The sequence below is a fragment of the Chiloscyllium punctatum genome, chromosome 51 (assembly GCF_047496795.1).
Source record: "Chiloscyllium punctatum isolate Juve2018m chromosome 51, sChiPun1.3, whole genome shotgun sequence".
Lineage (NCBI taxonomy): Eukaryota > Metazoa > Chordata > Chondrichthyes > Orectolobiformes > Hemiscylliidae > Chiloscyllium > Chiloscyllium punctatum.
The window spans coordinates 41858443-41930531 of NC_092789.1; positions in this window are offsets into that span (position 1 = coordinate 41858443).

Sequence of the window (72089 nt, forward strand, 5' to 3'; positions counted from 1 at the left end):
AGTCAAATCTGCAGCATCGCTTTGTTGAATGTGCTGTTTTGTTATTTGAAGGACGTCAATTGCACTTCACTCGATGAGTTCACATATTCACGAGCTGATGTTGCTTTAACTAACGAAGGGGCAGCCCTCAGAATGCTTGTGATTTCAAATAAACCTGTTGCACTAACACCTTTTTCTGACTTGTCCAACCCACTCAAACAACAGCATCTAGCCGCTTTCCTAAAAGACCTCTCTTTATGGGGCAGTGGGGTTTGTTGATGTGAGTTTCCTGGAAATGTTCTCTGAAACAATCCATGAGAAAGCGCCCTGCCTCCCCAATGTAGAGGAGACTGCATCGGGAGCAATGGATTCATAATTGACGTGCAGGTGAAATTTTGATTGATGCCAAAGGCTTCTTTGGGCCCTTGGACGAGGTGAGGGGGAGGTGTGGGTGCAAGGTTTGCATTTCCTAACGGTAGCTGGGGAAGGTGGCAGGAGGGGTCGGTGGGTTGGCGCTTAAACTGGCAAGGGAATCGCGCAGGGCACAGACTTTATGGAAAGTGGCTGTGGGTGGGACGGGAAATGTATCTCTGGAGTTGGGGTCCGTTTGAATGTGGCAGAAATGGTGGGTGATGATGCGATGAATACAGAGGTTGGTGGGTAGGAAGGGGAGGACAAGGGGTTGTTTCCATGGTGCACTTGGATTGTTGGTGTTTGAGAGCAGAGCTGCAGGAAGTGGGTGAGATGCGCTGGAGAGTGTCATCAATCACGTCGGAGGGAAATTGCGATCTTTAAAGAGGGAGTGATACAGCGGGTCAAACGACACATTTTTAAACAAAACAGATTTTTCTGACAAAGTACTGAATGAAGCACGAAAGTGAAAAGAACAGAATATAGGAAATTTTAACCTATCGGAAAACACAAGCTAATCTATCACAGTTAATGATAAAGTTCCAAATTCCAGCAACATTCCCATAACATACCCAATTGGCAAGAAGTTAAATTCAAACACAAGCCCTTACAGCAGAGCTGTCAGAGAGAGAATCAGCATTGAAATTATTTTCACAGCAGCTAAAGCCTAAGCTAAAGCAGAAGCAGCCATGAACTTGAAGAACTTGCCACTCACCTTTCATTGGACAAGTGTTTGAAAACACCTAAAAACATCCTCCATGACGGTTGCTTCGGGAAGTAACTGAGAGCCATTAGCAAAGACCATCAAACAGGCGAATTGGACCCTCTTCCTTTTACAAACCTCTTGAAAAAAACGAGAAAAATGTAAGCTTGCTCAAAGAGCAGTATCAGCAGATAGTCGACAGCCGCATAAAACTCCTGGATGGATCTGAAGTGCGGCTGGATGATGAAACAAACACTTTGGAAATTTTTACAATGGAATTGGTAATATGCATGAGGCTTGTGTTTAAGAGTTTCTGAACAAAGATTGTTTGTCAAGATGAGACACACATTTAACCTCAATTTACCTGAATGTCACCACAGGATATGGGGGTGTTGTATGTTCTCCACTTCTTTATCGCTGTAAGTCCCGTTAAATATAGAGATATGCTCAGATTCAGTATCGTTTCTTGCACTCATTCCTCCACCAGCAGTAATGAGTTTCATGGACAACAGGGTTCAAAGTAGTAAAAACAGGGCTTTTGTCACTCCCTGTTGAGCTCTTCAGTAAAACTTGTGTTCACTGGTCGACAGAAGCTTTTCATATTCTGTCATTCATAATGTTTCTCTCTCTAACACATGCACATGCACACACAGACAAACACACATACACACACACATACACACTCACACACGCAGAGAAACACACATATGCGCGCACACACAGACACGTGCATGCATATACGCACACGCAGAGACACACAGACACGTGCACGTGCACACAGCCAAACGGACACACACACGCAGATGGCTGGCGACATCTCTGACCTCGTAAAGGGACAGTGCAGTCAGTGAGTCCTGCAATCAGTAGACTGAAAGGAAATGTAGATCTTCCTTAGTTGAATGTGTGACGAAGATGTTATTCAGTGGGAAGTTTACACTATAAAAGAACATCTCCAGGGATGGTGATGGTCGAGGCCAATGCATTGGGTATAAAGTATGATCCTGAAATGAGGATTATTGGACCTACCACATTTCAAAGGGACCCTTAGAATTTTGGTCTTGCCCCTCTCCTATTCATGCAGAAAGACCTCGATCTGATTTAGAAAGTAGGGACTGTCGAGAGGCACTATTTAACACAGTAAGCTTTATTCACCTTATCCTGAAAGCAATGGGTCCATCCGGTCTATAAGTGTCTGAGTGACAAACATCAAAATCAGCAAACACAGAGTGTTAGAAGGACCACGTCATTTGAGGGTTGGGTGATGTTTGGCACGTCCTGTGCTATGGCACTCCTTACTTGGTGCAGCAATGGTCATAAAACCAACATTGCAAATTATTTGGTTTCACATCCGCCGTTGGAGAGCATCTTCTTGAGGGATACAACTACTCAATAGATTGGACGAGATGAGGAGTGCATAGTCATCCCAGTTTGGTCTGGACGATGTTGATTATGGCCTGAGGCATCGCCAGTGCTCCCGGTGTGGCCAGTCCAATGTAGAGCAGGACTTCAGGATTATAAACTGCTCCCAGTGTGACCTGTTCAAAGTAGTTTGGGACCTCAGAATCACACAATGCTCCAAATGTGGTTTTCTCAATATAGATTTGTAACTACTGATTACCCAGTGCTCCCAGTGTACTCGGTCCAATGTAGATTTGTACCTGAGCATTACCTAGCGCTCCCACTTTATTCGGTCCAATGTATATTGGGAACTGAGGATTACACAATTCTCCCAGTGTGGTCTGCTCAATATAAATCGGCATGTGCGTATTGCACAGTGCTCCCAGTGGTTTGCTCAGTGCACATTGGGACTTCAGTATTATACAGTTGCCTCAGTGTGGTCTGTCCAAGATAGATTGGGAGCTGAGGAGTGCACACTGCTCCCAGTGTCGTCTGTCCAATGTTGACTGGGACCTGCAGAGTGCACACTGCTCCCAGTGTAGTCTTTCCAAGGTAGACTGGGAACTGTAGAGTGCACACTACTCCGAGTGTAGTCTGCCCAAGGTAGACTGGGACCTCACGAATGCACACTGCGCCCAGTATAGTCTGCCCAAAGTAGACTGGAACATGAGAAGTGCACCTTGGTCCCAGTGTGGTCTGCCCAAGGTAGACTGGTACCGAAGGATTCCACCCGTGCTCCCAGTGTGGTCTGTCCAATGTAGGTTGTGACCTGTGGATTACCCAGTGCTCCTAGTGTGGACTGTCCAAAGTTGATTAGGACCTGTCGATTACCCAGTGCGACCAGTGCGGTCTGTCCAATGTAGTTTGGGACCTATGGATTACCCAGTGCTCCCAGTGTGGTCTGTCCAATTTTAAATTGGGGTCTGTGAAGTCCATACTGCTCCCAGTGTGGTCTGCCCAAGGTAGAATGGGACCACAGAAGCAGAAAGTGCTTCCTACGGGGCCGATCAAAGGTAGAGAAAGCTCAGAAGGGCGGACAGTGCTCCCAGTGTGCTCCACCCAAGTCACATGAGACATGTGTATATAAAGGGATAAACAAAAATCGAATAATTGTTGATTAAATTATAATGTGCTAAAAAATTGTTGTGGGAATGTATGAACGATTTTTATTATCATGAAGCATTGGAATAGATATTAGAAGCAATAGACCAAATGGTCTCCTGAAGTGGCAAGAGTTGGGCAGATTTCAAAGACGATAGGTCGGTGGATAGCGTGATGATGAGATATTTACCCATGACGTCCCTGGATACTGAATGCATGCCATAAATCGTGAACTGGCTCAAATCTGGGAATGGGCAGGAGTCGAAAATGCTGAAGCATGGGATATCTGGGAGGACGTTTGAGCTGAAGGAAACGGAGATAAGGAGAAACTTCTTCAGCCAGACAGTACTGAGTCAATGGAATTCCTTGCCACAAAAGGCTGTGGAGGCCATGTCACTGAGTATTGATATGAAGTTGAAGGCTGTACCATCCCTGTAAAAGAGGGAAAGGCGTTTTGCACTGAGAGCTTGCAAGCAGATGTCTTACGGTTAACTAGCAGTTCCAGTGTGTACCGAAAAATTGAAAATGTGTAACATTTGATTGTAAAATAAACACCTGAGTCTGTTGCTGTTTTGACATTAATACGGATTTAACCAATCAGGTTAAAATTTCCCGAGGATGCTAAGACCCAAATGAGCTTGCATTTATTGTTTTGCCAACATCGAACCAATGAGACGATCCAGTGTGGGCTAATAAAAAAGGCAGGCAGTTTGAAAGTCAGACAGAGCAACTGCCATTTGAAACATTCACTATCAAAGGTACCTTTCCATGTGAAACATATTCACAGTAAAAGACAGGAGACGACCTCGGGAGACCATTTTTGCCAAAGGAAGAAAGACAGGAAAGACCACAGTCTCTGTATGGTTTTGTCATTGAGTTGCTGTAATATTAATCAATGTTTTATTGGAACACTATATTGTTATCGAGATGGAAGCAAATAATAACCAGTTCGAGGGAATGATTAGTGTTGTGCGTAGTTCTTGTTTTCCTGTTCACTTTTAGAGTTAAAAAATAAATTGATAACATTTTTCTTTAAATGGCGGAATTTGGAATTTCTGTGTCACTCAAACTTTACCAGATTACGAGGTGAGGTTGGCATTTCTGGGTGTTTCGTTTAATTAACAGAAGGTTTCATCACCATGTTGCAATAGTTTGGGAACTTGGGTCCGTGGCTAGGCCAGTTGTTGATAAATCCAACCTGAGATTTGAACAGATTTGGGAAAGAAAAAATCCCAGCAGATTTCAACACCTCACGATTAGTGTCCTAGAATTTTTTTTAAAAAGGAGGTAAAATGTTTGTTTAATTTCGGTTACTTGCAGTTGGTTAAATTAAAAGTTAGTGAAATGTATCCTAATATTGCTAAAGGGATTCTGAGGTTTGAAGATGGTTTCTAAATTTTATAAAGCAACGTTTAGAAAGAATAATGAAGGCCATACTTTAAGAATTAGAAAACAGGTTAGAATTGAGGCTAACCAGGGACAAAAGGAAAACAGAATACGCAATGAAGTTAGTCAAGCACATAGATGTATCAGAGAAACAGGCAAGTGCATTAGCGTTAGAAAAGTTTAAGTTGCAAATGAGTCAAATGGATTTCATAGATAAAGGAAGAGAGAGAAGAAAGAGGGAGAGAGAAAGGGAGAGGGAGAGATAGAAAGTTCCTAGCTGAGCAAAGAGAGAGAAGAATGAGAGAGAGAAGAATGAGAGAGAAAAAATAGGAGAGAGAATTAGAACTTCAGAAGTTGACAATTAGCCAGAAAAGACAAGTTAAAGGGAGAGAGATGATCAGAGAATGGAGGGATGAATACGAATATGCAAAAATATTGTCACAGTTTGATGAGAAATATGTCAAAGCCTTCTTTATTTCATTTGAAAAAGTGACTAGGCAAATGAAGTTGTCAGAGTGAGGACCTAAAATTTGAATTTACTTTATTATTTGAAGCAAAAGGTATATGTAGATGTTTTACTAACCACAAACTGTTTTTTCAGTTTAAAAGAATACTACAAAATGGCTGAGAATAGTGACTGATTCTTGTAATCCTGTACAGCTGATTCGTGGAATTAAACATAAATTCAAAGATAAGAGGACAACAGAGTTTTCATAAAATGTTGACAAACACATTAATTGACTCTTCGAACTAAACTTCAACTGATACATGGAATGACAATATAAGTTAATAAGATTTATTTTGCAAGGAATACCATTGGATTAGCATGCTGTCAATCATGTTACAATCTTATAGTTAATTGGACATTTCTTGTAATTAAGATCCCCTCCCAGGAAATATCATTGGATTAACCTGCTTTAAATCATGCCACCTTATTATATGTGATTCTTTTTTCTTGTAATTAAGGCGGTACTATCTCTTTAAAAGGAACATATAAATAATGTGGACTTTTCACATGTAAATGCACAACTCCACCACGAAACACAGAAGCTTTAACCTCTTTGTTGCTGGATAGAATACCGTCAAGGCACCTGTATTCAATAAAGTAATGACTCTTGCTTTTTGAACAGACCGTATTCGTTGATTCTTTTGACTGACATCGAACCCAGAGGCCCCACTTCAGGGGACATAGATCTTCAAGAGGACATGTGGATAACGTTGGTTCAGATTATGCTGAGTGGCAGAGCGAGTGAGTTATTTGCTGCGCTGTCAGACGAGTGGTCAAGAGATTACACAGACGTCAAATAGGCTCGTTTCAGTGATTATGAATTGGTTCCAGAAGCGATAACACAGTCGTTCAGAAACATTAAAATGGAACCAGGTCAGACTTGCATTGAATTCGGAAGAAATAAACTTAGTAATTTTCAGAGATGGGTGTAGACCTGAAAAATACATCGTCCTGATGAGGATCTAAGAGAGATTATTCTGCAGGAAATATTTAAATGCTCACTTCGACAGGTGATAAGAATTCACGTAGAAGGACAGAAAGTTGAAGAAGTGAGCAGCGCAGTAGAAATGACATGTGAATACGCATTGGCACGTGAGGCAAAATTGAGATTCCAGCGTGAATCACATTCTGTAAGGGATAGAAATTGGGAGAAGTGGAGCTCCTCCACTACAAAACGAAGATTATAACACACTGCTAAGAGTTTACCAGGGGGAAAAGGATGCCCAAAAGAGTGAAAAGGAGGTGGAAGTCCTCAGGTATTTCAACTTTACTGAAATGGGACACGAAAAGTCACAGTGCTGGTCATTAAAGAAATGCACTGTAAGAGAAGATGCGGTAAAACAGGCTTCGTCAGTGGCAGTCGTGGAACTAGCAAAGGAAACGCCAAGAAAAGTCGATGAGCTGCAGGAGAGTTTACAGCAAAGGCAGGGGCAGTATTTGAGTCAATGCCTGATCTCCATAAATACATGACGATCTGGATAATGCTCACTCAGAAAGAGCAGACGGGCGGTAGGAAATAAGTTATGATTTTGAGCGTTACAGGATCTAATCAGTCCCTAATAGAAAGAGACGAGCACATTTGCACACTTTCTGACCTGTTACCTGAGGGAGTGGTAGTTTGCGGGATCGATGGACAGTAATGCACCGTTTTCTATGCAAGATCAGGTTGGAGTGCCAACTAAACACTGGCGAATTAACAGTGGGAATATATGACAGAGTGTCAATTCCAGGAATTCAACCTGTTCTTGTGACCAATGTGCTAAGATAAATGGTGGGAGTGGCAGCCCTTGTTGCGAAGAAGCTAAACGAGGATCAGATAACTGAGGAGTTAAAAGAGAAATGTCCTGGAAATTTCCCAGACAGTGTGGTAACAAGATCCCACTATCTTTCATCACAGCAAAAAGCAAATCTAAAGAGAAAGAAAAAGGAGTTGAGATTCAGTCAGTGAACACACTGTTTGATGCAATGGTGTAGGAACAAAACTGAATAGGCAGTGGGTCAGGCGGTGGTGGTCAGGCCTGACAGGTTAATGGACTTACATCAGAAATACCTGACAACGAAAGGTAAGGGTCTTGCCTGTGTGTGTCTTTGCATGTGTGTGTGTATGAGTGTATGTGAGAGAATGTTTGTGCATGTGTGTGGGTGAATGAGTGTGCGTGTATGACCGTATGTGTGTGAGAATGTGTGTGTCCATGTGTGTGTGAGTTAGTGCGTGTGAGTGCGCATATAAGAGTGTGTGTACATGTGTGTGTGTGAGCATATGTGTAAATGTTTGTGAGTGCTGTGTATGTGTGAGTAAGTGTCTGTGAGTGTGTGTCTGTGTGCGTGAGTATGTGTGTCTGTGAGTCTGTGAGTGAGAGTGTGTGTCTATGTGTGTGAGATGTGTGTGCGTGGAGTGAGTGTATGTGAGTGTGTGTATGTGAATATGTATGTGTGTGAGTGTGTGTGAGTGTGAGAGTGTGTCTATGAGTGTGGGTGTGTGCGTGGAGTGAGTGTGAGTGTGTGTATGTGAGTGTGTGTGAGTGTATGTGTGTAAATGGGTGTCTGTGTGTGTTTGAGTGTGTGTCTGTGTGTGTGAGTGTTTGGGTGTGTGAGTGTGTGCGTGTGATATATAGATAGATAGATGGATACATGCACGCATTCATACATACATGGACAGAAAGGTAGATAAATTGATCAATAGATTGATCGATCAGTAGATAGGTTGATCGATAGATGATAGATAGATGGATAGATAGATAGATAGATAGATAGATAGATAGATAGATAGATAGATAGATAGATAGATAGATAGATAGATAGATAGATAGATAGATAGATAGATAGATAGATAGATAGATAGATAGATAGATGGATGGATAGATAGATAGATAGACAGACAAATAGATAGATAGATAGACAGACAGACATATTGACGATTGCATACACAGAAAAAGGATCAAAATGCATTCCTTAGGGTTATCATCTACAAGATGGAATCAAAAGTGGAGGTGGAGACACACCTAATTGTGTTGCTGGCTGCATACAGACAGGAAGTGCTTCTGGAGCACTTGAAGTTTGAGAAGCAAGTAGTCAAGGTGTGAGGAAGTCTAAGGTCAAGGAACAAAAGCAATATTTTTGTCGTGGAATGCACAAGGATGTGGTGAAACGTTGCCATGCATGTCAAACGTGCCAAAGACTGTTTTGACAACAATTCGAAATTAACCAACCAGTTCAGGTTATGCTGAAATTGTGTTGCTGGAAAAGTGCAGCAGGTCAGGCAGCATCCAAGGAGCAGGAGAATCGACGTTTCGGGCGTGAGCCCTTCTTCAGGAATTAGGAAAGTGTGTCCAGCAGGCAAAGATAAAAGGAAGGGAGGAGGGACTTGGGGGATGGTCGTTGGAAATGTGATAGGTGGAAGGAGGTCAAGGTGAGGGTGATAGGCCAGAGTGGGGGATGGGGCCGGAGAGGTCTGGAAGAAGATTGCACGTTAAGAAGGCGGTGCGGAGTTCGAGGGATTTGACTGAGACAAGGTGGGTGAGGTGAAATGACGAAACTGGAGAAATCTGAGGTCAGCCCTTGTGGTTGGAGGCTTCCCAGGCGGAAAATGAGGCGTTCTTCCTCCAACCGTCGTGTTGCTATGGTCTGGCGATGGAAGAGTCCAAAACCTGCATGTCCTTGGTGGAGTGGGAGGGGGAATTGAAGTGTTGAGCCACGGGGTGTTTGGGTTGGGTGGTCCGGGTGTCCCAGAGGTGTTCTCTGAAACCTTTGTAGAGGGAGGAAGAGAGCTTCTTCAAGGAAGGCATCCTTGCAATAGGATTCGCAGTAAGTTAAAACTTTCTCTTCCAGTTTAAGTTATGCCCCAGGATACTAAAATCCAATCAAGATTGAACTGATTGTTTGCCACATTGAGGCAATGTGATGTTGAGCATATTAAAAAGCAGGTTGTTTGAAAGTCAGGCAGAGCAACTGCCTTTTGAAACACACCCTATCAAAGTTAGCTTTTCGTGTAAAACATATTCACAGTAAAAGGAGGAATACAAACAAGGGAGTTGGCAGCCGAAAGTAGGAAGACACCAAAGATTTCAGCAGCTGCATGGTTTTCCAATTAATTTGGCGTAACTTTAATCAGTATTTTATTGGAACATATATTGTTACAGATTTAGTGGCAGATAAGAAGCAGTTAAGGGAGGTGTGGGGTGGTTAGATTTGTGAATAGATGTTGTTTAATACTCACTTTCAGAGTTAAATATAAATTGATATTATTTGTTTTAAATGGTGGAATTTGGAAATTCCCTGTCACTCATATTTTAAAAGATTATGAGCCGAGGTCAATATTTCTGGGTGTTTGGTTTAAATAACACAAGGGTTCAAAGTGATGTTGCAATACAGTATTTAAGACTGAGATGCATAGTTACGTGAGTATTAAGGGGATCAAAGAGAGCGGGCATATGGATCTGTAAACCTATCAGCCATGATTGAATGGAGAGCAGACTCGATGGGCTGAATGGCCTAAATTCTGCTCTTACTTCTTCTGATCTTATGGACTGGATGGGTGAGAGAACATCGGGGATATGAAGGTATATCAACCACGATGATGATGCATTTGCACAGGTGTAAGGACCTGAATGGAGTCTTCTCTTTCCCAGGAAGTTCCTCCCAGTAGTGCACGGTGGGATACACACATGTCCCGCAAGATCAAGAAATGGCACAACTCCAGCAGCAATGAAAGATTGTACCAACACCAGGGCGGATACCCAAAGAGAAAAGACAGCACCTTACTCATTTTTTCCTCTTCCCCTTACAAACACAGTGACTTCCTCGAGAACAGAAATTCACTATTAGCGAGCATAACATACTTTGGTTTATACTTAACCCAGGCTCGTTTAGTTTGGCCCCACCTTGGAACGTTAAAGATGCAGTTCACGAACTAAGAGCAGCAGAAACTGGGAGCGGGGACGAAATGTGAATTCCCACTCTGTTCTTTAATAATATCATGGTCATAGCTAATGTTTGAACAGAGAGGAGTCAGATCTCAGACAGAAATGTGGCTTGATCCATTTCATTTTGTTTGTGTTCAATATAACATACATTTTTCACTAATGCATCAGTGCGCAGTGCGCTAGATTGGATTTAGTAATAATGTTCAATGGTATGAAGCGATTAATGCATATAAATGCAGAAGTAGTTCAGCAATTCAGCACAAAATGTCACTGTTAGATATTTGTGGGAGCACTGAAAGAGCCAGCATAGGAATGATCGGCCAAATATTTCCCTTAACTAATAAAACAATACTTACATCTCCAGTGTGAAAGTTTGCTGTGAACCTTCACCGCGTCACTTAGCAACCAGTTAGGTTTCTCTGTTCACTGAGAAATAACTGATTGACAAAAACGCTTCACGGTTGATTTCAGCGACATTTGGTCTAAGTTAGTGCAATGTCTTTATAATGAGCACAATGTGGATCCAATCCTCAACCCTGATCGGTGATCATTAACTACAGAATAGTCTCTCATTTGCTATAAAGAAACTCTTGTTCCAGACACCTCACCGTGACTTGGAAAGACGGCAGAGAGAAAGATGAAATCACTGGTGTTGCTGTTAATCGTCCCGGTGCTTTTCGAGACCATCACTGCGGATGGAGAATCCAGACCAAGGCTCTTCTTTCCCGGTTAGTACATCCCTGTAATAACTAACTGTAACACCATCAGCACCTCACGCGTGTGCTGTGTTGTAACTGAACTTCGACTGTATTTTTGCCGACTTTCAAACAACCCAGATTCCCATTTCTGCCTGTTCTGAATGAAATGTTAGCATCGCATTTCAGATAATTTTTGAACACCTGTTCGATTTTACTAACTAATCATCTACCCTCACAAACTGTCCAACGAGGAGCCGTCCTTAGCTGTCTCATTTACGCTTTGAACAGGGGTATGTTTTTATAACTCTCTTTGACCCATTCCTCCCGATCTCTGAAACATCCTCCAGTCCCAACGACACGTCCCGATGTCCATACTGATGAATTCCAAGAGATCAGACCGTGCGTCGTTTTGGGAGGGGGAGGGGTGGGATTTTATTCAGTTGTCTAATCCCAGAGCTGTGGAATTTCCTTCATTCAAATGCAAACAATTATCTCAACCAGTCCTTAAAATGAAACAACTTACATTTTATGGTAAAATTTCGGGCAGCTCCTGTTTAATGTCTTTCCTTCGGAAAGAAAAGAGTGTGCACAGAACTGATCGACATATCCATTGGTAAAGTTATATATAGAACATAGAACATAGAACAATACAGCACAGAACAGGACCTTCGTCCCACGATGTTGTGCCGAACTTCTAACCTAGATTAAGCACCCATCCATGTACCTATCCAAATGCCGCTTAAAGGTCGCCAATGATTCTGACTCTACCACTACCACGGGCAGCGCATTCCATGCCCCCACCACTCTCTGGGTAAAGAACCCATCCCTGACATCTCCCCTATACCTTCCACCCTTCACCTTAAATTTATGTCCCCTTGTAACACTCTGTTGTACCCGGGGAAAAAGTTTCTGACTGTCTACTCTATCTATTCCTCTGATCATCTTATAAACCTCTATCAAGTCACCCCTCATCCTTCGCCGTTCCAACGAGAAAAGGCCGAGAACTCTCAACCTATCCTCGTACGACCTATTCTCCATTCCAGGCAACATCCTGGTAAATCTTCTCTGCACCCTCTCCAAAGCTTCCACATCTTTCCTAAAGTGACGCGACCAGAACTCCACACAGTACTCCAACTGTGGCCTAACCAAAGTCCTGTACAGCTGCAACATCACTTCACGACTCTTCAATTCAATCGCTCTGCTAATGAACGAGAATACACCATAGGCCTTCTTACAAACTCTATCCACCTGAGTGGCAACTTTCAAACATCTATGTACATAGACCACAAGATCCATCTGTTCCTCCACCTGACTAAGAACCCGACCATTAACCCTGTATTCCGCATTCTTATTTGTTCTTCCGAAATGGACAACCTCACACGTGGCAGGGTTGAACTCCATCTGCCACTCCTCAGCCCAGCTCTGCATCATATTTAAGTCCCTTTGCAAACGACAAATGCCCTCCTCACTGTCCACAACTTCACCGATCTTCGTATCATCTGCAAATTTACTGACCCACCCTTCGCCTCCCTCATCTAAGTCATTAATAAATATTACAAACAGCAGAGGACCCAGAACTGATCCCTGCGGAACCCCGCTTGTAACTGGGCTCCAGGCTGAATATTTACCATCTACCACCACTCTCTGACTTCGACCGGTTAGCCAGTTTTCTATCCAATTGGCCAAATTTCCCTCTATCCCATGCCTCCTGACTTTCCGCATAAGCCTACCATGGGGAACCTTATCAAATGCCTTACTAAAATCCATGTACACTACATCCACTGCTCTACCCTCATCCACATGCTTGGTCACCTCCTCGAAGAATTCAATAAGACTTGTAAGGCAAGACCTACCCTTCACAAATCCGTGCTGGCTGTCCCTAATCAAGCAGTGTCTTTCCAGATACTCATGAATCATATCCCTCAGTACCCTTTCCATTACTTTGCCTACCACAGAAGTAAGACTAACTGGCCTGTAATTCCCGGGGTTATCCCTATTCCCTTTTTTGAACAGGGGCACAACATTCGCTACTCTGCAGTCCCCTGGTACCACCCCCTTTGCCAGTGAAGACGAGAAGATCATTGCCAACCGTACTGCAATTTCCTCTCTTGCTTCCCACATAATCCTAGATATATCCCGTCAGGCCCGGGGGACTTGTCTATCCTCAAGTTGTTCAAAATGTCCAACACATCTTCCTTCCTCACAGGTATCTGTTCTAGCTTAACAGTCCGTTTCACACTCTCCTCGTCAACAATACGGTCCCTCTCCTTCGTAAATACTGAAGAGAAGTACTTGTTCAAGTCCTCTCCTATCTCTTCCGACTCAATACACAGTCTCCCACTACTGTCCTTGATCGGACCTACCCTCGTTCTCGTCATTCTCAGGTTTCTCACAAATGCATAAAATGCCTTGGGTTTATCCTTGATCCTATCCGCCAAGGATTTTTCATGCCCTCTCTTAGCTCTCCTAATCCCTTTCTTCAGGTCCCTTCTGGCTATCATCTATCCCTCCACTGCTCTGTCTGAACCCTGTTTCCTCAACCTTATGTAAGCCTCCTTCTTCCTCTTTACTAGACATTCAATCTCCCTCGTCAACCAAGGCTCCCTCACACGACCATTTCTTTCCTGCCTGATCGGTACATACATATCAAGGACACGTCGTATCTGCTCTTTGAAAAAGTTCCACATTTCCACCACATCCTTCCCTGACAGCCTTTGCTCCCAACGTATGCTCCTCAAATCCTGTCTTACAGCATCGTAATTTCCCTTCCCCCAATTGTGAAATCTACCTTGTTGTGCGCACCTATCTCTCTCTCCATAACCAAGGTGAAAGTCACAGAATTGTGGTCACCATCACCAAAATGTTCACACACTAACAAGCCCACCACTTGTCCCGGTTCATTACCGAGTACCAAATCCCATATGGCCTCCCCTGTGGTTGGACAATCTACATATTGCGTTAGAAAAGCTTCCTGGACACACTGCACAAACACCGGCCCATCCAATCTACTTGATCTAAAGAGCTTCCAATCAATATTTGGGACGTTGAAGTCGCCCATGACTATGACCCTGTGGCTTCTGCACCTTTCCATAATCTGTTTCCCAATCTGTTTCTCCACATCTCTGCTGCTTTTGGGGGGCCTATAGTAAACACCCAACAAGGTGACTGCACCTTTCCTATTTCTAACTTCAGCCCATACTACATCCACACGCAGATCCCCCTCAAACTTCCTTTCTGCAGCCGTTATACCATTTCTAATTAGCAATGCCACCCCGCCTCCTTTTTTACCACCCTCCCTAATCTTACTGAAACATCTGTAACCAGGAACCTCCAACAGCCATTCCTGTCCCTCATCCATCCACGTTTCCGTGATGGCCACAACATCGTAGTCCCAGGTACCGAGCCACGCCTTAAGTTCACCCACCTTATTTCTGATACTCCTTGCGTTGAAGTATACGCACTTGAGCCCATCTCTGTGTCCGCAAGTAGTCCCTGTCAGTGCTACCTTCTCCAGAGCCTCCCTACAGTCTTGGACATCCTGACACACAGCTAGCTTACTTGCTGTACTACAAGTCCGGATCCCATCCCCCTGCCAAATTAGTTTAAACCCCCCCCCCCCCCCCAAAGAGTGCTAGCAAACATACCCCCCAGGATATTGGTGCCCTTCTGGTTCAGGTGAAACCCGTCCTGTTTGTACAGGTCCCACCTTCCCCAGAATTACGTCCAATTGTCCAAATATCTGAAGCCCTCCCTCCTACAGCATCTTTGCAGACAGATGTTCAACTGCACTCTCTCCCTATTCTTTGCCTCACTGTCACGTGGCACCGGCAACAACCCAGAGATGATGACTCTGTCTGTCCTAGCCTTTAGCTTCCAGCCTAACTCCCTGAGCTCTTGAATGATACTTAGATCACTGTGCACAGTTCTGATCCCGAAATCCTTCAGTGCGAACTTTGCAAGATTTTGAACACTGTGTGCAGGCATTCCTGTGACCTCCCTTGGTAAGACAGCTTGATAACACTGCGAATCGTTCTATTCTCGTTATCCCTGTGTTCCATGACAGTGAGAGTACTGTGCACAGAGAGGTACTGGATAGCCCTTGGTTCAGTCACAGCAGGAGCAAACTGCAGATGCTTGGTATCTATAGCCATTACCTGGTCCACACTGGAAGTGCTGGGCACAGTTCCTGTCCCCATATCCCTTGATTAGACGATAGTTAGTACACTGAACATAGATATAGTCTCAATCTCCGTTTTTAAGACCACGGTGCACCTAGTTCTGGACTCCACATCCCTCAATTCGACGACAGTGGGAGCACAGTGGAAGGTCCGTGTCTCAATATGTCTCAATGACAGCATTCTTTTAATAGTTACAAATCACACAAAACCAGGTTATCGTCTCACAGGTTTAATCAGAAACACTAGACTTCGGAGCACCGCTCCTTCATCAGGTGATAATAGAGGACACAAGTGTAAGGCACAGACTTTATCATAAAGGTTTACAGTGTGATGTAACTGAAATTATACATTGAAAAAATATCTTGATTGTCTGTTGAGTCTTTCAACCGTTCGAATAAAGTGATTGTTTCACTTCTTTCATATGTAATTCACAACACCTTTTTTTATTAAATTGCATTCTCATGTTTGTTGTAACAATTGGGGTTAGCTAGTCAATATGTTGAAGGTGTGATTTACACATGAAAGAAGTGAGACTAAAATGGTATTCGAACAGATAAAAGACTCAACAGACAATCAAGATATTTTTCAATGTATAATTTCAGTTAAACCACACTGCAAACATTTGCTGCAAATTCTGTGGCTTAGAATTGTGTCCTCCACTATTATCTGATGAAGGAGCAGCGCTCCAAACGCTGGTGCTTCCAATTAAACCTGTTGGACTATCACCTGGTGTTGCGTGTTTTTTTTAGCTTTGTACACCCCTGTGCAACACCAGCATCTCCAAACCATTCTTTCAATAGAACGACTACAATGTGGTAACAGGCCCTTCGACCTAACAAGTCCACGCCGAAACTCTGAAGTATAACCCAGTAAGACCCATTGGGAAAGTGCAGACATCCCTTGCTAAGACACCACTGAGAGCACTGGGCATTTTATCTCATCATTGCAACCTTTGGTAGTCCACATTGATTGTACTGTGCCCAGTTCTGGCGTCCATCTCCCTGATAGGACCAGACTGGCAACATTGGATACAGTTCTGGTCGCCATGTTTCTTGGTTTGGTGTCACATGGAGGTTACATTGCCCTGGCTGGAGACATCATTGAATTATTCCTTCCTGCTTTACAGGTTTCTTCAAATCTTGTGTACTCCAGAGAGGAACTTGCAAGCGCTCCCCTTGCCTTCCACATGAAGTCCCTTACAGTGGGGTTTGTGAAATCGGGCTGTACTGCTGCAAGAGAAAATGGATAATCACAAAGAAAATCTGAAGTGAGACCCACCTGATGGCAAACTGTCATTTCTGTCCATCAACTGTGTTCCACTGTGTGGATCCAATGACTTACTGCTTTCTGAATCATAACAATAAAATTTGTTGCACTGCCTGTTGTCCGTGCCCGAATTTTTCTTCCACTTGATCGGTGGAAGTGCAGCTCACGAAAACTCAGACAGCATCATACCTATTTTGTATTTACAACAGCGCCATACTCACAGAGTCATACGTTCCAGCCACATTCATTTGTCTACACACCCTGAAGACACACTGTCATAATGGAAGGCATAGTCAAGGAATCCTCCTGTTGATCTCTGCCAACCACCCTACTTCATCTGATGCTCTAGTTCTCTACAAAGTTGAACATCAGTGACAAACCGTTAGAGAGGATTTAGGACTCCTGTTCCATTCTGGTTTTCCGATTGAACCGCCTTCACGCTGAAAGTCTTGGGTTCTCCAATGATGAGACAAATTGACCGAGTTTTGCAAGTTGGCGTCTTCCTGCAGTTCATGGCGAAGGATCCACCCCAAAGGGAAATAATCTCCTTGCCTTCCTTCCTACTGCATGAATCTCCTCCAGTGTGTGCGATGCTCCCTCTCTCTGTAAGAGTCTCCAGGCGCTATTGTTGTTCGTGTGTTTTTAAGCTCTGCCAGATCAGTACTCAGTAGTATATTCATTTGTCGAGCTGGTGTAAACGTGGTCGGCTAAATTACATCGTCGTGTGCAATATGACTTATTTGTGGTCCTGTGTGATGTCGTCAGAATCCTTCAACTCGAATCATCCCCTATCTCTCTAACCTCGTTTTATCCATAAGATCCCTTCCGATCTCTACACTCTCCATCAGCAAATACACCCCTCCTTATCTCTGTAATGCATACAGAGCTAAACCAATATTTTATTTCTGGAACCTCCTCCAGCCACTACAATGCTTCTCTCTCTGTAAAAAGTTCTCCAGTCCTTACAGCTCGCCCATTGTCTATAACAACTCCGATCCATGCAAACCTTCCAATCTATGCGACCGGGTCCAGGTCACAAATCGAACAATGTCACTAACTTCCTTCTGCTCTGACAAATCTCATTATTTCTCTCTCACCCTCATGCCAATCGTGGGCGTTATGTCTGCAAAATTCTCTAGCAACTATAACTCTGCCCATATCATTGTCTTCCTCCTCCCCTAAACTTTTCCCTGTTGTATAAACTCCTCCAATGTCTAACGAGCTGTTTAACATCCTCTAGTCCCTCCAACGTTGCCGATGCTGTAACCACCTCCTGCTGCTACACAGCTCACTACTTCTACAAACTCCACAGATGAAATCACTACCTATGTGGGGGAACATCTCGCCCACCCTATCTCTGTAATCTCTACTAGATGTTAAAATCCTTCACGTATCTCTAAACTCCATTAGCTTCTTCAAATCCACAACTTTCTAAAATATCCACCAACTGCTTAAACCTTCTCTATCTCTGTAAAACCGTCTAAGAGAAGTCCCGTTCTTTTCTGTAAACCTCTTGTTATTAATTTCCTGCAGCACCAATGTAAGCTTTTCTTTCTGTTTTCTGCAATCTTTCGTTTTCAACGTCCTCCACCAAGAACATCCCTTGTTATCTCTAATCTATTCCAAAAACGGAATCCAACCGTACTTCTGTGAATCTTTCCATGAGGAAAATATGTTTTTGAAAGTGGTGCTATGAGGTTTGGAAGAATGTTATAAATACATGACTATTTGTAGAAACTAGAACATTTACAGAGGTGGGAAGGGCTATCAAATGCAAAAGATGTTACGGAGAGTGACAATTTGTAGGCACAGAGGCACGTGTCTGGGATATATCAGATTGGCTGTGGGTTTCAGGGAAATATTGAATTGACCTGCAAATGCGTAGACTGGGATATACCTGCTCTGAATTTGGGCCTCGGGACAGGAATAAGTACCAATACTTGACTCTGCACAGTCTTGGCAGATTGTATTTGATCTTCCTGACGGGAGTTTGGAGCTCGGTTCCAGAATGGAAGAGAGCAGCTGTCCATCTTCAGGCAACAGAGGGAGACTGGTACCTTCCTGATCTCATTGTGAGTCTGTTTTCCAGAATGGTTGTGAGAAGCTATAAATACCTAATGTTCTGGGGTTAACAGTTCTGAGTGTATTTACCTAATCTTTGTTAGTGTCTGGATGTGATTCTGAAATGAAACAACTGCAACGGATCTTACACTCCACAACGAGTTCTCGGTATCAATTACTGACCTGCGGTCAGCTACTAGAACCTCACATCAGAATAAGCTCTCACTTCTCGAAATGTTACAACTCGTGTGAATTGTTTCTGCATCATTGACCATATTCAGTGAAGATAGAAATTTCACTTCCCCTGTCACTGTGTGGTCTCCATCTTCAGGCCGGATGTGACTGAATTTCCTGTCCCTGTGCCTGCTGCATTTATGTCTGGTGCTGAGAGACTCAGGGCTACATCATGAGATAAGTTCTCCAGGTATCATTTTTGTCAGCGTTCGTAAACGGTTCCTCATGAAAATGGTTTTGTAGCCAAAATATTGATCTGGCTGGCCCAGCTTGGTTTTCACTTGAACCAAAACCAAAAACTGTACTTGTCTTTGGAATCTCCTTTAGCACCTAAACATATCCGTATCCCAGTAATGTCCCCCCGCCTCCACTATTTCTGCAATCTCCTCTGTACCCAAAAGCCATCCTGCCATCTGACACTTGCTGCCATCCTTGAATTCCTTCCAAACTTTTCAACAAGGCCAATGAAATGAGAGTTTAAAATAGTATGAACGATTTCAGATGTGGCTGTCATATGAAGATGAAGCTGCAGCGTGGCCAAGGTTGAGAACTGGATATACAAGGGTTTACAACGTTTACAAAGCAAAGGATAAATAGGCCTTTACAGTGAAGTAGCATTGTGTGAAAAGGATGGAATCAGAAATGTTGTTATGCTAATCACTTTCACACTGATCCTCCTGCCCTCTCGCCTTATCCCTGTACATTGATCAGATATTGGTAACCTTTGAAGACTTCAGAAAATGGCATGATACACAGGAGTGAATTTTGTGGACTGTCTGCATTGGACAAAAAATGTTTTTAAACCCTTCTTCTTACTGTCTAGAGACTATCGGATATCAGGTGCCGATCTAGGCACCGTTAAAATTGGTTGGAGAGTTTCTGCCTCTCCGTTGCTCACGTGTATGACTTCCAAATCACTAGCTTGCCATAACTGAAATAACAACTTTCCTCACTGCTTCTCTAATATTTCAAACAATTACGTTTAATATTCACCGCTGGTCTGGTGTCATGGAGGAACGTATTGTCCCTCTGCTGCACCATGTCATCCACCAGAAACTTAGAGGCTTGTCCACAAAGGGGTTCCCACTTTTGCCACCTCTGCCATGTTCAGGGCAGTTTCACATTGACAATTTTACAGATGGAAGCTGTAACAGGCAGGCCGGTGAATTCTGCGATAACAAGGCAGTGGCCGTTGTTATAACAAAGGGAACATCATCGGGATAATGTCAGATCAGAGGAAGACCACGTGGGCAGGGAAGGTAGCTCGTGAGCGAGATTGGGGATGGTGTAATGAGAAAATTCGTGAGGCCAAGGGCTATCATAATAGTCAAGATTTAAAATAAAAACATCGGTTCTTTTTGAAAGTCTAACACAGAATAAAAAACTATGTGCAACTCCTCTCTCTGATACGTTTCCCTCTCGTTGACTGGTCCAATAAAACACCTGATTAAGATTTACAGAAAAGTTCAAATCTCAAAACCAGCCAGGTGTTGATTATTTTCTTGGTATCTTCCTCTATCGATTCTCCATCGATGTTTGAGTCGATGATTTTCTCTGCACAAACTCCTTCTCTATGCAGGTACCTCTCAGAGAGGTTTGACGAGCAGCCTACGTCTGTGACTCTTTTGGCATTTTGTTCCCAACTTTTCAAGTTGTTGAATATTGGCACCGGGATTGAGTTTAAGGGGAGTTAGGCTATTCTACACCGATGAATTGTTTATCTCCCTCTCAGAAACTGCCATTTAACCTCTGTTTCTGTCGTCAGAACTGTGCGGACGGGACGATCACTTACGTACTCCAAATTGTTAGTACTGTGCAGGGGCGACCTTCTCAGTCTTTGTCCTCGCCTGAGGTGTGGTAACTGTCCAGTGAAATCAACGCCAGTTTCTCCGCAATCTGATGAATGTGCTACACTATAACGGTTTTTTTTTTCACAGTCATCATAAAGGCACAGGCTCTGGCTGTCGAGTCAGAAAACTGCAAATCAGTAAGGCAGTGTGAGCTAGCAGAGGGTGTGTCAGCTTTGATCGAACAACGCTGTCGAAATTTGTTCACAAAAGTAAAAACAACGTAAATACAGATATTTCAAGGCAAAGATTTACAAGATCATTTCTGAAAGCTAATAGATATTCCAAACTGCGAAGGAGAAAGACAAAGTCAAGCAGTTGCAACATTACTTCAAAATATTGGAATAAGTCAATAATCTTGCATTGTTTAGCGTTATAAAGGCACACGCACATCAGTTTGGATCAATTTTTGGAAGAACGTGCACGAGTGGAATTGTTCTCAAAGCGAAAATATCGGGGAGACAATGCACTGTTAAATTTATTTTCATTCGTCGAGAACATTTAGTCTGAACATGTGACAGACTTATTGGAGTTCACAAGACGTTCTTACATCAACGAAAATTATTATGAACACGCATTCTCAGGAAATGAAATGAAAAGTGTCGTTCACAGACGTTTAGGTAAGATATGACTTTGTGACTGTATTGTTGAGAACATGCCTTTGTGCCTGCGGGCCTGAAAACCAATCAGAAGCATATGGGTGTAGATAAGTAGACCAGAAGACCAGATGGTGACTGACATAACGTAGTGGGAGAACGGGTTTAACATTAAGGCATAAAAATGATGGTGAAAATAAAAAAAATTATAAATTGTTCCATGTACCAGCTGTTAGTTGTAGCAGAATGTAAAGTGTTTTTATTCTTAATTAATTCATGGTACGAGGGTATCGCTGGCTGGACCAGTACATATTGCCCATTCTTAATTATTCAGAAGGCAGTTAAGTGTCTAATATTCAGTTGATTGAAATAAAGCAAAGGATCAACTCTGGTCAATTGAATAAGAAGGAGGATAATGAAATGGATTACGGTTGTACATTATTGCTCAATCTAAAAGTAATCACTAAACTCTGTTTATTTCTCGATTTCATTTTTAAAAGCCTAAACAGGGACAACAGTGAAAACAAAATGAACCATCCCTGAATTGCAATGATGCCAAGAAGTACTGAAGCAAATTACAAGGCACATCAGGCAAAATTCTGAAAGAGTTGTGGATGGTTAAATTCTGAAACAAAAGCAGGAATCGGTTGAAATTCTCAGCAGGTTGGCAGCCTGTCTGCAGTGAAATCACGGTAAAAGTTTCTATTCCAGTGGCCTTACATCAGCTCTGATCGCAGCTTGGAAAATGATATTTATTTTTGCACAAGATGGAATGTGGGAAGTGGAGAGAAGGGGACTATGAGAGTAAATGATAGTTAGAGATAGTAAACGATGCTGCTTCAGTTACAACGCTATGTTGCCGTTTTCATCAGAGACATCGTAAAGGCGGAGGCTCTGATATGTCTGGAACTATCCATTTGAAAATATTTTAATCATGTTTTCTTTAAAAAAAATATGCAACGAGTGGGGAGTAACCAGTCCTCTCCGCTGAGGTTATTAGGGAGCAGTCTGTTTGGCGCTGCTGGTTAGGTTTTATCTGTGGTTTAAGGGAAGGAGATCCGTGCTGATCATTTCGTTTTCTGCCATTTCTCTCAAAACCCTGTGTTTGATCGTACCATTTTTTCACAAGGGTGTGTTGATGGGGATAATACACTTTTTTTTCGAGCAGCTTATTAATTTGTAATAGGGTCAATCGGGTTTTCAGATCGTTTATGTTATTCAACTGTGAGCCACAGAGACAAATTCAAACGTGAGGAATGCGTATTGCAACTTCAGTAGATGCACGCTGGAATTTTCTCCACTTTGCATTTCTTGTAATATTCTACCTACTGTTTCAGCCAAACCAAACCTCCCTGATTCTATTTGTTTCACGACTTTGGTTATGTAACTGAGTGATTTCCCCGATGGATTGAAGTATGTACAAATACAGATGCCCTTCGTCTCCCTCCCCTCTGTGTACTCAAAGTGTTTCAGCTTCTGCAGACACCATACACTGTCACATGAAATGGAGAAGCCTACAATTCTGCTGGTGAAAGAGCTTTATTACCCATTACTTGCATTTGTAGCTGTTCCTGGTGAGTGCATTCTGCTTTTTTAAAACAAATATTCCTAATCAACTTCGTTCGTGACACCGTTTCACAATACCGAAATTGTCGAACTGTTCGTCTCCCTTGCGTTTTATTCACTGTTTTTGCTTCATCTCTTTCGTGCAATAATAATGCTCCTTCGGGATTCCGTGTATATTTGGACTGCCTTGTTATCCCTTTCAAGCTAATCTCAGCACTAGATGACAAAATATATATTGGATGTTGTTAAGCACATGAAATTGACTGACATTGTCATATTTCATTTAAATCAGGCACTGACATATTATTCACTGCTTTTCTTTCTGTCTCATAGCGAACTTGGTCACAATTTGGAATCTTTCACAAAGGAAATGTGGTCTTTCCAAATGTATCACTGTTTACATGGTGGCCATGGCAACAACGGATCTACTGGTCCTGATCAACAATGTAGTATTCTATCACATCTGCAGTTACTACTTCACTTTTTCATTTCTGTCCCATACTCCCGTTTGCAGAGTCATTATATACATGACCGCTGTCAGTCCCGATTTATCTGTTTGGTGCCTTGTTTTTTTCACACTTGATCGATTTGTCGTGATTTGTTGCCAGAAATTTCAAACAAAATATTGCAACGAAAGAACTGCAATCATTCTGGTAATTACGATCACATAGTGATCATAATGAAGGAACTTCCCGTTTTGTTTGCTTATGAACCTGAGAAAATCATTAACAACGTGCAGTGGGGCTGCCGTTCAAGTGCAGGTTTTTTTTCATCTTCTGCAGGTGTAGTTTATGTCTGGTTTTCCAGCGCCTGTGTCATTTGGATTCCCTTCACTTTGATTGCCTTATGCAATACATTAACTGTCCAACGCATTGTACTGGCGAATAGAACCCGCACTGAACTCCGCAGCTCCAAGAGTGGAAATCCGTGTGACTCAGAAATGGAGAACCGCAGAAAATCCATCATTTTATTACTCTCAGTATCAGTAAGTTTTCTCTTGCTCTGGTTGACAAATGCCGTGAGTTTAGGCGTTACAAAAATAACAGATACGGTTTATTACAAAGGCAAGTTCACAAATCCTGATTTTATCGCCATTGAAGTGGGAGACATCTTGAAGTTTTTTACTTGCTTACTGAATCCTTGTATTTATGCAGCGACCCAGAACAAATTCAGAGCAGAGCTTAAAAATATGTTAAAATCTCCGTGGGTGTTAATCTAAATAAATTTCGACAGAAGTCGAGAAAATCAGTTTCGTCGAGAAATGGTTCTGCCCTCAATGTTTTAGTTTCAGTCTTTCTCCATCATAAATTTGCCTTGTTTCTGATAAGATGTCATATAATTCATTTCTACATTCACATATCTTGAACATTCCAGAGCACATTCGGTATGTATGTTGTTTTATTTTTACCTAATAATTTTTTGAGTGAACACAACCTATTCCAGTCGGTACAGCACATCCTGCAGTCAAAAAATTAAGATAATATGTTTAAGAATTTAAGCATCCATATGAAAAACAGATGGTTCCATTTCAGCCACTGAATTCGAAGAAGTCTATTTGAAAACATCAATTAAAATCATTTAATCTGAATTGCAATACGGCATGATCACATGCCTTGTCAATTCTTGCGGACACTGTACCAGAATATTCTATTGCATAGACACGTTATGGGAGAGATGTCGTCAATGGGAAATGTGAAAGGACTCTTCAGACAGCGGATGTCATGTGGAGGAAAGTGCACACTCTCACCAACCCTAATTTGTACAACAGTATATTTTGTTGCATTATCAATTTAGAATTAATGGAGAAAATCAACATGTCTCACAAAATTCCGAAGAGAGGCATAGGCGTCAAGAGGCCTATCTGGATAGCGGGGGTGGGAGTTGATGAGAGCAGTGGAGTGGGGAATGCAGTTAATCCAAATGGGGGCTATCCATATGATGGGTTGCAGAGGGTGTATGAAAAACAGGAGGACTTCTGGGATTATGGGAACCTTCCATTGTTCTCAAACACTCTCCTCCAACTTCTCAAATGGTCCCAAACAATCCAGAATATCTTGGCCTCACCACGCATCTCTGCCTTCCACAAGGACCATTTTCTTTGCAAATCCTTCGTACGTGCCACACTCCTTCCATCTCTCCTCCAGCTGCACTGTTCCGTATCTCTGCAAATGATGCAATAGCTGTCCATAAAACATTTCCCTCAATTCCATTCAAGGTGCGAGGCAGGTGAGACACTTGTTCACCTATACTTCCTCGAACCTTGTCGACTGAGTCTGATCGTTCCTGCTTGTTTTTCTTTTAGGAAACAGTCTGTTTGACACCGATAATCAGGTTTTATCTTGAGACCCAAGGAAGCAGCTCCATGTTGATCGTCTTGTTCCCTGCAATTTATCTTGTAAAGACCAGTGTTTGATTTTGCCCTTCATTGCCAATGGAATGCTTACGAGGATTATGCAATTTTTTTCGAACACCATCATTAATTCGTGATATGGTTAAACGGTTTGTCAGATAGGTTATGTTATTCCATATCATATTCACTTTTGTTCATGGTTTTTCCAGTAGTCCGTGAATAAATTTTGTTTTGTTTAAAACTGTTCCAAGATAGAAACATTCTGTGAACAGATCACTTGGCAAATAAAGGAAAAATAAAGTACAGATTGTGACATGCAATACTCCAATCCAGAATGGGAAGAAAAATCTGATCAAAATGTAGTAAAAAAGCTGCTAAGAGATGTTCACTGAAATTTCTAAACGTTTGAAACTCCAACAGCGTCCGAATAAATCTGGAGTGAAAAAGCAGGAAGAAACTAGAACGTTTCCTCTGTGACACAACTCAGGTTGTTCTATTTTTGCCAAGATTAAAAAATAAGGTCAAAGCTTCGGAAGCTGAGTGATCGAGTGGTCTTCAGTAGCCAGGTCTGAAAATCTCATTCAACCACTCTGTGAAAAGACATCAGGAAAAGGGAATTCTTATAGCGACTGCATCAGCACAATGAGGACTACAAGTGGCTTACTATGGCTATTTTGTGGGATCCGGACATGAGATGATGATACCTGGTGTGTGGGGTTGACGAAAATCATAGGGGAAGGTGCTCGATCTCAATGATCATTGAGCTCGATATAAAGTGTCAGTATTCCCATTCGGTAAAAGATGTACTCATTTTCCATATTGTACTGATTTTCACTGCAACAAGCCTGAGACAGGAACGATCGCCCGAAAATTCGATGGTATGTTGAAATAAAGGGCAGCATGGTCATGTATTTAGACAGAAGCTAGTAGTACAAAACACCGTAACATGGTCTGCGTTTCAGTTGCCCAGTATGCAGTGCAGGACATTGGAATCAGTGAATAAAGAAGGCACGATTGCCTGAAGGCAAGATACAACGTTGTCTGGAACAAGGGAAAGTCAGGAGTGACAGAGTAAACAGACTAGAGTTAGACATTCTACAACTGCACAGGTGTGTGCAATGAGACTGCAGGGTCGATTTGGGAGAGAAGAAGGAGTTGTTATGGATAAGGCCAGACCACCTCAGAAATATGTTAAGTATGTAACATCGACCGTAATTTTTCATATTTTATAGGCAGATACGAAGTGGATATTCCAGGTATGGTGCAGCTGGTCAAAACACTCGGCTTTAAGCAAAACAGAATCTATTTAATCACAACTTTAAAAACACATCCAAAAGAACAAGGAATTTAGATAAACTAAGGTATTGAAAATCTTAACTGATTCGGTACAACAAAAAACATATCAGACGCCTTTTAATGAGCAGCCACCGCTTCAGGAGCCTCCGGAATCTCCACAAGGGGGAGAGTTGGAGAGAAACTGACATGTAATTCCAAGAAAGAAAACATCACCGTAACTTTCGGTTTCTGATCTCTTCCACTATTAAAATGTCATTGCCAATATTATTTATGATACTTGATGCATATTTTGCGTTGTCAGTCAATGCATCTAATTTACATGGTGCAGGATTTGCACTTCATGCTGCAGATTCTCAGATGCTGAACCGAAACTGCAATGTATGCTCTGAATCAATGTGCGTTCAGGCGGCAGGTGAAGATGGTACTGGAATATCCCCTAATATATCATTCAAACAGAAGTCACAGGCTACTCAATAAATCCTGAACTTTACAATATCAAATCAAGTTTGCAGCAATGAAACAGCCTGCCGCTGGGGTCAAATTCTCTGCGTAGTTCTGTCTTGTCCCATCTTCTCACACAAGTTATGGGTCACGTTTCAACGTCTCTGTCAACTTTGGGCAAGCAGTTCACTTCCCCTGTCGACAACTTCAACTTGTGAGTTAAAAGGGTATTCATTTACTATTGCCAAGCAGCCGAGCTCACTCGTGATTTCGCATTTTTGTTTCAGGGGCTGAGCGAATTAAAGTCAGACTCAGATCCAATGCGTAGTCCTCAGGGAAGGTGAGGTGATCGGGATTGAGTTCAAGAGTTGGGGTCAATAGCCCTGTTCTAAATTGCACTTCTGAAGTTATGACTCACTCTGCGACTTGCCCTCCCACTTATTGCTCCATCCATGATTGAAAATTCTCTTTCCCAAACTCTGTCACCTCCTCCTGCAAAGTCCTCCCGTTTGCTAACTGTCTTCCGTTCTTACTTCCCCCTTCTTCATGCGTCACACTCTCTGCCTCGTGAACTTTCTCACTACCGGGAGTTCTTCTGAGCTAAAAATGTCTTCACTACCCCTATATCTTTCCTTCAGCCATTTGTCGCTCTTCGACCTTTTCCTCCCTCTTTCTCCATAGTTGTTCTCTCACTCTGTCTCCTTCCATCTCTCAATCGCTCTTTTTCCCTTACTCTCTTCCTCTTTTGCACTTCCGTCTGTCTCGCCATTATTACAAAAGAACAAAGAAGAGCACAGCACAGGAACAGGCCCTGTGGCCATTCAATCATGAGCCACCACATTTTGTCCTTCCATTTTAAAGCTGTGTTCACTTACAGGACCCATACCAGTCAATTCCCTTCCGACTCATGTATTCGTCCATTGATTGCTGAATACAACCATTGCGTCTGCTTCAACTATCTCCTCTAAGTGTACGTTCGAGGGTTCACCAACACAAGTTTGAAAAAAATTACTCGCACATCTCATTGAAACCAACCACCCACACACCTTGAACACATGGCCCCCTTCACCCATAGATAAAGCTTCATCCATCCCATTCACAATCCTATAACGTCTCACAGATCGCTCATCCAACTCCAGCATTCTCGTGAAATTCGTCCAGAACTTCATCAATCTGTATATCGCCTGCAAACTTATTAACTGAACCAGCCACGTTTTCCACTGAGTGATTCATGCACATCACAAACGGCAGAGATCCCAGCATTGATCCCTGCAGAACACTGCCAGTGACAGCCCTCCATTCTGAGAAGCGTCCATTAACCCTTATCATCTGCCTCATATGACTTAGCCAGATCTGTATCCATCTTGCCAGATCTCCCCTCATATTGTGTAAATTTATCTTTTATACCAGCCTGCCATGGAGACATTGTCGAATGCTTTAATAAATTCCATGTAGATAACATCAATCACTTTGCCCTCATCAATCATCTTCATTCCCCCGGCAAAAAAAACTCGATCAAGTTGGTGAGGAAGGACCACCCCTGCAGTAAACTATGCTATTTATGGCTAATAAGACCTTTTATTGTAAAGGTGCATAGATCATGTCCCTGGGAATCTTTTGCAATAATTCCCCGACCACTGATGTGACACGCACAGGTCTGTAATTTCCAGGATTATCCCAGTGACCCTTCTTAAATAATGGGACAAAATTGGCTATTTTACAGTCCTCTGGCACCTAGTCTTTGGCCAAAAAGGATATAGATATCTATCAGTACCCCAGCAAATTGGTATTTTGCCTCCCAAAATATTCTTGGAAAGATCCCATCAAGAGCGGGGGATTAATCTATCCATAACGTTTTTGAAGATGCTCAAAATATCTTCCTTTTTATAGGAACTTGGCTAAGCAATTGGGCAGTCTGTTACCTGAGATCATTCTCTACCAGTTTCTTCTTTTTAGTGAATACAGACATAAGGTATACCTTTCGGGACTCAATTACCTTTTCGAATCATATAATCTCTACATTGTGGAAAAAGGTCCATCAGCCCATCAGGACCACATCGACACGCCAGAGTACATCGCACACAACGCATTCTCCCTATACATCCATGATCACTGTGGGCAAATTAGCATGGTCAATTCACCTAAAGTTCACATCTTCAGATTGTGAGAGGAACCTGGAGCAGACCCGTGGAAAATGTGCAAACTTCACACAGACAGTTACTAGAGACTTTAATCAAACCCAGGTCCCTGGCACTGGGAGCCTGCATTGCGAACTACTCAGCCATGGTGCCTCCCTGAGCTATAAACCTGGATTCGCTCCTTTGTCGTTGACAGAGTTAACGTTTTTCCTGGTTACCCTCTTTCATTTTGTAAATGTATGATAAAGAACTTTACGGAAACCCTCAGCAATCTCTTTAGTTCTGTTTCCTAATCATTTCTTATCACCACTGATTCGCTCAGGAATGTGCCGCTCCTGAATATTTAGACATTTTCAGTTGAAATACTCGCAAGTGTCATGTGCTGATCTCCCCTCAGCACGCGGCTTCAAAAATATATTTTTTCCAATGCTGTCGTATATTTTTTAGTTCACATTTCCCCAGTTTCACACCGTCACCTGAGGACTGCTGTGATCCCCATCTGTGTGCATCTTAGGACTCACGTTATCTCAAAACTAAATACTGAATGGCCTGTACAAAGTGGTTACTGGAAAAATGTTACCAGCGGTAGGAGAGACGAGGACCCATGTTAACAGCATCAAAGAAAATGGAAGATGTTTTAGAAGACGATATGAATACATTTCCTCAGCCAAAGAGTGGTGAATATGTGGAACTCACTGCCAAAGTACGCTATGCAGACGAGGTACTGAGCACATTTTAGCAGAGATAGATAGGTTCTTGTTTATCAAGGGAATCCAGGGTTACAAGGAGAAAACGGGAGATTGGGGTAGAAATGTGTCAGTTTTTTGAAAGTCAGAGCTGAATCGATAAGCTAAATCGCTTAATTTCTGTGCCAATATGATGAGATTTTGGTCACTAGTTCCGAAATGCGCTTCAGCACTGAAACTTCACTGACCTGGCCCAAGGCTCATTTCCCAAGACCAGATGCAGTTTGACGTTTTCCCTGGTTGGAATATTTACAAACTGGGCAAAGAAACCCTCCTGAACGGTCCTGACAAATTCTACCTAATGCAAGCCCCGAGCATGAAGTGATTCCCAGCCAATTTGGGAAGGGAACATCACCCATCACAATCTCCCTTTTTAAAATCATATTCCCAAACACCATATATTAGATTAGATTACATTCCCTACAGTGTGAAAACAGGCCCTTCGGCCCAACCAGTCCACACCGACCCTCGGAAGAGTAACCCATTTCCCTCTGATGAATGCACCTCACACTATGGGCAATTTAGCATGGTAAATTTACCTGAACCGCACATCCTTGGACTGTGGCAGGAAACCGGAGTACCCGAATGAAACCCACGCAGACATGGGGAGAATGTGCAAACTCCGCACAGACAGTTGCCCGAGGCTGGAATCAAACCTGTGACATTGTTGCTGTGAGGCAGCAGTTCTAAACACTGAGCCACCATGCCGCCACTATGTCTCACGCTGGAGTTTGGGAGGCCTGTCATTCAGTTCTACACAGATTGCCTCGCTGCACGAATACTGTGATGTGTCATCCGTCAGGTATTATTAATGGATCCTCCTTTAGCAGGGATGTAACTCACCCACACCTTCTTTAACCTTTGCTCCCACACCTCAGATATCTCAATTCTGGGGCATCCAGCTATTGGTGCTGTCTCTCTTTCAATAAATAAATCGCAATAATTGTGTAATCACCATAACGTAATTGTACAAATGCTCACCAAATCTGTAGGTTCACTTATCTTGCCTATTACATTTCTCACATTGATACACGTGCAATTCCGAACACTTCCCCTGCTCTTTTGAGCAGCGTATTTGTCCTTACTGGTGTCTGCCTTGATTTCTAACTCTCCCTCAACTTCTGCATGTACTGCACTACTCCGCTTATATTACTGCTCTGTCAAATGAGACGAAACGCTTCCCAATCCGTCTGACAAGTCATACCAACAAGTCCCCCCCCTCCCCCAATCAGGACATCAGTCCCAGTCCTAACGAGGTATAAACAGTCTAGTGTATACATGTCCCACTTACCCCAGAACTGGCCCCAATCTCCAGCAGCATCTTTTCAGCCATGTGTTGCTCCTGCTCTCACCATCACGTGACAATGGCTGCAATCCTGAGAAAACTACATTTAAGCTCCGACATTTCAACTTCCGTGCTAGTTCTCGATATTTTACTTTTCGGACGTCCTCTTTTTTCTAACCTATGTTGTTCGCACCAACGTGTACCACAACCACTGGCCTATCTGGAATGTCCTGCAAACGCTCAGGGATATCTGGCATCGGCGTTTAAGGGACACAACCTACCTAAAATCACCGACCTATTCCCTTAACGATTGAATGCCCAAACACTACATTTTTTCTGTGCGCATTTTTCACTTCATCTGCAGCAAAGCCAACCATATTTGCAGGATTTTAGATGCTGCTGATCTCCAAAATGGTATGTTTGTTTTGTAGGAGAACATCCACAGAGGATTCCTGGACTTCACGCTTAGCCATCCTGACCTACCTTATTGATTCTGAGTCTGCAGTGTGACAACGTTTCTATCCACGCTGATCACGATTATCTCCGATTCTCAAACATTTCTCAGTGTTTCCATATCAGACAATGTAGATGGCAGTTTGGATTTCAGCGGCCACATGCTCCCATTGTACATAATGTATCCAAACAATATCAAATCATGTTAACACTAAATTGATAAATTCTGGTGCTGTATAATCCGATAACAATTTCGCAGAATTTACCTGCTACTCACCAGTAACTGCTGTCAAAAGTTATTTCAGGTTGCGCTCCAGTACCCGCTGGAACACTCACTGCCAAATTTTCAGTCATGTTTAGATTAGAGTGGTGCTGGAAACGCACAGCAGTTCAGACAGCATCCGAGGAGCAGAATATCGACATTTCGGGCAAACGCCCTTCATCAGGAATGGAAGCAGCGAGCGTTCAGGGTCAGGAGATAGGTGGGCGGGAATGGGCGGCTGGGGAGAATTTAGCAAAGAGTACAAATGGTGAATGGGGATGTGGATGGAGGTGATCAGTCAGAGGGGATGTTGGAGCGGGTATGTGGGCAGAGAGATTGGCAGGTATGACATGACATGAGGACTGTGCTGAGCTGGAAAGTTGGAACTGCGGTAAGGTGGTGGAGGGGTAATTTGAAAACTGGTGAAGTCCACATTGATGCCCTGGTGTTCAGTGATGTCACGATGTTCTGTCTCTTCTTCTCTGGAAGTTACCTTTCTTTTATTTTGGAGAAGAAGGAAGAATGGAAGACTGGAGGTTAGCAAAGGCTAGGCCCTTATTTAGGATGGGCTGTAATTAAAAACCAAAGAACTAGAGACCAGGAAAGATAACATCTATGCTGAGTGAGTTATCCGAAAAGATTCTGAGAGATAAGATAGACAGGGTTTGAGTTGCAACAGTCAGCATGGATTTATGTGTGGTAGATCATGCCTCAGGATTGGCACATCCAACATCTGACAACGGTAGAATGGGAAAAGACGTTTAGATTAGAAGATAGAGTGGCGACTAGCAAATCAGAAGATGGAAGATAGGCAGGAAATCTCCATAAACGGTAGTGTAGAACAAGCGTTGAAGTGGACTTGGTGGCAGACTACTCAGAAAGCGGAGGCAGGTTTTATTGCTTTGATGGACAACGTGCAGTTCAATCAGACGGAGGGGAATGTGCAGGACACGATGAGAGACCGATGCGAAGACCGATATGAAAGTGGGATGGGTCGAGAATGTTCATCATAACAGGTGAAGACCAACGAGGTATTGTGGTTAGAAGGACCATGACAGTAAAAGTGGAAAGCACACCAACTGACAAATGAGAACGGAGATTAACGTGTTGGAAGGTCATAGACAGAGAGAAGCGAATGGAGAGATTGGGCCTGAGAACAAGATGGACACAGGCACTAATCAGTTGGAGAACAGGGTAATGGTGCGATGGGACGATGGACATGAGAGGCGACCAGTCCGAGAATGAGGGACAGGTAATGCCTCCTACTTTCAGTTCCACCACCCACCTCAATATGTTCTCTAGCTCCCAACGCCCAACCTCAGACCATGTATAAACCTTACCCTCCTCCACGCCTCCTTGAACTGACCTTATCTGTCCTTTTTTCTTTCAACTGACGTATCACAAGGACTCCCTACCTAGTTCTACCTGTCACTATCCCACCCACCGTTGCCCTAGCTGCAAACATTCACCCTCTTTATATCAGAACTCACTGACCACTTCCCCATTCGTTTAAAAGCTGTGGAATGGGAAATGGCCTTGCCCATTTACCATATCATGATTTTGATAAACCTCTATAAGGTCACGCCTCAGTCTCCGTTTGTTAAGGGAAGATTGCCCCAGTGTATTCAACTTCTCCCTAAATCTCACACTTTGAGAGCTGTTGTACGATGCAAGGAGATATTGAACGGATGGAGAAATGGGCTGATTAGTGGCACGTGGTATTCAAATAAAAACTGTGAAGTCATTCATTTTGTAAGGCCGCATTCGAATACAGAATACAGGGTTAATGGCAGGATTCTTGGCTATGGGAAAGAACAGAGGAATCTTGGATTTCATGTCCATAGATCCCTGGAAGTTGCCACACAATTAGATAAGGTTATTAAGAAGGCCTGTATTGTGTTGACAGTCATTACCGGGGAATTGAGTTTGAGAGCCAGAAAGTTCTGCTGCAGCTCTATCGAGACCTGGTTAGATCCAACTTGGAGTATTGTGCTCAGTTCCCATCACCTCGTTACAGGAAACATGTGGATGCTTTAGAGAAGGTGCGGTGGAGATTTATCAGGGTGCTGCCTGGAATAGAAGGCATATCATAAACAAATGCTTGAGGGGGCTCGGGATTTTCGCATTGGAAGGATGAGGATGAGAGGTAGCTCGATATAGGTGTACAATAAGTTAAGAGGCTGAAAGAGATGTGGATAGACAGCCACTTTTCTTTTTCTCGTGGTGGCAATGTCTGTCATGAAGGGATCGAACTTCGAGGTATTTGGACGAATTACCTTAATGTTAGGTCCCGTCATGATAGATATTTCCGTTTAATAGCAAATATTGTCATGTGGCATACAAGGAGCAGGAGGGACGGCGTTTCAGGTATTTCAATAAGGATGGTGTGAGTGGGGGAAGGATGCTGAGCGTTGAATTGAAGTGTGGGGTTGACTTTGGGGGAAGGTAGATATGAAGGCGACAGGTGGAGATTCGCACAGATCTTTATAGATGGAGGAGGAGAATTTATTCCCAGTGCGGTGTGTGTTGGATACTTTGAAGTAAGGGTTTCAGCAACTAAATAAAGTGAGGACTGCAGATGCTGGAGAGTCAGAGTCAAAATGTGTCGCTGGTAAAGCACAACATATCTCGCTGTATCTGAGGAGCAGGAGAGTCGATGTTTTGAGTATAAGCCCTTCATCAGGAGTGTCGAGGGAGAATAGGGCTGAGATGTAAATGTGGTGAAGGTGAGGGTGAGTGTGGGGCTTGGTCGAAGCTAGGTGGGATGGCGGTTGGTGGATGTAGTTGGGGGATGATTTTGACAGGTCGGTCAGCAGGGTAGAGAAAAAAGTCGGGAAGGAAGATGGGCAGGTAGGTCAAATCAAGATGGCAGTGCACATTGGACGATTCGGTCTTGCATGATGTGAGGGAGGTGAAATTTGGAAACTGGTGAATTCAATGTTGCTGCGGTGTAGTTGTCCGGACCCAAGGGGAAGATGAGGTTTCATTCCTCCTGTGAGTGGATGGTTTTGAATTGACAGTGGAGGAGGCTCTGGAATTTCATGCCCTGGGGTAATGTGAGGGGATTTTGGAGTTGTTGGCTTGATGTCTAACATTACAGTCGTGAGTTATTTGATGCGTGCAGACGAACAACGTTCTCTGAAACACTCACCAAGTTGTAGCTTGGTCTCCCTGATGTAGAGAAGACCACGTCGATATCATACGATGCAGCACATTTGTCCTGTTTATCTCTCAGTCCTCCACTACTTCACTTTCCTGAAAGAAGGGCTAATGCCCAAAACATATACTCTCCTGATCCTCGGATTTCTGCCTGACCTGCTATGCTTTTTGCAGCGTAACACCTTTCGCCAATGATAGAGGGATCTGATTGCGCACTTTCTCACCCACATGCACACAATGACTAAGGGATACGAATGTCAAAATACTGGGGATATTTTGAAACATTGAATCTCCATTGAACAATCCCTGATGTCTAATTGACACAGCTTGGTCAATCTCAGAACTCACCTTTCCCGACTTTCAATCACGATAATGGAAACAGTGTTGCATTTGGAAGCAGGAGATCGCAGATGGGATGTGGACGAATGTTCATGTGGATGTTAAGTAGCGGAAATCTCGCACGGAATGAAAACAGAACACAGAGAAACTGAGATGCTGGAGATCAGAATCGAGAGTTTGGTATTGGAAAAGCATAGCAGGTCTGGCAGCATCGGAGGAGCAGGATATTCGACGTTTTGGGCATGAGAGCTTCATCAGGAATGAGACTTGTGGGTGTGGTCTGAGAGGGAAGTAGGACAAAGTTGTGTTGTTGAGAGGTAGCTGGGAATCCAATGGGTGGATGAAGGTGAGTGAGAAGGTGCGGTTAGATCAGAGGGGGAAGAGATGGACGGGTTCGCAGTGTTGTGCTGAGTTGGAGGCCTGGGACTGGAATAATGTGGGGGGAGGTGAGATGAGGAAGCTGTTGAAATTGACATTTATCTCATGTGGTTACAGGTCCTCGAGGTGGAATATGAGTGGTTCCTCCTGCAGGCGTCAAGGGGTAAAGGTTTGGCGGGGAGGAGACCCAGGACCTGCATGTCCTTGACAGAGTGGGAGTGGGAGTTGAAGTGTTCCGCTACAGGGCGGTGAGGTTGGTGGGTGCGGTTGTCCCAAATAAGTTCTCTGAATTGATCCACAAGAAGGCCTCATGTGACCCCAATGTACAGGAGATCACACCAGGTGCAACGGATGCAGTAGACGACAATGCTAGATTTACAAGTGGATTTCTGAAGGATGTGGAAGGATTTCCTCAGGCCTTGGACGGATGTGAGGAGAATGGTATGGGCGCAGGCTTTGCTCTGCCTATGGTGGCAGGGAAAGTTGTCAGCGTGTGCGCTGGTGGGTTGTGTGGACCTGACGAGGATTCGCAGAGGGAATTGTCATTTCGGAACGCTGATCGGGGTGGGGAGTGAAATATATCTCTGGTTGTGGGGTCCGTTTGGAGATGGAAGAAATGACATTGGATGATGAGTTGTATGCGGACTTTGGTAAGGACCGGGGAGTCCTGCCTTTGTTGCGTTGTGATGGATGGTGTTCAAGGGCAGTGGTGCGTGAAGTGGAAGAGATGGGCTGGTGGGAAACGTCAATATTTGTGCGAAGACAAGCTGTAATTGTGGAAGAATGAGTGCTTCTGTGTCTTTCAGTGTTGGAATTGGTCATCCTGGGAACAGATGTAGAGTAGGCAGAGTAATTGAAAATAAGGGATGGCGTTTTTTCAGGAGGTAGGATGGGAAGAGGTGTACTCTGGGGAGCTTGGGATCAGTGTTTTTTTCGAACATCTCTGTTGTTAGACACTCGCTAGAGACGGTGATGACGTGGTCCAGAAAGAGGAGAGAAGCTGTTACAGGCTGGGGCTGTTTTCCCTGGAGCGTCTGAGGCTCAGGGGTGACCTCATAGAGGTTCACAAAATTATGACGGGCATGGACAGGATAAATAGACAAAGTATTTTCCCTGGGATCAGGGAGTCCAGAACTTGAGGGCATAGGTTTAGGTTGAGAAGGGAAAGATATAAACGAGACCTAACGGGCAACTTTTTCATGCACAGGGTGGTACGCTTATTGAATGAGCTGCCAGAGAATGTGGTGGAGGCTAATACAATTGCAACATTTAAGAGGCATTTGGATGGGTATATGAATAGGACGGGTGCTGGCAGGTGAGACGAGATGGGGTTGGGCTATCTGGTCGGCATCGACGGGTTGGACCGAAGGGTCTGCTTCTATGCTATATATCTCAATGTCTCTATGATGATCCAGGTCGGCGTGGAAGGTGTTGGTAAAGTTGATGAGCTGTTCAACCTCCTCGGGGGAACAAGAGGCGCTGCCGATACAATCATCGCTGGAGCAAAAGCACAGGTGCGGATTATAACTGCGGAAGATGGACGTTTCCACGTATCCGACAAACAGACAAGCATAGCTTGGTCCCATGCTGTTGCCCATGCCTACCACTTTTGTTTGGATGAAGTGGGAGGAGTGGAAGGAAAAGTTGTTCAGGGTAATGACCAGTTCAGCCAAGCAGATGAGGGTGTCGGTGGAAGTCTACCAGTTGAGATGACGTGAGAAGAAGACCCAGAGTGCTTGGAGAAATTCGTTGCGGTGGATCAACGGGTACAGGGACTCGAAGTACATGGTGATGATGAGGCACTGGGGGCCAGCGAAACGAGATTCATGGAGGAGGGGATAGGCATGGCGTTGTCCATAAAGTAGATGAGGAGTTGCTGGACTAAGGGGGACAGGATGGTGGTGAGCTAGGTAGAGATGGGTTCAAAAGTACAGGCGCAGGCTGAGACGATGGGTCGACTGGGGCAGTCAGTATGTGAATCTTAGGAAGGAGGAAGAAAATGGGGAAGATCCCCAGAGAGAGAAAGAGAGAGAGAGCTGAGATGGTCACCTTCTCCAGGACTTCTAAACAGGAGGCACTGTCAGAGGGAGGCAATGTCCTTGTGATACTGACGCCGCACAGTTCATTCAGAATTTCTCCCACCTTTTGAGGTTTAAATATCGCCATGGCAGGTGGTGCAATTTGAATTTAATAAATAAAACAAAGTTAAATAAATGAAGAGGTAGTTGTCTATTCCCAGGTTTAGAGGAATTTCCTGACTATTGGTGCAGGGGAGAACAGAGGGATTTAAACTAAATACACGCGAGGGAACGTTTTTTCACAAAGAGTGATTCATGATGTGGAATAAACTACCGCTTGTAGTGGCGGATGCGGGTCGAATTACAAACTGCAAAAAGCATTCGTTTGGATGCAGGAATAGGATATGCATGAAGGAATGTGGGCCAGGAGAGTGCAGGTGGGACTAGTTTAGTTTGCAATCATATTCGTCATGGACTGGTTGGTCCAAAATGTCTGTTTTGTGCTGCGTGACTCTGTGAGCAATGGGTACAGTAATGTTCATGGCACTCATGGTCATTGTTTGAAAATTCCTCTGGTTCACTGATGACATTTCGGGAAGGAAATCTTACCTGGTCTGGACTACGTGTGTCTCCAGGTCCACATCAATGTGTTTGATTCTTAACTCTCCTCTGTCTAATTATGAATAGGCAATGAATGATGGTCTAGTAGGCAATGCCAATTATTCCCTTGTTGTGAATGTTTTTTAAAAAAGTGGGAAGATTGAAAATGCAATCTCGCCTGATGTTTTGTGACGAGACCTGACGAAAGAGTAGCGCATTGAAATGCGGAATTTCTCACTAACATGGCTCATGGTTTAAACAAGGGAGAATATCTAACAACTTCAACAAGAATGCACATGGATACGGACAGTATACTGATTTTAAAAAGATGATATTTCGCTCATGTGAATAGTCCAAACAATGACCAATACCTGCTGTTCATAGAGGAAGAGAAACGAGGATCGTTTGGGTTAGGAGAGTGCAGCAAGTGATTATCTCGAGGGCCATTATACCCGCCACTGAGAACTGGAATTGCCCAACAGATAACTAGAATTGCAGGTTTAAAGTTAAGTAGTAGCAGAGGCTCAAATGAGGTTATTCCTGAAGATCAGCGTTACCACTGTGCAGATGGCCACCCAGGAAAATGCACAAGGGAGGATCAGGTGGAACACCAATCCTCAAGAGCGTCTGAGAGTCATGCAGCATGGAAACAAGGTCTTCATTCAAAATTGTCCATGCCCACTATGTTTTGCAAACAATATTAGTCCCATATCCTTCATTTAGCCCATTTCCTTCTCAACCTTTCCTGTTAATGGATCTGTGCAAATGGCGTTTAAATGAAAATCTACCTGCATCTCCCATTTCCTCTGGCTGAACATTCAGCATTGGAACCACCATCTTTTGGAAAAAAATTGCCTCTCAGGTCCCTTTTAAATCTTTCTCCCTTCGCCTTAAACATATGCCTCTTTGTTTTTAGCTCCCTCAACTTAGGGAAAAGACATTTGCTATTCTACTTACCTTTGTCCCATATGATTTCTTACGCGTCTACAATGCACCATCCTCCTATCTTGCACTGAAAATGACCCAGTCTGTTTTATAAATCAAAACATCCAGTCCTGGCATTAACCTTGTAAATGTGTTCTGAACCTGGTGAAATTTAATAATGTCCTTCTTGTAACAGGGTGATTAGAAATTTACATAGTACTCCAGAAGAGTCCTGAATGTTAAAGCTTATATTAGAACTCCGATACTCAGTGGTCTAATCAATGAAGGCAACCGTGCTAAACACCCTCTTAAATATCCTGTCTACCTGTCATACAAAGAACGATGAACTGGAATCTCTGGGTCTCTCTATTCAACAACACGACCCAGGGCCCCATCTGGAAGTCCTGCCCTTGTTTGTTTTACCAAAATACAATATCTTGTGCTAATCCTAATTAAACAGCATGTGTCTCTTTGAAGCCCTTTGGCTCAATTGATCAAAATCACGTTGTAATATTAGCTAGGTTTCTTCACTGCTGACTGTAGTTACATTTTTAGTGTCACCCACACTTACAAAACATGCCGACTCAATTCTGATCCAAATCGTTTAAATAAATGACAGACTGCAGCAGACCCACCCCCGATTGTTGCAGAAAACTGGGATTCAAAGGCCACCAGGGATTGTGCTGTGAAGCTCTATCGTCAGGGGAGTTGACAGACTCTGCATGTCTCTGATGAGTTCACAAAGGACAATCTTTCTCCCCCGGGCTAGAAGACACTCTATCAGAAAATATAAGCCATTTTTCTCATGAGACAGAGGCATGTAAGGAAGGAATGCGAGTGTGAAGAAACCTTAGGTGTGAAGAGATGTGGAACATCTCGATAACAGATAGAAGGAAGCAGACGTAAGTTTGAGGATGCATGGATAAACAGGGCTCTGCAAGATTGCAAAGGAAGGAATTGTGGAATGGATTTAGGACAGCGTGAAGGGGGCATGAAAAAGCCTTCACGGGAAAGATTTAATGAAAACCCAAAGCGTTCTACATTTATACGGGGAACAAAACGATGGTGAAGTTTAGATTAGATTTCCTCCAGTGTGGAAACAGTCCCTTCAGCCCAACAAGTCCACACCGACGATCTATACAGCAACCCTTTCCCCTTACATTAACCTCGACAACTGTACCCAACACTACGTGCAATGTAGCACAACCAAGTTACTTCACCTGCACATCTTTGGACTGTGGGAGGAAACCGGAGCTCCCGGTGGCAACCCTCGCAGACGCATGGAGAATGTACAAAGTCTTCACATACAGATGCTTGAGGGGTAATTTAACCCTGGCCCTTGGCACTATGAGGCAGCAGTGCAAACCACTGTGCCACGGTGACAACACAGGAGAGTCTACGTGGATATGGAGAAGGTAGTAGAACTCTTCATTGAATATTTTGCTTCATTACTAACTGAGAGGGGGACCTTGTCGTTGTGAGGATAGAGTAAAACAGGCAGGTGTGCTCAACAGTTGAATGTTTAGAAGGAGGGTGTGCTGAAATCTTGGGGCAAAACATGACAATAAAGAAATAGCCTTGGATGGGATATATGCAGGGAAATTTGGATAGAGATGGAATACACCCACCGTTACCACAGAAAGTGAGCGAAGAGAGTGCTGCAACTTTGACAATGATCTTCAAGTCCTCATTGTCCATTTGATTAGTACCAGACATTTTGAGGGTAGGAAATCTTATTACCTTGTTCAATAAAGAGAATAGGGATTATCCTGTAAATTACAGACAAGTCAGTCTTACATCAGTTGTGGGCAAAGTATTTCAGAGGACTGTGAGTAAGAGGATTTATCATTCCTTGGAAAACCATAGTTTGATTGGACATAGTCAGCATGGTTTTTTCAGAGGCAGATCATGTCCCACAAACCTTCTTGGATCATTTGCGCATGTCACAAAACAAAGTAATGAAGGTACAGCGGTGGATGTTGTGTAGATAGAATTCGGAAAAGTGCAATATAAAGTTGCCCATGGGCTTATTCAGAGTTTATTGAGGAATGGGTTACAATGGAATTATGCTGCCTGGGTACAGAATTGGCTGACTTGTCGAAGACAGAATATGGTGGTTGATGAAACATATTCAGCCTGAAACATGGTGAGCAGTGGTGTTCCACATGAATGGGTTCTGGGACTGTTGTGAATTTTAAAAATCACTTGGATGAGTTAGTAAGTGTCCCAAGGACACAAAGTATGGTGGAGTTGCTGATAGTGTCGAAGGCTGTGCGCAGAAGTTCCTTAGTACCGGCCTTCGACCAGTGCCCACTCCCTCAGCACTGTCCCACTGAGAGTGCCCACCTTCTCAACACTGACCCACCACCAGCGCCAATCCCTCAGCCCTGACCTGCTGACAGTGCCCACTCGCCAGACCTGGCCTCCAGACCTGACCTCCAGACACTAGGACGTACACACACTCTCAGCACTGATCCTACAACATTGCCCACTCCCTCAGCACTACCCTTGCACAGTGCCCACTCTCTCAGCGCTACCCTTGCACAGTGCCCACTCTCTCAGCACTGACGCTCCAACAGTGCCCGCTCCCAAAGCACTGACCATCTGACACTGTCGGCACACATTCAGTCAGGTCGCAATGCCCAACCCAATGTCCTGCGGTGCGTCAAGAAGAGACAGACCTCAGATGAGTGTCAATATAATGATTTTATTTCTGAAAACTCTCCATTATTCGACTCGCTGAAGTTACAGTACTCGATGGGTCTGGCAACTGTACACTCTCACACGACTTATTTCGAGGTCGTGTCGACTACCTTGGTGACTTTCCCACCAACTCAACAATTGCGCAGGCAGATGCAGTAGCCCTAAATCAGACACAGAGACGGCTTCTCCGGATCTCTCCTGGATCACAGCCAAACAAACGATACAACCCTCTGGCCCGGTGGCATCCAATTGCCGACGCTGAAATGCAGTGTGATAGGTCATTGGTTTGAGGTACTCAGCGGCGATGCATGAGACAATGGCCATCTATCCATTTCCACTTCGTGTTTTTTTTATTCAGCATCCTCATTCACTCATCTGCATTATGCATTTCATCACTCCCATATCCGATGGCTCATATACACTTAGATGCATAGTCCTATGATCTAACTGCTTCAAGTGGAATACACGAGGAATATGGTGCACAGTTCCCCTCCTACTATTCTTCGGTTTACCCATGTTGGAAACCCTGTCACGGTCCCTATTTACATATCACTCAGACTACGCTTGGGAGCAACTTGCACCATTCCCAGGTCCATATCTCTCAGACCACATTGGGAGCCCCGTGCACTGACCCGATCTTCATATCATTTAGTTATACGCCATACTGGGAAGGCAGTGCACAGTCTTCAGCTCCATATCCTTCAGACCACATTAACTCTGCCACCGGTTTGACGACACTGGTTGCACTGTATACAGTTCCAATGTCCGTGGAATCAGTGAGAACTTCAGCTGTTGGACGTTAGAGCCAGGACATTTGGATCTGGAAAAGAACAAGTCAGACAGCATCTGAGAAGCAGGAACATCGACGTTCATTAGGAAACGCTTTCGACCTGAAACGTTGACTTTCCAAATCATGTGATGCTGTCTGATCTTTTTTCCTTTTCAGGCTTCGCATTTTACCGAATTCCACCTCCTAATGCTTCAGCTGAATCCACACCAGAGCACTGTGCACAGTTCTGTTATCCATTTCCTGAGGAAAATCAATTGATCGCTTCCTGAGAGCGAGCCTCAGATTTAAATGGAGATTTTCAAGGGTCCTAAAGAAGCATTCAAGTTCTCGGATGATCCTTTGACTGTCTACTCCAACTGGGGATTCATGAGCATGCCCACGGTTAGCTCCAATCTCAGTTGGTACCATGACAGTCAGGCTATTGGAAATCCCTAGGTTATTCGCCTGAAGGGAGAGCCTGGACGGCATGGAAGCATGACAGTCAGTGTGCACAGAGACTACTTATTGTGATGAAAGTCAGTTCGAGGCGGGGCATTTCGAAAGGGTTATGTCTGGTCGGGTCAGGGGCAGTGATGTGGAGGCCGATACAAAGAGCGCGGTGTGCGAATACCACTTAACTATCTGTTCGCAATTCGGTCAGCACAAAGCATTTGAGGGCTCACAGGTCAGCGATGCGAAGAATGGACAGGCCTCTGTACAGAACCATCGTTGTCTCCTCTTTGGCGTTAGGGGTCTGCAGAAAGAGCGGTGCTGCACATACCAAGATCAGTGCGTTCTGCATCGTTCCTTCCCAGAGCAAATGAGATGGCTGCAGTGCAGTTACTTCTCAATTGAATATGAGTCGGCATTCTGGAGTTATACATCACTCGAGCAGATTGTCATTTGTCCTTGCCTTGCACAAGTTCAATCTTCAATTGATTCGCTGATGTCAATAGCAAACAAATTCAACGAACAGCGAATTCCACCAGAATAGGTATTTTATTCACTGATGTTAGTGGAGAATCAGTGCATGGGTAAGTGGTGTGTGTGAATGTGTCCATGTAGTTATGAAGATAAATTTGTGAATACGTGTGTGTGCGTGCGTGTGTGTGTGTGTGTGTGTGTGTCTGTCTGTCTGTGTGTGTGTCTGTGTGTGTGCATGTATAACTGTGTGTACGTATTTGTATATGTCTACATCATAATGCATATGTGCGTTTGTGTCTGGGGGTGCGTTTGTGAATCAGCACGTATGCGTGTGTGATATTAATTATGTGCGTGTGTGCATCAATATGTATTTGAGTCTGTATAAGTGATTGTGAATGAGAGTGTGTGAATGTGTGTATGAGAGTCACTGTCTGTGTGTGTAGCACATGTGTATATTTGTTTGTATAACGTGATTGCGTGTGAAAATTATTCCTTAGTTTTTGACATTATTAAAAAATGGACACACTCGGAAATCGGATCCATTGAATTCGTTCTCCAGTCACCACAGTGAGGAGCTTAGGAAAAAATGGGGAAAACACATTCGATTTTGGGTTTCTGCTGCAGGCTCGGCTGTTCAGTGCATATCAGGCATTTTGTGCCATGTGGCGAGTTTTATCATTAAACAATCTATGACAGCTTCTGAGCGTGAGCAGAAAGGGATTCTGCACGATTTATCCATCCTGCACGTTAATCAGATTATGGCCAATTCGAATATAAGCAAGATCCGTGTATTTTGGTGCTGTCACCTTCAGTCAAATTGTGACATATCAATTTCAGTTTTGGAACTTTTATAATCATTGTGCGTCATTTTTTTCATTAGCTATACTCAGCTGATATCCTAAAAAAGAAAATGCCATCCGTTCCACACACATACCACCTCTCAGTAATATCCTGTAATAAATGTCTTCCAGGTTGGCAAATACTCCCCAAATTCCATATCTGTAATCTCATCTAGCATTACGATTCCACATGGTAGGGTGCTCTTAAAGGTGAGATTGCATGAAATCCCGAAGAATCTGACAATTTGGGTACACAATTGGCTTGATCATATGAAGCAAAGGTAATAGTGGAATGATACTTGTCGGACTGGAGTCCTTTGACTAATGGAGTGCCCCACCGCTCAATGTTTGGTCCAATGGCGTTTGCTATCTGTCCCAATAATGCGAATGAGAATGTACAAGCGATGCTTACGAGGTTTGCAGATGACTCAAAATTGTGTGATAACGTGGACAGCAAGGAAGATTTTCAGAGATTGCAGTAGACCCTTAACCAGCTGAGGAAGTGGGCTAATAAACAGCAAATAAAGTTAAATACACATATGTGTGATGTCTTGCATTTTGGAAATTCAAGGTCAGGAATAGTTTCACCGTGAGTTGTAGGGCCTTACAGAATACAGTGGAACAGGAGGACTTTGGAGTTCATGTGCGTGGTTCTGTGAAATTGGAATCAGACATACACAGCGCAGTGAAGACAGCTTTTGGCATGCTGGTCTTCAGGAGTCAGTGCTTGGAGAATCAAAGTTAGGAAGTTATGTTGCAGTTGTTCAGGCCGTTGGTGAGACTGCACTTGAAGTATTAAGCTCAGCTCTGATTACCTTGCTGTAGAAAGTATGTTTTTGTATTGGATTTGGACAAGCGAGGACATTTTCTTAGGGTGCAGGACACGAAGATTGGATCTTATCGAATTGTATTAGAGAATAAGAGGCGTACATAGTCTGAATACACTCATGTTTCCTCGGGTTGGAGAATTAAGGTAAAGATAGCATCGGTTTACATTTCGACTGGAAAGAATAAAAGGGAACATGAGGTGTAGCTTTTTTACACAAATGTTGGGACGCATGTGGAATAAGATGTCTATGGAAGTGGTTAGGCCAGGTGCATTGATGGCATTTAAAAGGAATTTGGGAATGTGCATGAACAGAAAATGTTTGGAAGCATGTGGGCCAGGTGCAGGGAACAGGTTTCAGCATGGATAGACGTTCTGGTTGGTATGGGCCAGTCTGCGCCAACGGCCCTGTCTCTGTGCTGTGAGTGTCTAAGCTTCTATGACTGCATTTAAAAGATTTTTTTATTCTAGCTGCTGTCTTCCTATTTTCAGCTCTTGTTCGGTTTGTGATTGTAACCACAGAGATGATGGGTTAATCTTAGAATGAGAGATTAAGCAGTTAGAGCGTCAGCGAATCATAGAGACATAGATCACGGAAACTGAACCTTCAGTCCTAATCAGCCATTCCAACGAGACATTCTGAATTAATCTGGTCCTATTTACCAGCACTTTGCTCATATTCCACTAAACACCTCCTATTCATAGACTCCTTCTGATGTATTTTGCAGTTTACCAGCCTCTATCAGTTACTTAGTTAGCTACATCCTGACACACACCACTCCCTTCGCCAAAACGTTTCCCTTAGGTCCCTTTTAAATGTTCCCCTATCACTCTAATCCTATGCCCTCTCGTTCTGGATTTCCCCCCAAACCAGGAACAAAGACCTTGTCTATTTACCCAAACCATGTCTCTCATAATTTTATAAACCAACGCTAATTCATAAATGACCGTCTGACGCTCCAGGGGATAAAGGAACTGCCCCAGCTTATTCAGTCTCTCCCTGAAGCTCAAACCCGTGATACCGGACAAGATCATCGTATATCTTATCTGAACCCTTTCAAGTTTCACAACATCCTTCCTTCAGTGACCAGAATTGCACAAAATATTCCGAAAATAACCGAACCAATGTTGTGTGCAGCCGTGACATGAGCTCGCAATCAATGTACTGCCCAATAAAGGCAAGCATACAAAAGGCCTTCCTCACTTTACTTAGAATACTGTGATCAGTTCTGGTCACCTCATTCTCGGAGGGATGTATATGCTTTAGAGAGGGTGCAGATAAGATATACTAGGATGTTTTCTGGAGTGGAAGGCATGTCTTCTGAGGAAAGTTTGTGGGAGTGAGAGTTTTTCTCATTGAACTGAAGAAGAATGAGAGGTCTCTTAATAAAGTTGGACTAGCTGAAGAGAGGCATAGATAGAGTTGGTAGTCAAATACATTTCCCAGTTCAGAAAAGCCTGTCACGACGGATAATAATTTTAAGTTGATTATAGGAAGGTTGAGTGGAGATGTCAGAGGGAAGATCTTTACTCACAGAATGGTGGGTGCGTGGGATGCTCTGCCAGCAGTGATGCTGCAGTCAGACACATTATGGACCCTAAAGCGACTTTTGGATAGGCACATAGATGACTGTAAAATTAAGGGTACATAAGTTAATGTTATCTGACAGCAGGATAAATGTTCGGCACAACATCGACGGGTGAAGCACCTGCACTGCGTTGTATCGTTCCATGTTCTGTGTTCTCCCAGTTATGTTCTATCCAGCCTATCAACGACGCCACTTTGAAGGAACTATGTTTCTTGCTCCCCAAGGTATCTTGCTCTCTTTGTTCAGGAGTACTCCCAGGAACCTTACCCATTAACCGAATAAGTCCTGTCCTGATTTGCTTTTCCAAACACTGCCACTACTTCTATGTTCTGAACTGCGTTGATACTTGACCAAGCATTCCTAAAATGTTATTTTTTTTAAAATAAATGTCCCAATGTCTGGGTGCACCTAAACTTATTTAAGACAGGATATTTGACAGGACTCAATTTCCCCAGCAGCGGAAACCCAGCGTGGCGTGGAGAGATCTGAGCAGTACCCCATAGGAAGGATACGTTGGTGATGGATGGAATGCAACATTGTGTCACAAAAATAATACATGTCCTTCAATTTTAAGTTATGATGATTAAACAAATCAAGCTTTTTGCCTCGAGACTTTACAATATCAGAGATCTGATGGAAACCTTGAAGCTATCAAAGGGGCAGTGGTAGAATGGGGAGGGGTAAAGGTGGATTAATATTCATTTATTCTGCTGATTGGATATTTTCGAACTAGTGGACAGAGTCTCACTGTTAGGGTCACAGTTCTCAGGAGAGATGTTCAGAAGAGTGTCGACTCACAAAGGATCATGGAACTTTGAAACGGTCTTCCAGAAGTCACAGTGAATTATGCATCAGTTGTCTGATTTCTTTTCTTTATCTGGTTGAATTTGCAAGTTCTCTGTTAATCATATTTTAACGACTACGTAACAAAGTGATTTTTTCTGGGTGTTTGGTTTAATTACAGAAGGGTTCACCACAGTGTCGCAATATTAAATTTAAAACTGAGATACATAAGTAGTTGAGCATTGAGCGGATCAAAGAAAGTGGGAGCATGGAGGTCGTAACTTATCAGCCCTGATTGACAGGTGGAACAGATTCCGTAGGTCAAATGACCTAATTTTTGCAATGACATCTTATGGTTTTGTGGTCCAGAGAAGAGTGAGGAAGTCGAACGTCATAAAAGTATGTCTGTCGCGATGATATTGCATTTGCGCATGCGTGAGGACCTGAATGGTCTCTTCCCCTTCCCTGGATGTTCCTACCGAGAGTGCACGGTATGATATATTCATGCCCAGCAAGATCAACCAAAGCCCCAACTGCAATACCGATCATAGGCTGCACCAGCATAGGGCCAGGCATCCAGTGAGAAAATGCAGCACATTTTTCATTCATTCCTCTCCTTCTCCTTCAAACAGTGATCTGCCGGAGAACAGTTGTGAATTATAAATGTGCTGAGCAAACAATAGTTGATAATGATCCTGCATTCATTGCAGTTGACCCCACGTTGGAACTGTTAAAGATACAGTTCCCTCAACAAGAGTAACAGCAACTGGAGCGTGTACTAAATCCGAACTTACAGACTGGTCTTTAATAATCACAAGCTCATCGCTTATGTGCACAAAAGACAAATTATATATTATATTAACGTTGATAATTGTATTCAAGTTGTGCTCAGTTTAAAGACATTTCATTAAGGCCAAATGTAACTTGAATGAACGACTAAGCGTTTATGTCAATCATTTATTTCTCAGGGATTCACGTCTGTTTGGTTGTTTTCAATGTAATATGACATTTTCACTACAGCATTAGCACGCAGTGTTGCTTTATCGGATTTAGGAGTAAGGTTCACAGGTATGAAACGAATAAAACATCAAAGCAAAGAAAAGGGTAAGCCATTCAGTCCAGTGTTTCACTGCGAGCACTTTGTGGGAGAACTGAAAAGAGCCAGCACAAGACCGATGGTTTACATCGCTTGTCCAGTTTGAGCATTTCCTGTGAAGCTTCATGATGTCAGCAACTATCCAGTTGGACCTCTTTGTTCACTGATAAATGACTGATTGACAGAAACGGTTAATCTTTAATTTCAGTTACATTTCACCTTAGTTTGTGAAATGATGTTATAATGAACACAACGTGAATCCAATCTTCAACGTTGATCTCCTGTTATTAACGACACAACAGCGTCTCATTTTGTATAAAATGCCTCCCTGTTGCAGTCAGCTCATCGTGACTCTGAAAGACTCTATAGAGAAAGATGAAATCACTGGTTTTGTTGCAAATCGTTCTGGTGCTTGTCGAGCCAATCATTGTGGACGCACAACCAAGACCAAGGCTTTTCTTTCATGGTTAGTACATTTATTTGAAAACCGACTAGGACACTACCAGCCCCCCAAACGTGTGCTGTTTTGAAATTGAATTTTGACTGATTGTTTGCCTTCTTTCACTCAAGCCGAATTCCCATCTCCACCTGCTCTGAATGAAAAGTTACCATCCCAATTTGGAAAATTTTCGAGGAAATTTTAAATTTAATTTGCTGATTATCGACTCTCAAAAACTATTCACGAATAAGCTGTTCTCAGCAGCTTCGTTTCCATGTTCTAAAAGGAGACTTTGACAAATCTCTCTTTGACCCGCCACTCCCGAACTGTGCAATCGTCTCTAGTCCCGATAACGCTTCTGGATGCACATACCATTCTAATTCTGATGAATTCTAAGAGATTCGGCAGTGACTCGTTGTTTGCTTATTGTTCAGCTGCTTTTGCCCCGGGTTGTGGAATGCACTTCGCACAAACACAATACATTCTCGAAAACATTACTTAAAACAAAATAATTGACAAATGGGCGGCACGGTGGTTCAGTGATTCGCACTGAGGCCTCAAAGCATCAGGGTCACTGTTCGGTCCCAGACTCTGGAGGCTGCCTGTGTGGAGTTTGCATATTCTCCCCGTGTCAGCGTGGGTTTCCTCTGGGTGGTTCGATTTTTCTCCCACTGTCCAAAGATGTGCAGGTCAGTTGGATCGGCAATGCTAGTGCTAGGTGCATTAGTCAGGGGGAACTGTGTCTGGGTGGGTGACTCTTCAGCGGGGCGATGTGGACTTGTTGGGCCGAAGAGCCTGTTTCCACACTGTAGGGTATCTAATCGAAAATGCTTGGTAACCTGCTCGTGTGTATCTCCTTCTGTATTGTTTTCTTCCTGTTTGAAAGAAAACACTGTTCAGAGTTATTTTACGCATCCATTGATTAAATGACACTGGGAACACTTTGCACAGTTCTGGTCCCTCTGTCCCTTGGTAGGATGCTACTTGGAACAATTAAGGGATGGCCTGGATGTCCCTGGGTAAGACAACACGAGACCCCTGTGAAGCTTCATATTCTTCTTATCTCTCCGAATTACCTTACTTAGTCCACACTGAGATAGGACCTTGTCTACATAGCCCTTAGTTACTCTCCACCTTGTTCACTGTACATAGAGATGGTTCAATCTGCCTTTGTATGACCACACTGTACATGGTTCTGGACTGCACATCTCTCAGTTCGGTAACAATTGCAGGGCAGTGTACAGTCCTCTGCCAGTGACTACATTGGGAGCAAGTGGGCAGTTCTAGTCTATATATCCCTTCATAACACAGCACTGAGAGCATTGGTTGCGGTAACATCTTTACACCCCTTGGTCAGGCCACACTGAGAATACTGTGCAAATCTCAGGTGTCTACCTCCTCGATTGAATCACTCTAGCTTTACTAAATAAAGTGCTGGATGTCATTATACTTGATTCAGTGAGAAACTGAGTGTTAATTGTTTTGAAGTGGACATCACTGTACTATCACTTTCTCTTTAATAGGTTTCTTCAAACCTTGTGCATTTGAGAAAGGAATCTGCAAACGATCCCCTTGTCTTCAGCATGAAATCCCGGTAATGGGCATGTGCGTCGTCGGAGGATACTGCTGCAAGAGAAAATCAATGTGAAGCAAAATGAATCTAAAGAGAAAAACGTGAGACGGACCAACTGATTTCTGTAAATTGACTATGTTCTATTGTGTAGATCTAATGACACTTGAACTACTGCTTTCTGAATTGTATCAATAAAATGCGTTGCATTTTCTGTTGTCCATGACCTAGTGTTCTTTTTTCCATCCATTTTGTCGGAAGGAGGGTAGGTCATAGGAAAAAAAAGACAGAATCATTTAAAAATTGTAGTTCCAACAACGCCAGGCTCACAGAATCACATCGTTCAGCCACACGCATCTATCATCCACTGCCGGGAGGCCCTGTTGTATTTGAAGATATGGTAAAGGAATCTTCCTGCTGGTTCCCACCTACCACCCTCCTTCAGCTGATGGCCTTGTCCTCTCCATTGTTAAACAACAGTCATAAACCATTAGTGAGAAGCCAGACCTCCTAATCCATTCTGTCCTTTGAACATGAATCGCCTCTACCCTGAATATCTTGGTTTCTCCAATGATTATTCCAATTATCCGAGGTTTGAATGCCAAAATATTCCTGGCGAGGGAAATTGCAAAAAGGGGAATAACGGGCCTGCCTTCCTTCTTACGATTTTCCGGCCTCAAATACATCTATCCACATCATCATTTGTAGGAATACAGATCATTCAGTCTGGTGAAGATAAAATGTTGCCTTCACTGAGAACACAGTTCTGTTGTTGGATATCGTCATTGTGCCAAATAGAGCAGAAACTGGACAGATCGTGAAGCTAAAATCTGGACATCCATGTTGCTTCAATATAGCTTAATATATTAACAATCTCTTAAATGATGGCAGGGCAGACGCCTCATGCATAATTATCTGAGAACATCCCCTGACAGACCTCTGACTATTCACCTCACCTTGGCTTGTAAGGAGATCTTCAGGGAGGTTTGGAGAATTTCTGCAGTTCATCATGCACATGGGACACTGTTGTTTCTGAGCTTCCGTGGTGCTGGTAGCAGGTTTTGTTTTTGAATGTGGCTGCGAAACATACACTCTGTTTTCATAGAATCCCAAAACTGAGGAAACAGGTTTTCTATCCAATGGGCGCATTCCGACCTTCAGAAGATTATCACACCTAGATGCAGTCCGCTGTCCTACACACTTACATTTCCCCTGGCTAATGCATCTACCCTACAAATCCCTGAGCTCTGTGGAACATTTAGCAAGGCCAATTCCTCCCAAACTGCACATTTTTGGTCTGTGGGAGGAAACCGCAAAACCCAGAGCAAACCCACGCAGACACTGGGAATTTAGTGTATGCAGGTGCTGCCGAAGCTGCTGAGTTGCTCCGGATATTTCCCATTTTATTTATCTCCGAGCCAGAAGGTTCTGTTTCAAATTCCACTCATTAGAGAGGCTTGTCCCAACATGTCCAGCTGATGAATGACCCTGTGCAATGGATGGAGCAATGGCCGTCTCCCCTCCCATAATCCAACGCGACTGTGAAATCCTTTTGTCTCTCAGCTCGTGTTGTGGTTCACAGGGAAGTGCTAAATTCCCTCGGGGGCTGGGGTCGAACCAGCCTCTCTTCCAAACGCAGATCTTAATGGGCATTGGATTCTGGATTCCCCTTCCTCCTTCCATGCAAGCCAGGAGGGAGAGGTTTGATTTCGGCTGCAGGAGAGATGGGGACATGTGTTTCACTCTCAACGCTGAATTTATTTCCCTAAAGTTTTACACAGCACCGCGTATTTCTCTTTATGCTTTTCTGCCCTCCTGTCAAAGATGTAAATCGCCAACAATAGCCAATAGTCACCAACTGACCAATGCCTATACTCTGAAAATGCTGAACCCAGTGTGTTGCCCATCCAGATCAGAAAGACAATTTCCTTCCACATTCATTCGGAGAATGTGGCTGAGCCAAAACTCTATGTGTTCTGGCGGATCTCCCTGTATTTACGCGTTTTAAAATCAGCTTGAAGCCCGCACTTTGAGTTGCACTTTTCGATGTTGGGATGACTTGCGGCAATAGGTTGTTCCAGCAGATACCACTTGCAGAGCCAGCCTTTCAAAACTCTGCAAATGTTGTCAGAACAAACCAACCGCGGCAGAGCTCACTTTGGATTTGTAGTTTCATCCGCTTCCTTTTCTTATGAACTAGGCCAGACGATTCGCAACATTCTTAAGCATGCAGCCACAGATCATAAGTTTGCAATTGTTTTCGGTAAGTGTGCAGTGAAATTTACTCGGACTAAGATAACTAGGCTGAGTACTACATTTTAAAGCAGACAAACATTTATTCACAAAATTACACAACGAACCAGAAAGAACAGATTATAGAATTCCTACCGAACTCACCCTATCCAACTCAACTAAATTATACTGTTCTGAATATACACAACAGTCACATAAGCAAACTCACTTTAATAATCGGTATAAGTAGAACATATGCTTACAGATTGAAGTTGAATGACAGAAAAGAGAGAGAGTTTCCACACAGCTCCTTGTTCAAATTTCAACCAGTTCAAGAATGAACTAATACTGCTTAGCTCAGCTCAGCTACATAGAGAACTGACCACTACCCTTCCATTAATCAGGTCACTTCCAAAACATGACCACTTTGGCCTGAAGTCTGATCTGATTAAATATAAACTGAAAGCCTCACAAAATCATTTTCATCTCTGTACCAAATCAGACTGTTCGAAACCCGGCCTGGTTTATTGCCCTCGGTAAAAAAAAAATCATGGCCAGAGTCTTCGTGAGCCATCGAACATTTTTGACGAATAAAGAAGGGTAGCTTTCTGACACCTACCCACTTACAAAATGAACCATTAACTTCAAAAGATGGCTTCATTTTTAACCTATCACAACACGGTTAGTCTGAACACATAAACATACACTTTACTAAGTATAAACATGCAAACTTGCACAACCATATGCAAATTCAGGCCGTGGTGCACTTCCTTGTCTCATTCGAGTCTTCATAATGCATCAGAAATCACGTTTTCCCGAGTTGTCACATGCACAATTCTGAACTTGAATCGCTTGTAACAACACACTCCATTAAAAACATCTGGAAGTTTGACCTTACATTTTTCCAAAAATGTGAATTTGTTGTGATCTGTGTGTACAATTGTCTCAGATAACTTGCTGGTAATATAAATGCTGAAATGTTATAATGCCAAAACTATGCTGAAAGACTCTTTCACCACCGTTAACTTAATCCAAATTGGTGAATCAGTTACATCACTTGTAAGGATAAATCGTATTCCTGGAGCTAAGTCTGTCCAATATTCCTACCAAAATATTTCCACACTTCTCTGGTCTCTCCAGACGCACTTCACGTAACTGAGCACAATTTGTTTCAGTTTCCAATTACAGAATTCCTGTTACCAGCACCTTTTCTGGCAATAATCCCTCAGGAGTGCATATCTCCTCATCCATCAGCATTACGGACTGAGAGGATCCTGTGTCCCTTAATATTATAAACCCGCTTCATGTTACCTTTGGCCTACTTGAATACTCTCTAACCTTGCATGTATATTTTTAAGCAGATCTAGTACTTCCTCCTTAATCAACCTCTGATCATCTTGTACACTCTGAGAGAGTTGTGTAACTTCACATTTGCTTATTTGTTAGAACAACGAACCTTGTCTGATTTTCCGCCATCTGGCTTTCTCCGATCCCACGAACACTGTGATTTCGCATGGTCCACTTTATTACAATGAAAACACCGAAGCCTCGAAAGTAATTCGACCCCTCAAGGATTTCTTTTTTTTCATCCTGTGGTAAGTTATCCTTCTGATCTTCAAAGAGATGTGCCTTTCCCTTTTCACGTGAGGATTTGTATTTTCCCCAGTTTCTATCCCTCATGGACTGAAACTGATTATAAAAGACAAACCGTGCTTTATAGACCAGTTCATAGTCATCAGGCACTTCAGATCCTAAACTTACTGTTTAAACTCTCTGGTCTTCCACAGGAGTTCGCTACATATCAGGCAGTGGATTCTTGACTTCCTCCAAAATAATTACCTCTCTAAGTGCATCATAGGTTTGCACAAATCTTAACGGTCCTATTCCCCTGTCAAAATTACGCTGTTTGAACCTTTAATACTCCATGTAAGTTTACCCCTTGTCCCTCCGACGATTCTGTTAGAAACGCTTATGCAGTTAAAATGGCTTATCACCCCCTAATAATCCACAGATACCTCCATAGGGCTGCGCACAGCTCACTCGCCCTACGTGCAATTTTTGTCTGGACCAACAAGATCCACTGTGCCACTGGCCAATGCATTTTTATAGCCACCTTTTCAAATGATATGAAAAAGGCTTCCATTTTCTTCTCATTGAGTTTAAGCAATGCAGGTACATGCATAAATAGTTTCTCATTCGGGTTCTTAATATTAGGGGCTTGTTCATCCTCAGTCTCTTCCTCACTAAACCCACATTCAAACTTTATCTCCAACTATGAACTCTAACTTTCATTTTCAACTGTCAATTTTTGAATTTCAAAAGCTTTCTGTGTTTCTCTCTCTTTTACTGCTCTCTTTTTCGTTATCTTCTGCTTGTAATCGGAAGTAAAACTGTTTAATTATTGTTCATTTTTCCTTATCACTTGCCTCTATCTCACGTTCCCTCATTTGCAATTGAATTAATTCTATCTCTGTAGATACTATTGGTTTCTCCAGCAAGCTGGAATGCTGTTCTACTGCTGGAATTATCTCTCCTTTCTGCACAGAAGCAGACAGTTCCAATTCGAGCTTCGCTGTTAGTTCCTCCAACTCGGTCTTATTCACTTTTTGCAAAACTCCCAAAGCCACTGCATCGACATCTTGAAAACTTCTGGCTACTGGAAAAGCCACTACTATCATAAGCATTGTCTACCCAACCAAGGCAACAACCAAAATGAAGCCACTAGCAGCTACCACTCGTTATTGAACATCCCGTAAAGAGTCCACGTCTGGTACAGAATAGGCCAGTCGACTCAAAACATTCTTAAGCAGGCAGCCTCAGACCATAAGTTTGCAAATTACAGTGAAAATGACCCGGAGTAAGACAGACAGATTGATGCTAGATTTTAAAACAGATAAGAATGTATTCACACAATTACACAATAAAGCACACAGAACAGATTAAAGAATTCCTACAGATCTCAACCTATCCAACTCGAATTAACTGTGCTGTTCCAAATATACACAACAGACCCAATCAGCAAACTCTCTTTAAAAACTAGGATAAATGGAACACGAGCTTACAGGTTGAAGTTGAAGCCAGAAAAGAGAGAGAGTTTCCAACAAGTTGCCAGTTGATCTTCCAACCAAGACTGAACTAAAATTGCTCATCTCATCTACGCCAGCTGGGCAGCTGAACACTCCCCTTTCACTATACAGGTCACTTCTAAAACATGACCACTTTAGCCTGAAGTGTCATCAGTTAACATGTTAGCAAAAGATCACGCGAAAAACTTTTCATTTCTGTGCCAAACCAGAGTGATCGGAATCCGGCCCGGTTTATTGCCTCACGAAAGATAATGAAAGACAGAGTCTTCTTGAGCCGAGGCACAGCTTTTTGTAAAAAAAGGACGATAGTTCTGACACTTTGCTGATTTTCTGTAGTTCTTTCAGTCGACACTAAATATTTACACAAAGAAAGGCAATAGTAGAACAGACTATGCCATCATGAACGTGTGTGTTTATTTTGTGACCTTACTGTGCATCTAGTTCTTCTACAGCGCCAGCAGTTTCACACCTCACTGGCCATTCATTTCTCTTCCAAGTCACAGTAGGAAAGTTTCACCTTTTAAATCCCTGTTTTCACATTTCATCTAACCTCCACCGTTCACCCCTTTTTTCATATGATTGATCTCTCTTTCTCGTCATAACTATGCCAGTTTCTCCCCATATATGTCTCTACTTATGTCATCGGCCTCTCTCTCAGTCTCTCTCCATATCTCCTTCGTCCTACTTCCACACCATTTTCCTGGATGATTTTGATTATAAATCCCTTTCTGTATCCTAACGTTTCATGAGTTAATTCTCTGTCTGCTTCTCCATTTTTCCCTCATGCTGTCTCTCCCTCTCTCTTTTCCTGAAACATTCAACTGCCTCGGATGTTTAGACAGTCATTTTATTTTAATCACTCGTGGATATCGTATTTACCATGATTAGCAATTGCCCCAGGAAAAGGGCGTGCCTTCTTGAACTTATATGTTCCATGTTCTGTACGTCAGTTCCATAGTACCATAACAAAAGTATATCCAAAATTCTAACCAAGCAAATATGAAGCAACAGCGAAATATTTTCAAGTCAGAATAGTGAGTGGCTTGGAAGTGAACGTGCAGGAGGCGGTGATCCACTTGTCCTTCAACATTCAAGTGTTCATAGCTTTGGAGAATGCTGTCTGAGGATCTTTGGAGAAGGTATGCAGTGCGTTTCGTAGTTGGTATATATTGCTTCTACCGGGCCTTGAAGGTAGAGGGAGGGTATACCTGTGGATGGCGAAGTAAAACATTAACTGTGATTTGTTTTCACAGATGGTGCCAACCTGCAGAGGTCTCCAGCAATGTCACATTTTTTTTGTTCCTCAGCCTTCCAAAGCATTCTTATATATTTTCCAGCGATTTTGCCTATGAATTACATTACTCACTCACACGATGAATGAAATCCGCTGCTTCACATTCTTTATTCTAAAGTGACCGGGTGATGTCTGCCGATTTGTCTTGGGTGATGCTGTTCGACGCGAGAATATTGTGAGGAACGATTCTGTGCAAGGTACGTCGTAACCCCTTGGAGCTGAGTAGTTCTGGACCGAACAGACCCACAACAAGACGATTGGAACACCCTCGTTCCTGGTATAATGGATCACTACCGGCTGAATCCGTGGCCACTTGAAATGAGTAAATTGTGCACCCACTCTCTGATATATCCCGGGCTTTCACCGGCACATTGCATCAGCATTTCAGAGATTCTGTGCAAATTTCATCAATTCCTTCACTGGGTTAAACTGCTGTTCGTTTTCCCAATCTCACTGGGCTACAGGGAGATGGCTATTCGAAGCTTGATATTTAGAATCCCTCTGGTGTAGAAGCCGAATAGTGAATGGTCTGGTCAGAGTGGATATTGAGAAGATGTCTTCATTGACACGAGAGAATAGGTTATTAAAGCACAGCTGGAGGGTAAATGGGAGATCTTTAAGAGTAGTGATAAGGAGAAACATCTTCAGCCAGTGAGTGGGGAATCTATGCTGCTCTATCTTACTCTGTTTCTCTATCACTGCCTGTCTGCCTTTCACTCCCTCATTTCTCTCATTCATTTTCCTTTCATCAATATGTTGCTCAATCTGTCCTTGATCTTCACTCTATCTCTTTTGTCAGTTTTTTTTCTGTAACTCTCATTCCGACTGCTTCTATTTATTCTTTTCTCTCATGTCTGTCACTCTCGCTTGTAACCCTTGCCCACATTGTCCCACTCAATTTCTCTCTTCTCAGTTTTACTCGGTGTAATAAACTGAATCAATCTCTTTCACTTTCCGCCTCTCACACTCTCTGTCTCCCTTGTATCTGTGACTTTGTACGCGTCTCACACTCTCCCCCACTCATTACTCACTCTGTCTAGGTTTCAGCCTTTCCTTCTCTGTCTGTCGTGATGTCTATTTCGTTGTCCTTGCTACTTCACCTCGGTCACTCTCTCTACATTCGTATCTCTGCCGCTCAAAGACAATCTCAATTGTTCTCAATCTCTCTCTAATTCTCTCTCTCTCTCTCTCTCTCTCTCACACACACACACACACACGCACGCATGCATTATCTAACTACAACTGTCTAGTTTGATTTTCGACTCGCTTCACATCGATTTGAAGTTCTTAATTCCGTATTCTGCTTCCACTGCACATTGTCCGTCGGTTATGGCTATGAAATATCTGCTTGCCTCGCAGGCCAGATATTGTGAGGAGTATTTCTGGACAAGGTCCGTCCTTATTCCCTGGAGCTGAGTGGCTGCAAGCCTCGTTGTTCGGCATGGTGTCACAGTGGTTAGCACTGCTACCGCACAGCGCCAGCAGACCCGGGTTCAGTTCCCGCTTCAGGCGACTGACTGTGTGAAGTTTGTACGTATTCCCCGTGTCTGCGTGGGTTTCCACCGAGTACTCCGGTTTCCTCCCACAGTCCAAAGATGTGCAGGTTAGCTGAATTGGCCAGGCTAAATTGCTCCTATTGTTGGGTAAAGGGTAAATGTAGGGGGGTGGGTGTGTTGCACTTCGGCGGGACAGTGTGGACGTTTTGGGCCGAAGGGCCTGTTTCCACATTGTAAATAATCGAATCTAATCAAATAGACCAACAAAAATACAGCGAGAGAGACCTCGTTGCTATGAGTACGGAATTCGAAAGGCCGAGTTCTTGACTGTTTTAAATAATTAACATCTATACCCAGGCTCTGAAATATCCCAGGATTACCCCATCTCACTGCCTCGGCATTTCAGAGACTCTGTCCAAATTTCACCACCTTTTTCACTGGGTCAAAATCCTGATCATTTTCCCCAAACACACAAGGGTGAAAGAGAGATGGTCATTTGGAGATTTGCATTTACATTCGCTGCTGTGCAGAAGTAGAACAGTGAATGGGCAGATAAGAGTGGATGTTGCGAAGATGTTTCCATTGATAGGAGAGTATAGGCCCCGACAGCAAAGCTTGGGTGTGAAAGGAAGAACTTTAAAAACCGAGATAAGGAGAAATGTATTTAGCCAGAGATTGGTGAATCGATGGAATTTATTGCCACAGACGTTTTTGTAAGTCAGGTGGTTGAGTATATTTAATTCTGAGACAGATGATTTCCTGATTATCGAGGGGATGAAAGGTTATGGAGGAAAGCGGGAGAATGGGAATGATAAACCTATCAGCCATGATTCAATGCCAGAGTAGACATGATTACCAGAAATGCATAGTGTCCGCATCGTATTGGATACATTCTGGAAAAGATATGATCTTTAGAGGAAGTATGGATTGCACCTGAACTGGAAGGGCACCACAGGAGGTTTGCTCGAGATCTTTGGGAGAGTTAAATCTAGATAACCAAGAGTGTTGAAAACAGCACCATGGAGCAAAGTTTGCAGTAGGCAGTGATGCACCAGATACAGCTTGCAGAGGGTCTGTGAGAAGGGGTAAGCGCTAGATTGTGCAAAGGTAAAGTCAGTGTGATGGGTTGAAATGTGTCTACTTTAATACAAGAAGCATCAAGAATGAGCGTTCAGTACTCCAAATCTGGAACAATACTTGGAACTGTCATTTTGTGGCCATTACGGATAATTGAATACCAAAGAGGCAGGAATGGTTGTTGGATGTTCCAGCGTTAAGATGTTTCGAAAAGAATTGGGTGTGTGGGGCGGAATGTAAATGGAGGATGGCATTGCTAATAATCGATAATATCACAGCTGCAAAAAGGAAGATTGTCGATGAGGGTTTGTTCACAGAGTCAGTATGGGTGGATCTCAGCAACTTCCATATCAATATCCCAGTGAGAGGGAGGAAGGGAGTGGTCATAGAATGGGTAAGATGCATTGATTGTCGTCACACTGCAGCATCTTAGCTGCCGTGTGGGCCTTTGGTGTGGCCACAACTGTAAGATCGTTTGCAGTTCAGGTTAGAACATAGAACATAGAACAATACAGCACAAAACAGGCCCTTCGGCCCACGATGTTGTGCCGAAATTCTAACCTAGATTAAGCACCCATCCATGTACCTATCCAAATGCCGCTTAAAGGTCGCCAATGATTCTGACTCTACCACTCCCACGGGCAGCGCATTCCATGCCCCCACCACTTTCTGGGTAAAGAACCCACCCCTGACATCTCCCCTATACCTTCCACCCTTCACCTTAAATTTATGTCCCCTTGTAACACTCTGTTGTACCCGGGGAAAAAGTTTCTGACTGTCTACTCTATCTATTATCCTGATCTTCTTATAAACCTCTATCAAGTCACCCCTCATCCTTCGCCGTTCCAACGAGAAAAGGCCGAGAACTCTCAACCTATCCTCGTATGACCTACTCTACATTCCAGGCAACATCCTGGTAAATCTTCTCTGCACCCTCTCCAAAGCTTCCACATCTTTCCTAAAGTGAGGCGACCAGAACTGCACACAGTACTCCAACTGTGGCCTAACCAAAGTCCTGTACAGCTGCAACATCACTTCATGACTTGAATTCAATCCCTCTGCTAATGAACGATAATACTCCATAGGCCTTCTTACAAACTCTATCCACCTGAGTGGCAACCTTCAAAGATCTATGTACATAGACCCCAAGATCCCTCTGTTCCTCCACCTGACTAAGAACCCTCCCATTAACCCTGTATTCCGCATTCTTATTTGTTCTTCCAAAATGGACAACCTCACAATTGGCAGGGTTGAACTCCATCTGTCACTCCTCAGCCCAGCTCTGCATCATATCTAAGTCCCTCTGCAGCCGACAACAGCCCTCCTCACTGTCCTCAACTCCACCTATCTTCGTATCATCTGCAAATTTACTGACCCACCCATCGACTCCCTCATCTAAGTCATTAATAAAAATTACAAACAGCAGAGGACCCAGAACTGATCCCTGCAGAACTCCACTTGTAACTGGGCTCCAGGCTGATTACTTACCATCTACCACCACTCTCTGCCTTCGACCGGTTAGTCAGTTTTCTATCCAATTGGCCAAATTTCCCTCTATCTCATGCCTCCTGACTTTCCGCATAAGCCTACCATGGGGAACCTTATCAAATGCCTTACTAAAATCCATGTACAATACATCCACTGCTCTACCCTCATCCACATGCTTGGTCACGTCCTCGAAGAATTCAATAAGACTTGTAAGGCAAGACCTACCCTTCACAAATCCGTGCTGGCTGTCCCTAATCAAGCAGTGTCTTTCCAGATACTCGTAAATCCTATCCCTCAGTACCCTTTCCATTACACTGCCTACCACAGAAGTAAGACTAACTGGCCTGTAATTCCCTGGGTTATCCCTATTCCCTTTTTTGAACAGGGGCACAACATTCGCTACTCTCCAGTCCCCTGGTACCACCCTCGTTGCCAGTGAAGACGAGAAGATCATTGCCGACGGTACTGCAATTTCCTCTCTTGCTTCCCACATAATCCTAGGATATATCCCGTCAGGCCCGGGGGACTTGTCTATCCTCAAGTTGTTCAAAATGTCCAACACATCTTCCTTCCTAACAGCTATCTCTTCTAGCTTATCAGTCCGTTTCACACTCTCCTCTTCAACAATACGTTCGTAAATACTGAAGAGAAGTACTTGTTCACCTCAGGTTGCTACACTGTAGGGTGGACCTGGACGGTTTGCAGCACCTCGTAAAGAGTTTTCCCAGCATGTTTCTTGGATCGGAGATGATGAGTCACAAAAAGCCTTTCGACACATTTGGATGATTTGTGCTCGAAGATTGATGCTGAGAGGCGATCTGAAAGACGTATATAAAACACCCAGGTTTGTAATGTCGCTGCATACCGGGCACAGGGTAAAATGTTTAAAAGAATATGCATGAGACCTTTTGTTTTTACAGAGAGGGTGGTAGATGTCTGGAATGCTCTGCCAGGGAAGTGGAAAAATAGGATATAATAGTAAAGGTTAACTGGCAATTAGATAGAAGGATGAACGTGTCAACTGTATAGCGATCTTTACCATGTGAAGGCAGATGGTATTATATGAGAGGAGTACACTGATCGTCACAGACATGCTGGCGGAAGGGTCTGTTCCTGTGTTTTACTTTTCCCTGGAGAATTTTAGCTTTGGAGAGAGGCTGGACTTAAACGGAACATTTTTCTTTCGAGCAAAGGCCGTATTCGGCTAGCATGTTTCATGTGAACAAGCTTTTGGGTAGCACGGGCGGAGAGAGCAGAAAACATCTGCTCCCTCGAGTCCAATAAGAGGACACAAATATAAATTGAAAGGACTTGAAGATCGTCTCCTAAGTTTTCTGATTCTCTGCTCCAACAGACACAAATAGAAGCTCGCAAGCAATATCATTGGCTCATTGTCCACTCTTCACTTCGGGAAAGGGAGCGTGCTTTTGCACACGGAGGGATGCTTGTATATCTCCAATGCATCACTCTCCGACTACAAAGACGGGGAAGAAAAATGGGAGTTGCACTGGGAAGGAGACAAAATGCACACGTCATGTTGGCCTACAAGCAGGAGAACATCAGTTGCATCATTTCTAAACCACAATAATCAAACACAAAGGGAAATATCTACCAAGCTTGGCTGACATCATGAGGTCAACGAACCACTGAATTGGCAGAAAACAAATGAAAACTTCCAATGTACGGTCTGGGAGACTGCCAGGGGTACTATGTGTGGTTAGCCGAACACTCCAAATAGGAACAGGAGCAGGCCTCTTAGCAATTCCAGTTTAATAGAATTCAAATCAATGAGTTCATGACCAACTGAAAGAGCTAGCAATGTTCAGCAGATTTGGCAGCATTTATGAGGGGAAATCTCTGTCACCTTTTCGTTTCAAATGAGCCTTCCTCAGAACTGGGAAAGGCACCACAGTTCTGAGGAACAGTCACTCGCCCCGAAAGTTAAAATCCGATTTGGATCCATAAATGCTGCCAGACCTGTTGAACATTTCCGGCAATTGCTCTTCTTCTTTCTGATTTGCAGCATTCCCAGTTCTTTGGTTTTCTATGCAAAAAGCTCGTGGCTGATTTTTTTTAGACGTCAACTGTGCATTCTTCCGTATTCGTTGAGCACTTTTCACATGTCAATGATCGACAATATGCCGGCATCAGCAGGAAAACAAAATTTAAACTCTTTGCATCCCTTACCTTTTGAGAAAGGGAATTCCAAGCACTCACAACGTTTCAAATGGGCACATCCTTCCTCTAAAGTAATGGATGTCTATTTCTTGAATATGGACTGTGCATTCACAACTTGGATAAGAAAGTAAACGCGACAATTACTAAGTTTGCAAATGACTCGAATTCTGTAGTGTTGTTGATCGTGAGGAATATAATCTCAGTTTTGAGTTTGATAATGCTCATTTGTTCAATTCGCAGTTGTACGGCAGATAGAATTTAATCCCAAAAAGTGTGAGCTGATGCATTTTTGAAGTCTAATAGGGTACGGATGTGCACAATGTATGTTAGGCCCCCAGGACATATTGAGGAACAATGGAAATTTGGTGTGCAAGTTCTTAGGTGTTCAAGGATGTGAACGCCTGTAGACAGGGTTATAAGGATGGCATACGTGTTGTTTTCACTTTCAGTCATTACAAATTGGAAGCAAGGAAGTCTGCTTACAAAATTATAAATCATTGCATCAACCATAGTGGGAATCCTGAGTGTCGCTCTGCTCACCACACTGTTGGAAAGTCCTGCTTCCACCTCAGACATAATTGACAAGATTCAGCATGATGTTACATTGGATGGAAGTTCTCAGTTATGACGAGTGACTGGGAAGGCTGGATTTGTTCTCCTTGGAAACCCGAATGTTGAGGAGGAATGGGAAATTATGAGACGAATAGACTATGAAAATCTCTTTCCCATGAGTGCCTTTTCTAAGACCAGAGCACATCAGTTTCATAGGTGCAGTAGTTGGTCCAAAATAGAATGTTTCCCCTCAGGGCTTGGTGAAGGCACTTGCTATATTCCATTTGAAAGAAAAGCCAACAATCCATTCGCAGCTCAGTGACAACGCTGTTGAACTGGGTCTGCCTTCACGTGCAGCAGCAGACGAGGTCAAGATCATAATTACGTTGTGAGTCTGGAGTTAAATATAGGGACAGGGCAGGTCAGTAATACCCACAGCGCTGTGCCTATGGATTCGTTTGAAGGGATGACCAGGTCTGTATTTATCGCTTTGCAGTTATCATTAAGTCACGAAGTTTCGATAGAGTACGTTAATGTTACTGTGGTTCTGGTTTCATAAATACACCCAGATCAGAGTGTTGGTAAAAGCAGTGCTGTCATCACAAGTATAGGCATAGCAGATCGAGAGCAACCATAGTGCTGTGGGTCTGAGGTCGCATGCAGACCCAGAGCACGTCAGTTGTAACAATAGTTCTGTGGGATTGCACTGACATGTATACTCACAGCAGGTCAATAATAAGCAGATTGCTGTATATCTAGAGTCACCTTTGGAGGCAGAGCAGAGATAGAAACCAAGTTACTGTGGGGCTGGAGTTTAATGCACAGATAGCACAAGTAAATGAGAACCAAAGTACATTTGACCAGGTGTCATATGAAGAGTCACAGCATGACAGTGCCAAGGACATTACGGAGGTTCTGCTTTCACACGTAGAGAGAGACAAAGCCAATGCTGAACACAATGTTTTGTGTCTGAAGTTACGGGCAGAGACAGATAGAACACTGATAAACACATGTCGAGTAAAGGCAGATCAGGTACTATGACAGTGCTGTTGGCCAAGAGTCACATGCAGTTGTAGAACAGATGAGTGGTAACCGCAGTGCTGGAGGTTTTCAGTCATCAGAACAGACAGATTATGTCAGGTAAACCACAGAGCTGTGCGTCTGGGGACAGTGTAGGTCAGGGGAAACACAGTGATTCTGTCTGAAGTTACTTGCCAGGACATTGACAACATTAGTGTAATGGATGAATGGAAAGCAAGGAAAGCAATGTAAGGGACACATGGAGAACGAAGGAGGTTCTGAATTGAGTGAAACTGAAAACAGAAGCACACTTAAGTTTCAGAAACATAAATTGGAAAAGGCCGATGAAGAATATCAGGAAGGCAAGAAGATACTAAAGCAGGGGTTTAGGGGAGCAAGAAAGAGCCATGACATACACTAGGCAAGCAGAGTAAAGGGAAGTTCCAATATATTCGATGCTAACATTGAAACCAGGAGCATAACGAGGAAGAAAATGGACAAACAAGGATAGTGGAGGGAACTTGTGCTTGGCTGCAGAGGCTGTGGATGAGATACTGATGATTACTTTGCATCGGCATTCACCCAGTAAAAAGACATGGAGGAAAATGAAATATGTGCGGAGTATACAGATATGCCAGGGCACAGTGAGAGCAAGAAAGATGTGGTTTTGAATCTCTTGAGATGCATTCAGATGGCTAAGTTTCCAGGGCTTGAAAGTATCTACCACAGTTATTTCAGGGAGGGAAGAGAAATGATTGTTGCGGCTTGGAACAAGAGCTTTGTGTCATCGCTAACCACGTAAGAGATCCCGGACGACTGGCGAATAGCTATTGATTTTCATTTATTCAAGAAGGGAAACAGGGGTAATACAGGAAACGAGAGGCCAGTCAGTTTTACATCGGTGTTTGAGAAGATTTTGGAGAGAATTCTTTGTAATAGGATTTACATACACTTGGAAAAGAATGGCATGATTAGGGGCAGCTAACATGCTTTCGTGCAGTACAGGTCATGTTTTTCTGACCTAATTGACTTTTTGAGCAGGTCACAAAGGGGATAAGGGTAGAGCAGAGTATTTTGTTTACATGGATTTTAGTAAGTGTTTTGAAAAGATACCACCTGGTGGACTCATGCAGAATCTTAAGATGCATGGGATATATCGTGACGCGGCCGAGTGGATACACTTTGGGTTATCTAAATAAGGAAACGGATGACTGTGGAAGGGTATTGGATTTCTGTAGGTCCGTGACTAATGGTTTTCCACGAAGGTTCTTATTGGGACCTCTACGAATTCTGATATATTGAAATGACTTAGTTTGACATGCAGATGTAGAGCCATAGTATATCACTGGTACTCACAATGCTGTGGGTCCATTGTCATAAAATCACAGACATGTACAGCAGGGAAACAGGACCTTTAGTCCAACTACTCCATTATTTGCCAATGTTTCCTGCTCATATGCCCATCCAGATACTTTTAAAATGTTGTAACTGTCGCAGTGTTTATCGCGTCCGCTGGCAGGGCATTTCATGCATGCACCATCTACTGTGTGAAAAAAGTCGCCCCTCATGCCCCTTTTAACAGTTTTCCCTCTCACCCTTAAGCAAATGCTTTCCAGTTTTTGACTCCCCTAATGTCGGGTAAAGGTATAAACTTTGCAGCTTATCCATGTCCATCATGGTTTTGTAAACTTTTATAAGGCCACCCATCGGCTCCAGGGAATAGACACAACAGCTTGCTGAGGCTCTCCCTGAAGCTCAACCGCTCAAACCTTGGCAAATTTCTTACACATCCTTTGTGTTACGGGCAGTGTTGTAAGTCTGGAATCAAGTGCAGAAACAGCGTGGACCAGTGTCAACTGCAGTGCTGTGGACTGGTGTCATGTGTAGATAGATATCAGTTCTGTGGGAACTGCTGTACTTCGGGCTCGCTCTCAAATGTAGAGAAAGGACAGATCAATGGCAACCACGGTGCTTTAAGTCTGGATTTGCATGTTGAGACAAAGCAAGTCATTGGTTATCACCATGTTTTGTGCTTCGAGTCACATGCAGATAGAGTGTAGGTTATTTCGAAGCAAAATTACGTCGGCCATGCGGCATATATTGAGACAGAATAGATTAATAGAACACCCAGTGCATTGAGCCTGTTGTTACGGAGTAGTACTGTGAGTCTGTCGTCACTTGTGGATAAGCGCAGGTTGGAGTAAACACATTGCTGTGGGTCTGATTCGAATGCAGATTCAGAGCAGGTAAGCGGTAACCACAGTGCTGTGTAGGTAAAAACAATGACTGCAGATGCTGGAAACCAGATTCTGGATTAGTGGTGCTGGAAGAGCACAGCAGTTCAGGCAGCATCCAAGTAGCTTCGAAGTCGATGTTTCGGGCAAAAGTCCTGTGTGTCAGGACGTGGATGTATGGGGGAGCAGGTCAGGGGAAATCACAGGCCCGTGGGTCTGGTGTCACATGTAGAGACAGCAAGTTAATAATATAAATACTGTTGTGCTTCTGAAGTCTCATGTCGAGACAGAGGCGATCAGTGTTGCCCACAGTGCTGTGGGTTTGGAGTTATAAGCAGAGATAAAGCCGATTGTGGTAACCACAATGCAGTTGGCCTGGAGTTATATAGAGCAGTTCAGTGGTAGATATTGTTCTGTGGGTCTGGAGTCGAATGAAGAGACAGTGTAGATGTGAATATTTACATTGCTGGTGTTCTGGAGTCACAGGTAGAGGTAGAGTAGATGAGTGTGAAACAGCGTGCTGTGAATCTGGATTCACATACGTAGCCTGAGCAGATCAGTGAGAACCACAGTGTTTTTGGTCTGAACGCGAATGCAGAGAGAGAGCAGATCATGGGAAAATATTGTGTTAATTTTCTGATGATGCAGAGAAAAACACACAGAGCCTATCCATAAAGCTGAATAACACCATTCTTGGCAACATTCTTATCAATGTTTTCTGGTATCCAAAGATCACGGTGTTGCAGTGGTTAGCATTGCCGTATCCCAGTGCCAGGGACCAGTGTTTGATCACAACCTTGGGCGACTTTCCGTGTGGAGTTTAAACATTCTCCTCTCCTCTGCCTGGGTTTCCTCCAGCTGATCCCGTTTCCTCACACAATCTGAAGATGCGCAGATTAGGTGAATTGGCCATGCTAAGGTGTCCGTAGTGTCCAGGGATATGTTGGTGAGTTTCATGAGTTCATGGAAATGTGGATTAATAGGGGAGGTGAATTCTTCTTGTTGGGTTACTCTTCAGATGGTCAGTCTAGACTTGTTGATGCAACCTATTTTCTCACTGTAGGGATTATGTGAATCTATGATTTTGTGGATCTGGTGTAAGACACAGTGCATACCAGTAGTATCAAGAGAGCAGTGGATTGCAGTCGCTTGAAGAGAATAAGGAGGTGAGTGGTAACCAAGGTGCTGTGAATCTGGATTCAAAAGTAGAGACAGACCAAGTCATTGGTAATCATAATGCAGTCTACCTTGAGGCAGACATGGAGACAGAGCTCATCGGTGGTAACCAAAGTGCTGTGCATCTCAGGTCACATACAGAGACAGAACAGATGTTTTGGAAGCACAGCTTTGTGTCACATACTGAGATACAGTAGGTCAATGTTATGCTGAGGGTTGCAAACGTGCACTCACATGGAGATGCAAAGCAGATCTGTGGTATAGTCAGTGCTTGTTTCTGGAGTCACAAGCAAAGACAGAGTAGTCCATTGTAAAATGGTTGTGGGTTCGCAAGTAAGTCCACAGCAGGTCAGTAGTACCCACAGTGCCGTGGGTCAGGCATCACTGAGGAGACAGTGTCGGTGGGTAGTAACACGGTTGGAGTCGGTTGGATTTACATGGTAGCAGATATATGTATTCACGGGTATTGGGGGGATCATTGAAGATTTCCACAATGATCGTCTGTTGATTTCCATGCGCTAACAACTCCTTCGAGAATGTTACTCAGTTCAAACTACTCTATCTGCCTCAATGCCATTCCAATCTATATCCCTCAAGAACTTAAGCCTGGCCTCTGGCGAAAGCTTGGCACGTTTTGTTTGTTCCCAACATCAAATAATCCATCTGATATTTTACAAATGGAGCAGTCACTCGCTTGCTCAGCACGGGTAGGAGATCGATACCACAGATTGTGGAAAGGAGTGAATGGAAGTAAACATGATTGGAAGTCGACATTTTGCAGAAATTGTTCAAGGCTGTTGAAAGAATATTGTGTTCAATTTGAGGGAATGGAGTATGACGGCATATAAGCTGTGCTACCCTATCACAACACCCTGTTTACACCCCATTTTACTACTGTGAGCAGATCTGAGAAACAGATCTTACAAAGGTTTAATTTTCCTTGGATCAAGTAAAATATAGTTTTACATGAATGATGCATGGACTTCGTGGGTTACCTTTTGAGGAGACCTGTATTTTCTGGAATTGAGAAGGTGAAGCGGTGACCTGATTGATGTCGTCAATATATGACCAGTAAAAGACAGTGAATATAAAGATGTTATGATATAGAACCATCGAGTTCATGCCGACCCCCTGAAGAGTTCAAGACCTGATGAAATTCTCATCCTCCCCTTTTGACCTTGATTCACCAAGTTTAATTTAACTAAACTGCGACATCTTTGGAAAGTGCGAGACAACTAGACAAGTCAGAGGAAACCCAACAGAGATGATGTGAAAGTACAAACTCTACACAGCCAGTATGCAATTGTGGAAGAGAGCCTCAGCCCTGTCGCTGTGAGACCGGAATGCGAACCATTGATCCATTGTGCTGTTCAATGAAGGAAATCGAAATGTGGCAAACATTCCTTGATATGGTACAACACAATATTTCATAATATAACATGGCATAATATAATATACAGCAATGGTGGTGAATATATTATTCCAGTTTTGACCTCCTTAAGTGAGAAAGTGCAACAAAGGGATACGAAACTGATTCCTGGACTGGATCGACTGATGCATGAAGTGAGGAATTATTGGTTTGAATTTATTTGTTCTTTCTGTTCTTCCCCAGTACCCAAGTTGTGTATGTGCAGTTGGGAGACCCTACGAAAAACAACAGGTGTATAAACCCTTATTCATTTTCCACCAGCAGGAAGGAAGGGAGCACCACAGGGGCTAGAGACAAAAAGTGCCCTTCGTGCCAAAGAGCAATGTTGCATGATCAAAAAGATGAAGGGGAGAGCAGGGATAAAATCAAAATAGAGTAGGAGGGGATAAATAAAACACTCTACTCCCAGCTGTGCCCGCCTGTCACTGAAAATCTTGAGGATGTTGGTAGGCACCCTGTGCTCCTTCTTCAGGGACATCCGGACTCAAACGTGACCACACAAGACGGGTAGGCAATCGGTCATAACCACCCCCTCCACGTCCCGCTGCCTCGACCTGTTTATGACCAGTTTGCACAGGCCCAGTAGCAGACCCACGAGTAGCTCCTCCGACCTATCCTTTTCTATTGGTATTGGGTGCCAAAAGAGCAGAAGTGCGGGGCTTACGTGCAACCAAATGCAGAGGACGAGCTTTTCAAGAAACTCAAAATGAAACACCCCACATATCATTGGTCCTGAACGCCCCAGCACCACAGAACAAGCGGTTGGGCTGGAAATCCGTCAACCATCGCAATCTTCACCTAAGCCTGTGCCCTCTGATCCTGGTCTCTCATGCTGAATGGAACATCTTCCCTCATCCACTCCATCGAGGCCTTTCAGTATTCTGTATGTTTCAATTTGCTCATCCTTCATCCTTCGAGATTCCAGCAGCCCACATTCCTAAAACTTCCCTCATCCGTTAACCCTTTCATTCCTGGGAGTATTGTCCCGCGTCCTACAGACCCGCCTTCGGACCAGCACATCATTCCTGAGAAATAGGCCCAAACTTGCTCACAATGATCAAAATGTGGTCTGACCATACCAGAGCCTTATAAAGCCTCAGAACTGTATCCCTTTATTTTTATTCTCGCTCCAACCTGTCTTGTTTACAATTGTGCAAGTGTGGACCCCCTCATTACTGATATACAAATGAGAGGGAACAGAATATTTTTCTTTATTCCGGGAGCAAACATAAAATGATGCACTCAGTCAGCGATGCCCACATACCATGAAAGGTTTTATTTATAAATTTCTGAAAGTTTCACCTGAGTTGCCAACAGATTGTTTCATGCTTTCATGATGTAAAATATTTACCTCCTTCATGGAACAGACTAACTGCTGGATGTCATTCTGTCGACTTCAAACGATGTTATGCAGCTATTATGGAATGAATCACAGCACCATTTGTTTCATAGTGAAAAACAGAAACTATGAACAGGGATAGATCATTCAAGCATTCGAGCCTGCTATAACTTTCAATGTGACCTTTGGTGATCACCCAACACTATCCCCTGTTACTGTTTTCTCACCATACCCTTTGATCCTTTTCATTCCAGGAGCCATATCTGATTACTTCGAAAACAAGATTCATTTTTTTTCGCCTTGACTGCTTTAAGTGGCAGATAGTTCTACCGTCTCCGCGCTCTCTGATTCAGGAAAGTTTCCCTACCTCCGTTCTAAATGGCCTATCCTGAATGCCTTCGACTGAGACCCACTTGGTTTTTAACTCCTCTGGTCATCGCGAACATGCTTTCCTGCGTTTAACCTATATACTCTTGCGAGAATGCTACAGATTCAGGCAATTCAGCCCCTCAAACCTCTTTCCGAACCTTAAGAACAGAGATAAGTAAAAGCAATCTTCAGCAAGAGAGTGGCGAATCGATGGAATTCATTGCAACAGATCGTTATGTAGACGAAGTAATCACATTCATTTTGGACTGAGAAGGATAGGTTCCTCAATATGAAGGAAACCTAAGGTTACCATGAGATGGCGAGGGATTTTTTTTGAG